The following is a 72,089-nucleotide window of genomic DNA, read 5'->3' on the forward strand; positions in this document are numbered from 1 at the left end:
TTCAGGTGTAGAAGGAGAATCTTCAATTAACAGCAAACTCAAAACAAACAAACAAACAAAAACCAAAATGCACTATAAGAGAAGTTTAATATATGAGACAGAAGATAGAAAACAAGAGAAAAAACGCACACCTTTAATCACATTCTTATAAAATTATAAACTTTTTTACCTGGTTCTGATTTGTACCTTAGATATATGTATCAGTTACCAATTCTTACTATTAAGAATCCATATATTCAAAATGGAGAAAATGATATGGAGAAATACAGAATAAAATCTAAGCAGAGGGATCCCTGGGTGGCGCAGCAGTTTGGCGCCTGCCTTTGGCCCAGGGCGCGATCCTGGAGACTCGGGATCGAATCCCACGTCGGGCTCCCGGTGCATGGAGCCTGCTTCTCCCTCTGCCTGTGTCTCTGCCTCTCTCTCTCTCTCTCTGTGTGACTATCATAAATAAAGAAAAGAAAAATTAAAAAAAAAATCTAAGCAGAAAAATAATACAAACCATACTGATCTTTTTTGTTGACTATCTCAATCAGTGGTTCAATCCCAATAATTTTGTGTCTATTTCTGTGATAACAGATATTTAGGGAGATTAACAGAGCTTGAAGTTGACTCCCAAAAGTCTGAATAAAGATTACTCAGACTCTCATAAAATACACCATAATAAAACAAACAAGTTGACCATTTTTGCCAACCAAGAAACAACTTAAAATTATCATTAATAGGGGATCCCTGGGTGGCGCAGCGGTTTGGCGCCTGCCTTTGGCCCAGGGCGTGATCCTGGAGACCCGGGATCGAATCCCACGTCGGGCTCCCGGTGCATGGAGCCTGCTTCTCCCTCTGCCTGTGTCTCTGCCTCTCTCTCTCTCTGTGACTATCACAAATAAATAAATAAATACCTTAAAAAAAAATTAAAAAAAAAATATTACAAATACATTTACAACATATTAAATGTGGAATATGAGACCATAATGAAAAAACAGAGTACTAGAATGTACAAATGACATATTCACGGAATGAATATGTAATAATATGTCATTTGTATTAATGAAATATTATAGTATAGAATATTATAAAATATATTTTATAGTCACATTATAATATACTACAGTTATATAACTTTATTATATACACTGGACTTAAAGCCCATCTAGAATTATTGAGTAACTGCTGGAAATCCCACATCTTCAATGAGAAAAATCAAAATAATCTGTAAGATTAAGCTTTTGTAGTAGATATTTAAATGTCATGTGGCAATTCCAATAATGCCTATCACTAGGCATATCACCCATAAGTCAAGTCCAAGGCATTTGTTTATTTTTATTTTTTTAAAGATTTTATTTATTTATTCATGAGAGACTGAGAGAGAGAAAGAGAGAGACAGGCAGAGGGAGAAGCAGGCTCCACGCAGGGAGCCTGATGTGGGACTTGATCCCGGGACTCCAGGATCACTCCCTGGGCCAAAGGCAGGCGCTAAACCACTGAGCCACCCAGGGATCCCCAAGGTCCTTTTTTAAAGTGATGAGAAGGCAGCAGTCTCTCTCTCTCTCTCTCTCTCTCTCTCTCAAAGATGTATTTATTTATTTGAGAGACAGAGCATATGCATGTGAGAAGGGGAGGAGCACAGAGAGAGAGAGAGAGAGAGAGAACCTCAAGCATGCTCCACATCCAACACAGAAGCTAGATGCAGGGTCTCCATCTCACAAGCCTGAGATCATGGCCTGATCCAATACTAAGAGTCAGGTGCTACACCGAATGAACCATCCAGGTGCCCCAGCAATCTTTCTTTTTTTTTTTTTTTTTTAACAGATTAGCACTCAAGAGGATGGAAGCCTGTTTTAAGAACCATATGATTCCAATAATAATTTAGCAGATTTGAAAAATAGGAAAGAAACCAGGTAACGGTGATATCCTTACATCATCTGGTTTTAGTCATTCTAAGAGACAGGTAATCTATATCTGAGTATCTACATTAGATGAGTCAAATAAATTAACTTCTATGTCTATGATAGTCTCCTTTGTGAGAAGATCCTGAAGTTCTTCAAAACATGAAGACTATGTTTAAGAATTCTTCACTAGTAAGAACTGTTTAAAAACAGAATGGATGAATGTAATAAGTTGCTATTTCAAATGTCATAAGATAAACAAATAAATTTGTTCTTGGGAGTAAATCTAAGATGATTTAAAGACAAGCAATGTAACATGGCAGGAAGACCTTAGGTATAATAAACTGTTGCAAGAATAGAGGGAAAAGAAAATGCAAAAAAATTTTTTAAAAAAGCAGTGGAAGGTAGGAAGAAATAGGTTAATAATGATTATTTTCCACATTTAGTATTAAACATTTCATCATTGTAACTGAAGATAGTGGAACTAAAAGACTATAAGGAGTAAATATGATAGCTGGCAAAGGAGTAAAACTTCCAGTCAAAACGATGTGTATCATTTTAATATTATGTTAAAAATATTCAAATATAATCAACCTGTAGGCTAGCTCCAGATGGAGAGAAAAGAACTGATCACTATGTAAAATATTTTCTGCTTTCCTCCTAAGCCTCTTGTTCAGAGTTGAAGAATCTCAGAATAATGTCACTGAGGACAGAGGATCAGCCACCACATTTTAGGGTGAAGTTGTCAGATACAGATTACATCCTATGCCACTGCAGACTAAATCTGACTCAGAAAAAAGAAATTTTCTCAAAAAGATTAATAAGCTCCAAATTTAGAACTTCCTAAATACACTTACTTCAAATAGTATTCATTGCATACTGCTGCATCCATCGAAGGCATGAAATGTGAAACTTCACATTGTTTTCTAGCTCTTATCCTGTTATTTGATATTCCATTGGTGTCCCATGCAAACTTCGAAAACTTCAAATTTTTGATGATTGTATATTAGGAAGGGAAAACAGTTACTATTTACTCTTCCCATTCCAGTAAAACTATTATTTAACAAGGACTAAAACATGTCTGAAATCATGTTCCTCACAATAACCCTATGAGGGAAGTACCATTATTATTTCTAGTTTGAAAAAGGAGGAAGTGACTTAGATGTGATGTAACTTGTTAATGGTCACACGACTGTACTCCTGATTCTATAGCCAAAGAGCTGTACCATCACCTGAAAGTACCAAAAATACTCATGCAGTAGGTGTCTTGGGATCTTTGGTGAATAGAACCAAAATATTTTATTCAGGCTAATTCCATGTTGCACATACCCAGTGACCTTGATGGTACTAACTTGAATATATCTTTAGGGGTCAAAAATATTAAAAGAAGAAAGAAAGAAAAGAAAGAAAAGAAAGGAAGAAAGAAAGAAAGAAGAAAGAAAGAAAGAAAGAAAGAAAGAAAGAAAGAAAGAGAGGAAGGGAGGGAGGGAGGGAGGGAGGAAGGAAGGAAGGAAGGAAGGAAAGAAGGAAGGAAGGAAGGAAAGAAGGAAGGAAGGAAGAAAAGAAAAAGAAAGAAAATAAACATTAGAAACCAGTGTACCATATATTGAATGCTAGCAAGTTAATTAAAATTAATATCTGAAACATCATTTATATGCAAAGGTTTTTGTTTATGTTTGTTTTTTCCTCTCATTAGCACCAGCCCCATTGAGCTTCTGAATACATCTCATTGTTTTTGCAAATTACAGCCCTTGTCTATTATGAAATCATTCACTGTGTCAAAAGAAAAAGACACTCTCCAAAAAAGTTCATACTCAGAGTAGACTGAGTATGAAGTTTATGAGCAACTAATAATCATATGTCTGATAATCTATCCAGAATACAAACTCTGATTATTTGAACTGCCTTTACTTCTACCAGTTAAATCCCATTATCTATATAGATATACATACGTGTACTTAATGCATGCAATGAAAGATTCAGTTCCAAATAAAAGATCTACCTTTTTGTATGATATTTAACAGCAAACTGATAAATGAGTCATTAACATCACTTAAGTTTCAGTGTTTTATGATTAAAACTAACCAACCCTCTCTTCTCTAAAAGGCAGTAGACAAAACTCACGCTGCATAAGGTTGTCATTATGCAGGCATTGAATTAGCAACTACATGCACATTTAACATGAATCTGTGCTTGATGCTTGAAGAATGTTTTTTCTCATTCATTCAATCAGCGTTTACTGACTGCCTACTATGTGTGTGGTATTCATCTAGGGACTGGTGATAACAGCTGTGGACATAGCCAACACAGCAAAGAGACCATCAACAAGCAACTAAACAAGAGAATAATGCCTGCAAGTTGACTACGTTAAATGTTATAAAGAGGTACTGGGTTGAATAGTGTCCCCTCAAAATTTATGTGCATGTGGAGCCTATGAATGTGATATTTGGAAGTAGGGTCTTTGCACCTAATCAAGCAGCACTTAATCAATGATACTGGATTAGGGTGGGCCTCAAATCCACTATTACTGTTAATTTTTTAAGAAGAGAGTAATTTGGATACAGTGACACAGACACACAGGGAAGAAGTCCATGAGAGACAGAGGCAGAGATTTGAGTGACTTGTCCACTACCCAAGAACTGCCTAGGATTGCCAAGAGCCACTAGAAGCTAGGCAAGGAAGGACTCTCCCCTGGAGCCTTCAGAGAGAACAGGACCCTGCTATCACCTCAATTTGAGTGTTCTAGGTCCCAGTACAGTGAGTATAAATTTCTGATGTTTTAAGCTACCATTTTGTGGTATTTGTTATAGCACTCATGGAAAACAGAAGGCATGAAGGAAACAAATGGATGAACATAAGAAAAACCAACGTGGCAACAAGAGCTGTTTGGTCCCGAGGCTTAGGGAAGGCACATCTATGAGAGGTTGATTTTTAAGGTGAGACCTGAAGTATAATCAGTATCATGATGAAAACAGAGGGGATAAGCATGCCAACCACAGGGAATAGCAAGAAAAAAGGTCCAGAATCATAAAAGCACTTGAGAGACTTACAGGAGAGCAGGGATGGGGGTTGGAGAAGAGACCAAGAGAGATACCAGGAGGTTGAGATGTATGAAAAGAAGAGCCAGAAGAGGTGAACATGAGACAGATGATATCAGTTATTTCCTAGTCTCAAGAAGCATCCATGCTAGAGAGAAGCAAAACTACATATTAATAGCTCTAATTCATGGTAGGCGATAATAAACACCCTAAGGAGTGTACAGGGTTCACAGAGAGAAAGCAATTATTTCCTTCCATGAGATTAGTGGGAGATTGGCTGACAAAGTACCATTTGTTCTGGGTTTTAAGCATACAAATAAAATGTATTGTAGCATCTTAGGTCAGATTCCCTAAAAGCAAACCCTGAGATGGGGATTCTCTTGCAAGAAATTCATTAAGGGAGTCCTCTCCAGAGAAAAGGAGAAGCTAAATAAGAATGTGGTTTCAAGTGATGGCTAGCTTCATTCTGCTCCCACAGGAAGCAAGGAAATACAAATCACACAGCAAATCTGTTTTGCCTGAAAGGCAAATGGCTGAGATTTGCATCTCCTGCTCCAAGTGGTCATTAGCTCTGGGTCAACTAGGGAGCTTTGTGCCCAAGCTACTGGCAGGAAAGCAGCTTCTATTGCCCTAGGGCAATTCTATGAACAAGGAAGTGAATGGAAGCCTTTGGCAGACACTCCTTTAAAAGGGATCCCTCTGAGCAGGGTAAAAGGGCATCAGCTAGAGATGTTCAGATAGGAACTGATTACAGTTATGCAAGAAGGAAAAATAATAAGGGCCGAGACTCTCCTATGTAAATTGTCTCCAGCTAACTGAGGTCATATAATGAGTAAGAAGGGACTAACGAGCACTACTAGGTATTTACTGAAGAGTATACAAAAATGCCAGTTTAAAGAGACACATGCATCTCCATGTTCACAACAGCATTATCAAGAATAGCCAAACTATGGAAACCCAAATGCCCATTAGCTGACAAATGGATAAAGAAAAAGTGGTGTACACACAGACACACACACACATACACACAAGAAACACACACACACAATGGAATATTACTCAGCCATCAAAAAGAATGAACTCTTGGCATTTCCAATGAAATGGATAGCGCTAGAGGGTGAAATAAGCTAAGTGAAATAAGCCAGTCAGAGAAAGACAAATACTTTATGATTGCAGTCATATGTGGAATTTAAGAAACAAAACAGATGAACATAGGGGAAAAAAGAGAGGCAAACCAGGAAACAGACTCTTAACTATAGAGAAGAAACTGAGGGTCACCGGAGGGGAGGTGGCTGGAGCGATGGGTTGAATAGGTGATGGGTGTTAAGGAGGGCATTTGTTGTAAGGAGCACTGGGTGTTATATGTACGTGATGAATCACTACATTCTACACCTGAAACTAACATTACACGGTATGCTAACTAACTGGAATTTAAGTAAAAATTTGAAAAAAGAAGAAGAAGGGACTGACCACACCCAGAATGGCAAAATAGCAGTCTCTGCATCACTGTTGGTACATTCAGCTTCTACTAAAGGATAGCAGGAGAAAAGGTAAGAAAAGCATTCCTCCTTACTGTAAGGCCTCAGAATGACGTGAATCAATGACAAGAATTAAGTTTCAACATTGAGAGTAGATAAATGCTAGATCAAATAACTAGTGGTTATTTCCAGACAAAATACCTACAAGAAGAAAAAGAAGGCAGGACACATGATCCCTTTGTTTTGTCTCTGTCCCAAGAGATAGATGAATGATTAATTATCCCATCCTTTAAGGATTACAATACTTGTCGCAATTTCCTTTCAATAAATTCTTGAGGCATTATTTTCTTCCTTTAACTTGTGGTCACTGAAATTTATTTACTATCCAGCAGACATCTTCAATCCCAGGAACGTAAGCTAAAGCAAAGTAAAAATAATTTCATTGAAATGTTTTGCCAGAGCAAAAATTTGAGTAACACTATTCCTTGTATGAAACCAAGCCTGTAATATAATGAAATAAAAATAGTGCCAATTGTGGCTTGAAGATTTTAGCTTCCTAATTTATTAATGTAGTCAAGGAAATAATGAGATAATTTTTCAGAAGAATGTATCATATATATGTACACAGAGTAGAATATATGATAAATTCTATTATCAATGATAGAGTGATAGGGCTAGTTCACTTCTCAGAGATAACGACACAAATATGTTGATTCTCAGCATGAATACTGGTTGTTCATTAAACCCAAGGGGACTTCTGGGTTTAGATCAATAGCAAATTGGAGGAATATCAAAATTAGGAAATTTGTTTCTTAAATTCACATTAACTATTATTGCCTTCAATGTCTGCAGGGCATTGTCTGTAACTATTTTAGCTCCTGTGATTTTTTTCCTATTTAATGGGAGGAAACTTTCAACTGAATAGCCAGCTACTATTATCTTTGCATTTATATCAACACTGATCATTGTGCTATAACTGTTGGCAGTTTTCACCTTTTAATAAATCATTTATAGTTATTTTTTAATACAAGCAGTTATAAATGACTACTTACAGTTAAAAACCTAACTCATTATTTTAGGCTATTTTAGAATGTTCTCCAGGATAAAACATATGATTGATTGTAATGTTAGGGCTAACAAATCTTTTGCTAATGGAACAGTTTTATCAGCTCTGTGTCTTGCTATCTCCTACCCATACATTTCAAAAGTCACTTGTAGACTGCATGAAGATTTTAAATAGTTTGCTTTAGTCGTAAAAATTATTGAGGAGTATTAACTATATATTTTATATATTTCAAATCCTTATAAAAATTATTTGGTGAGAGTACATAACATTTATATAATGAGGACATTTATAGACATAAAATACTTGTCCTGAAACCTAGGCTATTAATTCTATAATAGGCTACAGAAATAAGGAAATTTGGTAAATTACATTTAACCTTTATTTAAATATGTAATTTATTTTCTAATTCTGTTCATAAAATGTGATAGCCCCAATCAAATGAATATTATTTTTCATTTTTAGAGAAATAATGGGTTTATTTTATAGGTTTTCCTACATTCTTAAAGCTCTTTCTTTCCCCTTCTAGCTATTCTCTTTTGGGTGAACTAAAAGTTACATTAGTTCCCTAAAATTCATATGTGTCCTAGTCATGTAAATACTTATAGTGCAATACTTATCTCAGACATTACTAGAAAACATTTAATAAATAGAACTATACAAAAATGTTTTCAGTTAAATTCTTAATTAAACAAATATTATTGGATTTATCAAACATTTGGGGGGGTAAACCCTTAATTTCAGTTCAATTCAGTGCTCTGTCACTTATACCTCCTGTGACTTTCCTCAAAGGCATTTTAAGTTCCAAACTTTCACATCCTCATTCATAAGGTGATGAAAATAAGAGAACTAAGTGTACATGGTTGTTATGGAGATTAAATGAGGTATTGTATATAAGGTATTTGCCCTAGTGTCTGGCACAGAATAAGTGCTCATTTAATGTCAGGTATTATTACAGACTTTTAGTCAGTGTCTAAGTCCAGAAAAATGAAAATATCTGTCTCATTACTTAATAATCCGAAGAATGTACATAGCTCAATGCCTTGAAAATACAAACTATTTTATTTTCTAGGAAACACAAGTTAACAAAGTAAAAATGATTCAAAATTTAAATAACCTACTCTGTCAGAAACAATAGCTTGTTTATTTTTCAAATATCTTATCAATCTTTCAGTCTCCAGTAATCTTCTTGACAAAATTATTTTAACAATTTCACAAATATCTTGGTGCACCTTAGATAAATAAAGCCTGTTTTCTCATATTCATCCATTATATTAGGATTTGAAATTACTTATAATCATAGAACTTATACATCCGACTTTTTAGTAGAGGAAAATAGACATGCAGAAAATGGACAAATTGGTAAGTGTTCAGCTCATCGATTTTTTTACAGTGAATACCCCCCGTATAATTACCAATCAGATCCAGAAAGAGAATTTTATGAGCACTCCAGTAGCTCCTATCACACCATTTCCTGATCACTAGCCTCTAAAATTAATCACTATTCTGACTCCTCTTGACAGAAATTAGTTTTCCATATTTTTCTAATTTATGAAAGTGAAAACACAAAGTGTCTACTCTTTTGTTTCTGGCTTTTCTTACTTGATATTATGCTAGTGAGATTTATCCACTTTGTTTTCTTCATTTTCATTGTGGATAGTATTTCATTGCATGAATGCATCCTGATTTATATATTTATTCTGTTCTTGATGCAAATTTGAGCTGTTTGGTGAATTTATCAGACATTATGTATGCATTTCTGTTGTGTTTATACCAAAGAGGGGAATTCCTGAGTCAAATTGCATTTATTTAGCATAAACAAATATTGCCAAAGGGAATATATTTTCATGAAAATGGGACTTAGCAATTACCCATTTTACAGATGGGAAACCAGTGGCCTGTGTGGTTAAGGCACTTATCAACAGGTCTAAGAAGTACTAGTCAAAAGTGTGGGAATAAAAGAAAATAAAAAACCCACTATGTGTCCAGCATGTGCAGTGTTAGGGGTAAAATGGCAAAAGAGGGACACCTGGGTGGCTCAGTTGGTTAAGTTTCCCACTCTTGATTTTGACTCAGGTCATGATCTCAGGGTCATGAGACAGGGTCTTACATCAGGCTCAATGCTGGGCATGGAACCTGCCTAAGGTTCTCTTTCTTTCTCTCCCTCTATCCCTACCTCCAACAAGCGAGAAAATAATTTTAGTTTTAGATTCGATCCCTGGACCCCAGGGATCATGACCTGAGCCAAAGGCAGACGCTCAACCGCTAGCTACCCAGGCGTCACAAGAAAATAGTTTTTAAAAGAATGGCAAGAAAAAGAAGCCATGGCCTCTGCTTTCACATAACACAAGTCTAGTACATGAGACAAATATAAAATAAAAAGTCAAAATGATGAGTTTATAATTATAAAAGATTTGAGTGCTCTGAATTAAAAGGAACCTGATACTTAGACATCATATAACAATATCACAGGTTCTAAACTAGTAGCTCAAAGAAGTCTTTCCCCAAGAATCAAGTTGAAGCCAATATTCAAGGAACAAATAGTTGAATAGGAAGAGAGGTGGCAGAGGGCATTCCAGACATAAGAAACAGTATCTGCACAGAATATGTGCTGTGAGGAAATGGCTCTTATGGGAAGACGTGGAGAGGGGGTGATGGCATGAGTCTGCAAAGATAGGTAGAGATGAGGACATACTTAGCCTTTAGTCATTAAGGATTTGGAGTTGTTTCCTAAGAATAAGAAGTCATGAAAAGGTTTTAATGTGGGATGCAGAGAAGTACAGAAAAGATCACACTGGCTGCTAGGTACAGAATAGACTGCACAAGGATCAGCATGAATGTATGGTACATAATCACGGGGGACTGATGTCATTTTCAACAAGGATGATGGCAGCAGAGATGATGAAGAGCTGGCTGGGATCCCTGGGTGGCGCAGCAGTTTGGTGCCTGCCTTTGGCCCAGGGTGCGATCCTGGAGACCCTGGGATCGAATCCCACATTGGGCTCCCTGAATGGAGCCTGCTTCTCCCTCTGCTTGTGTCAATCTCTCTCTCTCTCTCTCTGTGACTATCATGAATAAATAAATAAAATCTTTAAAAAAAAAAAAAAGAGCTGGCTGTACTGTGATATGTAGTGAGTGACATCAACAGCACTTGGTCATGGATTAGGTGTGGGCCATGTTAATAATGAACACATCAATGATGACTCCTAGGCTTTTGGTTTGCTCAACCAGATATATAACTCTCAGTTTAATTCTAGGAATAAATTAATTCTGGCTGTTGATATAGCTAAATCTAATATAGCTTTTCGAAAAACAAATAAAAAAACTCCAAAAACTACGTTTAAATCCTGAAATTAAAAAGTGTGTCTTTTATCACCTTCAGAAATGCTGATTCTCCTCCTGACATGGTCTGAGATGCTGCCAACTTTTTTTCATTCCTGGCATCCATCTCAAGTCTTCAGTCTTTTCAAAGACTATTGATTGTGGATTTCAGCTTGAAACATATTTTTGGAGGTGTTTAAAGATAACATCTGTTGTATGCGCATATGAAATAGATCAATGGTAATCACCCACTCACTATCTACTGATCAATTTGAATGCTAGTGAGATATCATTATGAATTTCTTCTCATTTCATTTCCTACCGTTACACACACTCTATAAACTTGTTTTGGGTTTGGTTTATTATCATAAACCTAATGAAAACATTTCATCTGCATGGAGCTGTCACAGAGTTGTCTATGAGCGTTTTGTTTCAATATAACAGTAAGTAAGAAGTGCTTAACTGCGTATATCTTCATAAACAAAAATGTCTCTAAATCATATATCTGCAATTTGGGATACATTTGGTACATACCTTGTCATATTTAAGCTATGAGTGATTCATGTATTGGTCTAGATGGAAACTATGTTTTGGATGACTAAAGAATATTTTCAAAAAGCCAGAAATTCTTGAGAAAAGAAGAGTTAAACATATATTTTTACTTCCCTTTCTCTAAATCCTTTTTTTTCCTTTTTAAATGAATGCATATCATTGCCAGATTAATTTTCTAAAAATACATGTTGCATCATACCATTGAATTGCATAAGGACAAAAGATGCTTCCATATTACATACTGCATGAAACTGCTTCATAACTAAGATCTTCCATTAACTTTTCTTATCCAATAGACAATACTTCATTTCTTTCTACTTCTTAGACGTCTGGCTCTACCAGGTTCAACCACATTTCTTTAAGTTGTCTTTTTCCTTTGAAGCCTGAACTTTTGTGTATTGCCTCCCCACCAGCTCCTAAAAAATTCCATAACCTCTGTAAATACTATCTACTCCTCAAAGCTAAGATTAAATACAAACTCTTTCATTAAACATCCATCATGATCCTTGCTCACAGTGCTTCACTTCTTAGTTATCTTGATTACCTATATAATTAATGCTACTTGGTTTAAACAATTAAATAATTGGTTTGCAGGGTAACACTTTCATCATTAATAGACATTATATTCTCTAAAGGAAGGGATCTTTTCTTACAAATTTACATGTCTGTATCACAATGCTGCCATAAGCTTTCATTAAAGAGATGGTCAATTGATTATTGATTGATTAGAATACTCTGAGCTGCTTATTAAATACAATTCAAGTATTGGGTACATTATGATTTTCAAAGTCATAGGAACTCTAGGGGGTAGAAAACATTCAATTTATATTTTCTAATCTTTCCTTGTATTTCTGACTTTAATTTTGTAACAATTGGAGAGAAAGCCAAAGATGAAAATTATGAAAGTAACTGAACCATTTGGAAATTCAAAGTTATTGAAAGGAAAAGCTGGAGAGTCAGTCACACTTTTACTGCGATTCTGAAGAAGCATATGGCCAAGTATTTCCTCATCAACTTTGCTCACTGAACTCTACAACCTAATATAAGCACCACAAATGCACATCAAGACGTCATCCGACAAGTACCATTGACAATTTTAGGAACATGCAGAGCTCTAATTTTTCAGTACTGAATATCAAGTTACGAATGTGTTTGTACAAATAGATATGACATGCATCTTCTTTTTAAGATTATTTATTTATTTATTCATGAGAGACAGAGAGAGAGAGAGAGATATTGGCAGAGACACAGGCAGAGGGAGAAGCAGGCTCCGTGCAGGAAGCCCGATGTGGGACTAGATCCTGATACTCCAGGATCATGCCCTGAGCCGAAAGGCAGACACTCAACCACCGAGTCATCCAGGCGTCCCTGACATGCATCTTAGAAAGTATTTATACATGACTGATATTGAAATATACATGAGATAGCTATTTATATAATATATTCATTTACATGTCCAATAATTATATATTGAGCACCTGTCATGTGACAAGAACTGTATTAGTTGCTAGAGATACAACAGTGACCAAGAAAGAGGGACATGAACTTTGGCATGATGAAGCTTACAGTTTAGATATGCAGAATCAGAAATCATTAAAAAAATACAAAAAGGATAAATCTGGATTATTTCATCTGCAGGAGGTAAACAAGTGTCATTCTAGAAAATGACAAGAAAAAGGAAAAGAATAGAATAGAAAAGGAAAGAAAAGAGAAAGAAAGAAAGAAAAGAGAAAGAAATAAAGAGAGAGAGAGAGAGAGAAAAAAAATGACAAGTAGAGCCTGCTGAAAATCTCTGAGGAAATGAAATTTAACTTGATCCCTGAGGGATGACAAGGAGCTGGCCATGCAGAGACCCACTTAGTATTTTGTTTACTAAATATGTCAGTAAGTGTTATAGAGAGACACGAAACAAAAATTTTATCTTATAGGATCATAATCTGGTTTTGTAGTTCCAAACCAAAGGCTGGTCAGCAAGATGATTGTGTATTATGAGCAGCTATTTGGTCTTTATCAAAGTAATTACAGAAATTAATATTAAAAAGGAATATAAGATTTTAAGAGCAAGATATAAGTCATTATGCCTCATACTTTATTTTTCTACTTAAACCTCTAGTTCTTCCCCAGTACTTTCCAATTCCTTCTACAATGCATCTTATTTTTTCTCAAAAAAAAGACCTAATGATTAAGCAATCACTAAATTACAGTAATATGAATAAAAAATAACTGGGCTGAGAATAAAGGTGTTTGTATTCTTGTTTAATCTCTATCATTCGATAGCTGTTGGTTCCCAAAACTGAAACTGCAACTCCTCCCTCATACAATGAGGAGCTTGACCCTCTGAAGTTTTCCACCTTCACTTCTGAAGACCTTAGCACTTCAGAGAGTGCCTCAAGTATCACCCACCCATTTGGGAAAGGGAAAGGTGATGAAAGGGATACTGGAGCAGGAAGAGCTTTATACTTCCTTCTCCTACAGTCAATAATATAGGCTCTGATATTACATATTTTATATACTGGGATACTGAGTGAGATTATTGTGAAGAATGAATTCTGTGCATAAAACAACTTTGTAGGGGGCCAGGGTGGCTTTGTTGGTTGAGCATCGGACTCTTGATTTCGGCTCAGGTCACGATCTCAGGGTCATGAGGTTGAGCTCAGAGTGGGGTTGACACTTGGCATGGAGCCTGCTTAGGATTCTCTCCCTCCCTCATCCCCTAGCCCCCTGCTCCTTTGCTCTCTCTCTCTCTAAAATAAATAAAATGTTTAAAGAAACTCGAACTTTGTAAACATTGGAGTAGTTGATCTGAGGAATCAAGTAACATTTTAAGAAACCAAATTCTTCAAAACTAAAATTAAAATTATCATCATTTTCTTAAAATGAAATAAATGAACTGGAAATGATAAGATACAGGTGTTCTAATATGATTTAAACTCTAGCTTAATCATTTTGGTTAAATCATTAGTTTAACTCACTTTTAAATAAATCAAACTCCTTTATCTGAAAAAAAATGAGGACTTAAAGGAGAGAAAGTTCAATGCACAAATGATTGTATGTGCGGACTAAGTTATGCCTCCCATTGGGCATTTGTGCATGACATACTAGCTACTTCCAGCAAAGATTATGTCTATATCCTGGCCACTCCAGGCTTCCTTCACATCACTGCCTTTAGCCGCATTCTTTGAACCCAGAATTGACCTGACTGACCTAAACAGAGTTGAAATGGGTTTTCACTTTGCTGTTACCATTCCCACAGTGTAAAGACTCACCAAAATGAACTGTATGGTTATTTATGTGACATTAAAGGCAGTTAAAAATTATGACTAAAATTTTAAAACAATAGATCTGTCCATCATTTCTTCCCAAAATATGCAATGTGTCTTATTCCTACAATGAATGAAATCTGATGACCAAGTTACACACAGACTCCATGAGAAATCACTTCTTATCAGGTATATTATAGCAAAAAAGAGATCATTGTGGCCACTTCTGGTTCATGACTTTCTGCCAGAAACAAAGGGAACAATTTGGAAGGGAATAATACCAAAGCATAATTCATTTTCAGCAATATTAAAAATATATACATATTTCCAATAAAAATGTTGCAAAAACAAGATCTAATAAAGCTTTTGAAATTAACCGGGTTCAAACAAGGTATGTGCTGTGAAGAGTGTCTTATTGTTACACAACATTGAAAAAGGAGAGAATAAGATAGATAGTAAAGAAAATAGAAGCTGTTTATCTTTAAAAACTGAATTACTAAAAGTGTTTGGTGCCAATTTATTCTCTGGAAAATATAGAGAAGGTGCATTTTTCTCTCACCTCAGGTGATAAAATGTTCATCTGAAAAACCAGAAATGTTTTCATATTTCACATTGAGCCCTTAAGAAACATCCTTTCTTCAAACAATTTTTTTCCCAGTTGGCTTTAATTAAGTTTAGAATAGTGTACCTAGAAACTAAAAAATGAATGCAAATCAAATTACTGTCTAGACCAACAAGTTCTAATATCTCCCCTTACAGCTGTATCCCGCTTTCAATGTGTTCATGAAAAGTTTCTCCTAAATCAAATTTCTGATAATCAATCACACTTAAATGCACTAGGAGAATTTGTTATTTAAAGGACTCTCCCAGAGTGAACTGCAGAAGTAATAATCCTTGGAGGTAACACACAATCTTTAACTGCTTTAACTATTATATAAATCTGCCTTTACACTTAACAAATCTGCTTAAAGTGTGGAGCACTTGGACAAAACAAATGCTCCAATATCTTTCAATGTGATCTAGGAAGACAGTGTCAGTTAAAATTGTAAGAGGTTTATTCACCCCCACCTCCTACACTGTCTTCCACAAAACTGTCCAAAGGGATCTGCTACCAGTGCCCCCGGCCCCACCCCCTGCCAAAGTGCATCAGTATCACAGCTGTAGTTGAACAAGTTGGGTTTATCAGCGGTGGCACTGAGGGACGACACTCATCATGAGGAATCATGGAACAGCTCAGTAGGAGGGTGCTAGAAAGGACTTGTTATAGTATTGGGATTGTGTGAAGTGATTTGAGGGAGAGCTCAAGGAAGCAGGGGTTTGCTCTGGATTGGCTATTCTCAGGGAGTAGGGATAACTCTATGACTGGATATATTAAGAAATCTTATCTAAAAGTAGGGAAGACTAGATCCTTCAGCTATAATGAGCAAAAAAAGCAGCACTCATATCACATGAGAGAAAGTGGTGTTGGTAATGGTTTGGGTAATATCCATGTTTAGTCTCTATTCAGACATGATTAATAGAGTGGTCTTGTTTTTGTCTTAACCCATCATGCTCATAGACTGATGTTGAGATTTTTTATGTTTTTTAAATGTTCTATGAGATTTTTTTATGCGCACAACAAGGGAACAGCGAGGTCTGTCTGTGAGCATCAGGCCAGTTTGTAGTAATACCAAGTTCAAGCTAATAGTGCTAGGGCAACTACTGGATGCCAGGTGCTATTTTTCTGTTTTCTTGCTGCAAAAGTGCTCAAATTCCGGCATAGCCTTTTATGATTTCCCACATTATCATATTTAAATCACTAAATCTTCATGCTTAGTGTACCTGAGTAGCCGAACTAACTCTCAGTAGGATTCCAACATTGTTTAAAGCATTAATTCAATAAATCTGAACTCATGCTATGCATGTAGTGTCCATACGTTGTTGATTTTCCAGGACATTTCTAAAAGTTCTACACCTGGTTTGGCCTACATGCCTTGTTTCAGTTTATAGTCACTCTATTTCTACAGTCATTATAAATCCCTTAATTAGCAAATTACCAAAAATTCATTATCAAAATCCTCTTGCTTTCAATATACACTCTCATGTCCAAATTTAAATGACCAGTTGCCGAGGGTACAATGCCAAGTTATTTACTCAGTATTTGTTCATTAAACATTTTTGCTTATTGAGTGCTATGAAGCATGTATTATTCCATTTTATGTAAAAGCTAATTAAAGCTCTGAGTAGCTACAACACACCAATTTCAGAAATTAACATTGTAGTTTAGAGACATGGTCTGTGGTATGTCAACTGAAGAGATGTGAGAGTGACAGATTTGAACCCAGAGAGTCTAATTCCTGAACTCATGCCTTGAACACTGTAAGACACTGGGATATGTATCCTGGGAAAAATGAAATATTCTAATATTTTATCTCATAATTCTAAAACTTTGAATTTTCACATACAATGTTGTAAATAACAGAAACAATAACATAAAATATTCAGAGAAAAGATGAAGCATATTTGAAACTGGCTACTTAAGGATCTTTCTAAAGCAAAGAATTGAGATAAATTTTGAAGATATGTGTAATTTTGACCTGGAAAGATTGGCAGAAACAATATTTGACTGGAGAATAAGATGTCATAGAAAAAGAAACCATTTCCTTTGGGGGAACCCAGCTATAACAGTTTAGCTAGAGTTGGTAGGGAAAACTATAAGGGGTGAAAGGGTTTAAAAAATAGCAGAAGACATTGCATATAAAGTATTTACATTTTTCCTCTAAGTGAGAATGCAACACTTTTGTGTTTTGTGTTTTTTTTCTGAAGGTTGTTTGATTTTTATTTTTTCCTTTTTGGTTGCATCATTCTGAGTATTTTCATATAAACAAACAAACAAAAAATCACAACCAAAAAAAAAAAGCTTTTGATGCATCCAGTTATATCCTCAGGATATTCCAAATGTTTCCAGGTATCTCTGTAGTTTATAGACTGTGGTTTTGTCCAGCGAGCAAAGGTCAAAAATCAAATGTCATGTTCGTGATATGAAAGTGTCCAGGTTCTTCTATAAGGTTCATGATCTGCTACAGAATGTGTCTCTCCCTCAGCATCATTAACCTTCTGTGAAGCTCTACCAGTTTATGTACATAGGTCTTGTCACATTCACCATTCTTTATTTGCTTATCTGATTTGCTTTGCTTTATCGGACTTTTCACTTCAAGAATCTGGCTGTTATTGGTTTATTTAATCAAAAGACATATGATAAAAGCAGTGTATTAAAAAGATTAAACTCATTTTTCTTCAGATCAAATTTTACTTAGCACAACTAATGTGTATATAGTTGGTGTCAAATTTCAAATATTTCATGTAGTTAGAGCAGTAGTTCTAGAAGATTCCACCCTAGATGATAGTCCTGGCTGAGAAGCCAAAAAGACCAAGAAAGAAATAAATGAAAGAAAGTCCACTCTCTGAGTCAAAACAAACAAACAAAACACAGCCTAATGTGATATTCTCCACAAACGGTTCTCAAAGGGGTCCCCAACCAGCAGCATCAGCATCACCCAGGAACTTGTTAGACAAGCAAATTAGTAGGTTCCACCCCAGACCTCCTGAATCAGAAACTCTGGTGGTGGAGTGCAGTGCTGCCTGTTTTAACCTGCCCTCCAGGTTGTTTAGATGCACATTGGGCTTTCAGAATGTCTGCTCTAGACATTGCTACTCTGATTGTGATCACTATCAGCAGCGCAGACATCACCTTAGAACTTATTACGAATACAGAATTCAGACCCCATTCCAGATGTATTGTATCAGAAGTGACCTATTAACCAATTCCTCCAGATGATTCTTAGGTATGTAACCCTAAAGAACTACAGACCAAAAAGAATGCTAGACAATATGTTTTCTGGATTCTTCTCTGAGTCTTGTATGGAAGTACCTTTCTACATAGGTCAAGGTAGGTAACAAGTTGGGGTGTTTCACTGTCCTCCCTAGACCCCTTGTATACTCTCATTTCTTTCCCTTCTCTGCACTTGAATCCCAGCCTGATATTCCAGTCTCAAATTCCACATGCCTACTTCAGAAAGAAGTACTAAGCCTAGATTCTTCTGCTGAATATAAATGTAAAATATTATTCTTTATGTCTCACTATTTGATCAGTACATAATCATGATGGTTCCTCATTATAGGAATAATTAAAATCATTCCTGGTTATAGATACATATCACAGTTCTTTATTATTTAAACAGTTCTGATCAATCCCTTCCCCCTCTTTACACATAAATACTGAATTAGCATTTTTTAAAGATTTTATTTATTTATTTATTTGAGAGAGAGAGACAAGGGAGGACCAGAGTAAGAGGTAGAGAGAGAACCCCAAGTAGACTTAGCCCAGCACAGGACTCAATATCATGACCCTGAGATCATGACCTGAGCCAAAGAGTTGGACACTTAATTGACTAAGCCACCCAGGCACACCCATTTTAAGTGTTTTAAAATGTATTCTGGTACCAAAACTCAACAGTTGTATAATCTCAAAGTAGTTCATTTTTGTTGCCAAATGCAATGTTTTATTTTGTTTTGTTTTCTCCTTTAGACCTTCTTTGGCATTCTACAATACATTCCACCATGGACTGCCATCCACATTTTATTTAGAAGCTATGTCCCTTAGGTGACTGATCTATCATTAGCCTAAATAATCTTTAGCTGGATTTTGTTATTTCTTGTCTCCTAACCATATTTACTTTAAAGAAGCTTATTTTCATTCCTTATAGTTGTCTTAAGTAGATAACTTTTCAAAATGAATTCCTCTCTCTTGCCTGTTATTAAAAAAAAAAAGTTCACAACATCCTTGCCTTCCTAATTAGTCTACCTAAACTCTATCCTACATTTTTGAGAAGCAAATCAGTCTTATTACATCCTACTTTAAAACGCTAAGTAGGTGATCTCTAAATTACTTGCCCCAATTTAAATTCCCTAACTTTTCACTTCTTCCCTGGTATTTAAAAAAAAAATTAAACAATTTTCTATTGAGGTGTAAGTGGCACACATTATATTAATTTAAGGTGTACAAAATAATGACTCACTATTTGTATATATATTATGAAATGATCAACACAGTAAGTCTAGATAACATCTGTCACATATATAATTATAATTTTTTCTTGTGATGAGAACTTATAAGTATTATTCACTATGGTCACAATGCTGTACATCATCCCAACTTAAATTAGAAGTTTGCACATTTTTACCCTCTTCACCTGTTTCTTCTACCGCCTACACCCTACCTCTGGGACTACCAATAGTGTATACAAAATCTGTATACAACATACAGTATTAGTCTTTCTCTGTCTGATATATTTTTCACTTAGCTTTATGTCCTCAAGAGAGAATCTCAAGCAGACTGCATGCTAAGTGCAGAGCCTGATGCAGGGCTCAATCCCAGGACCCTGAGATCATGACCTAAACAAAATCCAGAGTTGGCTGTTTAACTGACTGAGCCACCCAGAAGCCCCTAGACAACAACTTTATTCATTCATCCATTGATGGACACCTGGGCTATTTCCATATTTTGGCCATTGTTAAATAATGCTGCAGTAACTTGGGAGTGCAGATAATCTTCTTGAGTTACCGATTTTGTTTTTCTTGGATAAATGCCCCAGAAGTTGAATTTCTGGATCATATGGTAGTTCTATTTTTAATTTTTTAAGGAACTACCTCAGTCTAAAAGTCAACCATTAAGAAGGCATTCAGGGGGGAAATAAAAAGACATTTGGATTAATAAGTCCTTTTTTCAAATTACAAATAACTCTGAGAACTTTAGAGACAAATTATTATTCATATTTTTTAAATAAATAGGTAAAGATGGAGTTTTTCTAACTCATTCAGAGAGCCAAAGAAGCCGGGAATTTTGATGTCTTGATAAAAATGGAAAACTTCTGTGGCTCCTTTTAATAATGTCTTTTGTTTCCATTACCTGCATTTATAACATTTAAAGCCACTTAACGTTGGTATTTCTCCATTCTGGAAACTTCCTGAAGATTTTTAAAACTTTCTGTGTCTGAACCTGGTTAGATTTAGTCACTTCAAAATTCCAAACCAGTCACCTATATTACTTTATCGTAGCCACATAGTGTATCTAAAAGAACCCTTACCTTTTTGCCTTCACGATCAAGCACTGAAACACCAGAATATTTCATCAGATAACTCAAGAGAGAGCAGAATGTCATTTTATTTATTGCTTTAGTCTAGAAGAGAAAACAGGAGACAGAGGGAGACTAGTGATGGTTGCTTCCAACCAATTGCAGTAGGTCTTTATTTCTGTTGCTCTAAGAGACGAAAACTATCTGACAATATCTTGATTATGCAATGGGTAGAATTCCTTCATTGGGAATTAGATTGATGAGTTTCAATGTCTGTCCAAATATAGACGTTGTGACATGGCCTGGAAACACAGATAGTACTTGGTTTATAACGTAATTATTCTAGGCCATTTGGGCATTTATTCAGACAAATATTCGCCAGGTGCCAGGCATTGTGCTCGATGTCAGTGGTGCATCAGAGAAACAAGAGACAAAGTATATGTCCTTTTGAAAACTATATTTTAGTAGACCAACAATACACCCTACAGAGATAAACATATAAATTACCATAATAAGTACAGACTATGATAAAAGCCACAGTTTGTACTTTGCTGAAACTAGTTTAGAAAAAGAGGAAAATTAAGCCCATCTTAATAATAATATTTAAGCCTTTAACTTAGATGGTTATATCATGGGGTTAATGAAGTTAACAGGTAAGTTTTTCTCTTGTTTTACTTTTTGGCTTATGTTTTCACTTTTCACTTTGATTATCAAGTATAGATCATTACCATTGGGATGATTTAATAAGAGAATATGAAGAAATCAATGTAAATAAGTCTTTATTATTATTATTTTTAAATTCTTTATTATTGAAAAGAAAAAAGCAATTTAGATATTAGATCTGCTGAAACCTGTTTGATGTAGAGCATCATCAATCTCTAATTCAGCACAAGTATGTATCATGGTTCCATGATATATGGCATTCCCAAAACATTTTGTTTCTTATTCAAGAAAGCTTTGCTGTTTCTTGGCATAGAACTTATACTGATAATAACTGTATTTATTTCTGGTTTCTTGAAGGAAATCCATTCCATGGAACACCAAGCAAGTGGCTTAACACATCTTTATATGATCTTAAATATGATACTTGCATCCAAAGTATAAAAGCAACTAAGCAAATTCCATATCACAAAGTAGCATAGGTAATTTAGTTGAATAAAGCAGAGGCGAATGGATAAATCCTTCTTTAATAAGGTTCACAAATCTTTCACTTAAGCAGGGGAGAAAAATAAAAACAGAAGAGAAAAAAAAAAAAACATACGTTTCTCACCAGCACACAGAAGCTACTGTGAAATTGATTAAATGGGGGATTTAGACCTATGAAAACAAGATTCAACAACAACAACAACAACAACAACAACAAAAAACCCCAAGATTCAACCAGAAAATCTCTTGTATTACGTTAAATAAAGGCGAATAGGATAAGGTGGAATTGTCCCATGAGCCAACCTAAGCCAAAAGCTTAAGTTTAAACAGCAATCATGAAAAGTAATGTGTAATTTGAAGAATTCTGCTTTTTTATGATGAAGCATGTTACCTACATCTTTAAAAAAACTCCATATAATTTCCTCGTGTTAGCAACTTATAAATGTTAAGGGCTTTGTTTTGTTTTGAAATTTCATGAGCAGATTGGGTTTGGGAATAAGTGTTATCAAAGGAAACTGTTGACTTAAATCCTTATTACCAGGCATCTGAATAGTTATTCACCCCCCACAACAAGTCTAGATGAATAAAAATTTGAGACTAATCCATGTATCTTAACTATATAAGCTTAATATTATGGTCTCAATTTATTTTGCATCCAAATATTCTCCCCTATAAAATGAGTATAAATTAGGATAGAAATATATTTTTATCTAAGAAACTGTGTCCTTCTAATTGAAATATTTGCACCCAAACCAATTCACTGTTTATTCACTTAGGCTTCTTTCTCTTCATTGTAACTGCATATTGTAATTTTCATATAACTGTATTTTTTTTTAAATTCCCCTACTTTATTCCAATTTATCACTTTATAAAATTCTTGTTGACTTTCTTGCATTGCTGTGTATTACTTCTCATCAGAGAATTATTTTCTCATTTATGTGAGACTAAAAATATTCAGTGATATTTATTTTAAAAACATTACATTAAGGTATATTTAATTGCCTTGGTGTAACCAAAATTTTTTCCTAGAAAATAACTGCAATCAAGTCTGTCTTTTTTTTTCCTAAAGATTTTTATTTATTCACAAGATACACAGAGAGAGAGGCAGAGACACAGGCAGAGGGAGAAGCAGGTTCCCCGTGGAGAGCCTGATGTGGGACTCGATCCCCAGTACCGGGATCATGCCCTGAGCCAAAGGTAGACACTCAACCACTGGGTCACCCAGGCATCCCTCAAGTCTGTCTTCTTACCCTCATTATAAGCAGAGTGAATTTCTATAATTAAAACAACTATCCTTCCAATTGAGGTATTCCTACATTAACTTAAATAACATATGGGTAGAATAATTTATCTTGCTTATCTTCTTATTTTTTAATTAAAAAAAAAAAAACGATATTCACTTCCCCCCTAAAGGCACATCCCTCAGCAGATATAGAGAATCTGACTTTTAGTATGGTAGCTAAGGGAAGAAATAATCTGTGATGAAATAATAGATTTCTAGACACTAATTCAAAGGGATAAATGCACCCCAATGTTTGTAGCAACATTATTTACAATAGCCAAATTACGGAAGCAGCCCGGTAGCCATCAACTGATGAACAGATAAAGAAGATGTGGTATATATACACAATAGAATATTACTCAGCCATAAAAAGGAGTGCAATCTTGCCATTTGCAATGACAGAGATCAGGCTAGAGAGTACTCTGCTAAGTGAAATAAGTTAGTTAGTCAGAGAAAGACAATTACTATATGACCTCACTAATGTGGAATTTAAGGAACAAAACAAATGAGCAAAGGGAAAAAAAATAGAAGGGAGAGAGAGAGAGAAACCAAAAAACAGACTCTTAACTATAGAGAACAATCTGATGGTTACCACAGGGGAGGTGGGTAAGGGGATGGGTGGAATAGGTGATGAGCATTAAGGAGCATTAAGGAGGTACTTGTTATGAGCACCAGATATTGTGCAGAAGTGTTAAATCACTATATTGTACACTTTAAACTAGTATTACACTATTATGCAGTATGTTAACTATACTGGAATTAAAGGGAAAAATAGGGATCCCTGGGTGGCGCAGCGGTTTGGCACCTGCCTTTGGCCCAGGGCGCGATCCTGGAGACCCGGGATCGAATCCCACATCGGGCTCCTGGTGCATGGAGCCTGCTTCTCCCTCGGCCTGTGTCTCTGTCTCTCTCTCTCTCTCTCTCTCTGTGACTATCATAAATAAATAAAAATTGAAAAAAAATACTTAAAAAAAAAATAAAGGGAAAAATAGATTTTCTAAGTGGAAAGATTCACACTCATTACACTTCTTAGTTTCATGTCAAATGAAGTTTCATTTATCTTGTCACAAAAAAAGAAGAAAGGAAGTATGTTAGGTAGTCAGACAAGCAGGTTTGATAAAGTATATAGGGAAAACAGAAAGGCTTTCAGATAGACAAAATCATTCTTACCATTATTTTTGCAATTATTGTTATTTTTTAAGGTTTATTTATTGTTACTAGTTTTTATTTATTATAGTTTACTATAGTATATTATTATTAGTTTTTATTTAAATTCCAGTTAGTTAAAAAAATAAATAAGTAAAAAATAAATTCCAGTTAGTTAACATATACTGTAATACTGGTTTCAGGAGTAGAATTTAGTGATTCATCACGTAACATATAACACCCAGTACTCATCACAAGTGCCTTAATGCCGATTCCCCACTCACCTCCCCTCCAGGAGCCCTCAGTTCTCTATAGTAAAGAATTTGTTTTGTGGTTTGTCTTTTTTTTCCCCCTTCCCATATGTTCATCTGTTTTGCATCTTAAATTCCACATATGAGTAAAATCATATAGTATTTGTCTTTCTCTGACTTATCTCACTTAGCATAAAACACTCTAGCTCCATTCACATTGTTGCAAATGGCAGGATTTTAATCTTTTTGATGGCTGTGTAATATTCCATTGCATATATGTACCACATCTTTATTTATTCATCAGTTGATGGACATTTGGGCTCTTTCCATTAATTTGGATATTGTTAATAATGCTGCTATAAACATCAGGGAGCATGTGTTCCTTCAAATCTGTATTTTTGTATTCATTGGGTAAATATCTACTAGTCCAATTGCTGGGTCATAGGGTAGTTCTGTTTTTAACTTTTTGAGGAAACTCAGACTGTTTTCCAGAGTGACAGCACCAGATTGCATTCCCACCAGCAGTGTAAGAGGTTTCCCTTTTTTCTGCATCCTCATCAACATTTGCTGTTTCCTTTGTTTCTAATTTTAGTCATTCTGACAGGTGGGAGGTGGTATCTCAGTGTGGTTTTGGTTTTTATTTCCCTGATGATGAGTGATGTTGAGTTTTTTAAAAATTTTTTGGTGTCTTTCATGTTTTCTTTGGATAAGTCAGACAGACAAAAATATTGATAGGAAATTTATGTAGTGTTTCGCAACATGTGATGTACATATTACTTAGGCTGAACATAAATATATTTATTTTAATATTGACTTATTGAAATGCCTATTAGAAAAATATCACTAGAAAATCAAAGTAATATTTAATGTCTATTGCTGTAGGGTAAAGCTAGAATAATTTAAGTAAAAAAATAAATCACATTAGGAAGTTATTGAATAAATGGTAGTTCAGTTGATATGGAAAAACTATGAAGTTTTTATCTGTGAAGATAGAGCCCACAAATGACTAAAGTTAAAAAACTTTATTATAAATCTGTCATTCAAACTTGGGATGAGAAAACTGGAAAAGCTCTTGGGGATGAAACGATAAAACTATCCTTAAACCTTTTATCCTTACTGATTCCATAAAATTGGACTCATACTGAGGGAAAGAACTTGCACAGTGCATATTTCTACTTAATAAAAGGAACGAATCACCATGAATCAAATACTGCTACAAAAGTAAATGTGCTGATTCCAATTTCTTATCTCCAATAGAATTTAAGAAAAATCCTGACAAATATTTAGGAGATGTGTAGATGACAGTTCAACTGGAAGGTTATTGGACTCAGATCATTTTCCAAACCAGAAAGTTTGTACTAAAAACATAAATATACTATTAACTTATTTCTTTACATTTACTAGGGATAATGAAAGCAAAAGTAATTTATTATCCAGTAAACTCAACCTTCATAAAAATATAAAGTAGGAAAACAGATTTGAGTTTTACTAGGCTTTCACTATTCATTTTCTCTCAGGTGGGAAAACAGAGTCAGCCCAACTCTTGCCGTTTAAGGCAAATCTTCCATGATGGCATTTCTGATTCAAAAAGGTACTAATTGATCAAATTATATTGTACATGTTACAATAACTTATCCTAATTTTTGTTAGCTTAGTATATAATTATATACTTTCTTACATTGTCATTAAACTATATCACATATGTAGGCTCTGTTCATCAGGAATTATGGGGGGGGGCAGCACATTAAAAAAAGAACAACTAAGAGTGGCTAAAACCAGAACTATAGTTATTACAGTTAATAAGAAGTCTAGAAATAGGAACTTAAAGGCTAGTTCAAAAGTTTAATCAAGTTATCAATAACTGGGATCCCTGGGTGGCGCAGCGGTTTGGCGCCTGCGATCCGGAGACCCGGGATCGAATCCCACATCGGGCTCCCGGTGCATGGAGCCTGCTTCTCCCTCTGCCTGTGTCTCTGCCTCTCTCTCTCTCTCTGTGACTATCATAAATAAATTAAAAAAAATAAAAAAAGTTATCAATACCTTAGGCCTTTTTCCATTTACCCATGTTTGTTGACACATTGGCTTTCGTTCTGTTCATTTTAGGCTTATTGCCTTATAGTTGCAAGCTCCAGATATCACATTTATATTCAAAATTAGAAGACAGTAGGGAGAAAGGACTTTTTCCTCCTTAGCTTATGTCTTTGGTGGCGGTACGAAGTGGGAGAGGAAGAGAGAATCTTTCATGCCCAAGGTGGAGCTTGACACATGGCTGATCTTAGAACTCTTGAGATCATGACTGGAACTGAAATCAAGAGTTGGACATTTAATTGACTAAGCCACTTCGGTGCCCCATTAGCCTATGTCTTCTTATTAGGAAATAAAAGTTTGCCTGAAGACCACAGAAGATTTCTTTTGACATTTTATGGGCCAGAAAGGGTTTGCACACCTGTAAGTGCCATTGGAAAAGTTATACATGACAAATAGGAAAGGCAGAAACTGAGGGTTAGCATAGATCAGTTCTGATTTAATACAATATTTGGTACATTGTTCTTCCTCTAATTTGCTGTGATTCTGACAGTAAGAAAGAAAGGCAGAATTGTTGGATAAGCAATAAATCGGGTCTATCACATAAATCTCATACATTCAAGGTGATCTAAGTTCCCTAAGGACAAGAGGATTTTCTTTTTTATTACTGCCAAGGGAAAATAAAATTTTGTTAAAACTGAAAAAAATATTGAGTTTAACTAAGATACTTTAAAAAATCAATTTAAATTTAAAAATGAGCATCAGGGGCAGCCTGGGTAGCTCAGTGGTTTAGCGCTGCCTTCAGCCCAGGGCCTGGGCCTGGAGTCCTGGGATCAAGTCCCATGTCAGGCTCCCTGCATGGAGCCTGTTTCTCCCTCTGCCTGTGTCTATGCCTCTCTCCCTCTCTCTCTCTGTCTCTCATGAATAAATACAATCTTAAAAAATAAAAAAATAAAAATGAGCATCAACAAAGTTGATTGACATATCCATTTTTCTATTAATAATCCCATTCATCCACCTATCAATTTATATTGATGTTTGGAGAAGGGAACACATTTATTTTTAGGGAGGAAGGGAATTTCAGCAAAAACAATTTTAAAAAAGGAAGTTGAAAGAATGAACAAAAAAATTTGCAATGATACTGACTTGATGATTCACACAAAGGTGTGTCAAGAGAGCCAGGTATAGTAGATTTCAAACCTAGGTGACTGGAACATCCATGAAGACATAGAAAGAAATGGGGGGAAATACAGGAAATTCCTCCAAATTTTAAAAGGTACACTTTAATATATTAAGTATTTAAAACTCAGAAACATTCATTTTTGTATGTGGATGTTCACTCTGGATTTTAAACATGAGTTAGACTTGCAAATTATGACAAGCATAAAGTAATGTTCTATTAACCATTCTTTAAGCTCTTTGCTTTTATTGAGCCATGCCTAATCTGCTCATAAGCCCAGCCAGTGATGTTTCTAGCAATTTGAAATATTGTATTTCTTAGTTCTGGGATTTCTAATTAATTCATTTTTTAATACTTTTTATTCCTCTCCTGAAAATCCCAGGCCTTCACTGAGCACATCCATCTTTTCCTGTACATATTTAACATAAGTAATTATAAAACCTTTGTATATCTGAGTCACCACTGGATCTGTTTCTATTGACTATTCTTCTCTTGAATATGGTGATCCTGCTTTATTTTCATAGGTATAGTAGTTTTTTATTATTAAATTGAAAATTGAAGATAATACTCTGTAGAGATGATAGATTTCGTTAGCATTCTCAGAAGAAATTTTTTTTCTAGCATATATTTGTATTATCTATAGATCACTTACATACTATGGAATGTTTTATTAGGCGTTGTTGGACAGGGCGATTTTGCTTTGCCCTTAATCCATGGCCCTTACTATAAATTTTATTCCTAACATGTGTCCCTTCTAAGGTTTCTACTGAAAGCAAAGTTCCTGTGAAGCCCCTCCAATTAGGTAGGATGTCAACACAAAACTCTTACTCCCTGGTGTGGAAGCAGATGAAATCTCTTCTCATAGTTAAGCCTTTAATCTGTTGCTTTCCCTGCCCAAAATTGGGAATTCCTTCAGGAAAGACTAGTTAAATGTGGATCTCTCCAGGTTTCTTTCCTTTCAAGGGTTCTATTTATTTCTATTTTTCTTTGTTTCTGGTGTCTAATGCTTTCAAACAAAATTTTCTTAAACTTTTGTCAAGAGTTCATAATCACTTCAATAAGAAGGTAGGTAGGCTAGTAGAACCCCATTTTGTTTTCAGATGTGATGATGGTGTTGTGGTTTTGTTAAAAGAGGAACATTCTTTAACAAATATATACTGAAATACTTTTAAAGGAAATGCATATGTCCAGGATTTGCTTCAAAATATTATGGAAACAATGATTAGATGAGGGAGTTGATAGGTAAAAATTAGCTATTGTTTGATGGTTCTTGGTTTCGGTGATTGATAGGTAAGGATTAAATATTCTCTTCTGCTACCTACAGATAGCACCAAAATTGATATAATAATTATTTTAAAATCCTATCTATTATGTGAAGGCCTATTTCAAGGGACAATTTAAGGAACAGAAATAGGAACAAGTACAGAGCAGGAAAAGGGCAGTTCGTTAGAGAAGAAAGTCATTCATCCATCAGATAGTAGTAAATTAAAAAAATACTCATGCATATGTACACATGCACACCTATACACACTTAAATAAAGCCTCCACAGGTACCTGTAAACACACACAAAATTGTATTTCTTCTTTTTTTTCCTGTATGTTTAATATTATTCCAATATTTTAAAAAAGTTATAAACATATAAATGCTTTTTGTGTTAAATGCTTCTATTATTGCTTAAGATTAGTACTTATGAGGTAATATCAAATAGAAAGAAAATAAATATAAATCTGTATCTTTTAGTTTGAGTAATGTTGGGTAATTTTTTTGTATGAAATAGTACTGACCAGAAAACCACACTATTCTTTAATCTGCTAACAATTTTAAATAATTTTTCTTTAGATACTTAAAATACTGTCATGAAATTTATATTTTGGTGGTTTTTATTTTTCTTTTCAAGATCTTGGACATTGCCAGAAAGAATTAAAACACGATAACAAGTTGACAATTAGAGAGTGCGTGATTTATTCATATAATTCTACCAAGTTGACACATTTCTAAAAAATACTTTTTAAAATCCTGAAAATAGAATCCAACCATGCATAGCACTGCAAAACGTATGTTATAGAATATTAAACTAAAGAAGACAAAAGTTTCTAAGGTATCAGTGTTCTAAGATAGCAGGAAAATACTGCTAAGACTGCATTAAAGAAAAAAAAACAAACCATTTTTCTTTAAAAATACCAACAATAGTTAGAGTAAAATTTTTATGAGGATATTCGTAAAAGGGACAGACAGAAAATATCCAAATATCAGCCAACAGAAATAGATTTTTTTCTTCTGCTTCAACTGCAGCAACTAGTTGAATTCCTGAATATGGTAATATGAAACTGGTAACATGGAGACTCAAACAAAGAAGAGAGAAGGATTCTCCTCACCTCTACAATGCAAGAAAACTGATTTGAGTTGTCACACTTCGGAACTACAAATTGAGATTACCCTTCCTTTAACATTTTAGAATCATTTTTCTTTGAAAGTATTCAAAATCAAGGCCAAAACAATCATTTTGGTTTTGATGGGGTAATTTAGCCATGAAAGAAAGAAACCCTACACATGTGCTCATTAAAAATCCTTTATTAAAAACACCAGAAATCAACTTGAGTTAACTTATAGAAATATAACAGAAACATTATGAAGATTCAAAGTGCTTTCCATTTTCCAAGGGTGAGAATACAACAAGGCCACAGAAATAAATGTGAAGAGGGAATGGAAAGGTACCTGCAACACTGGACTTATTTTTACCTCTATTCTTTTCTCTGAACAATTAGGTAATTTTTCTTTTTTGCTTCTGATTGACAAATAAGGGTTGCATCATAGGAGCTCGGGAAAGAGAATATAACTGGCCCAGTTTGAGTTAGTCATCTTTTCCCAAGCTGAAGTCAAGTGAGTCCAGGAGAATAGTCTTTTATTACAAAATTAACTGTAGCATCCCATTCCTATACGTAAAAGTGTTCATAAATGTATTATAATGAGCCTAGACAGCATTGTAAAAAGTTACCTAGTTCAATGGATACAAGCTGTGAAAACTTAAGCTACTTTTACATGTGTCTTTCTTTTTCATTCTTTATTTTTTTAATAGAAACAGTATTTGGATTTAGAAAGATGTAATAAAGGAAAGTGTCATAAGCAGAGAAATTTTTGATATGGATCACAGGTCAAAAATAGTGAGATAAGGAATTGAGGGTCTGGATGGGGAGATTACCAAAAGAATTGCTGTGAAGAACGATGTGGCCACAGTGGTTTTTTACCCAAGAACAATAAGCTTGGTCAGTGAAAATGAAGCCCAGAAACAGTCACAGCCAGTCTGCGGGGTGGATCTGTAACACCAGCAATTACTGAGGTGGGACCAAGTCATCAAGACTGAGCCAAGAGACCAGACCCCAAGGTCACCACCGAGCTAAGAGACCAGACCTCAAGGTCTTTGACTAGCTGGTGAAAAAGCTAGTTGCTCAGGAATAGAGCTCAATTAACTGCACCCCTTGGACACCACCAGTGAACACACAAATACCAGATGAGTCATTCTGAAAAGAGATCAGTAGTAAGTAAACTCCAGGCAGCTTTTTCTCCATGAAACACAATAAAGATCTTTCACTTACATCCAGATGCTGTCTCTGGAAAGGCTGCATCAGGGGTGAGGATGGCGAGGGGGGAGATGAAGCAGCCCTAACAGGAGCTTGACTTCTAACCTGGCTAAATATTTAACGGAGAGGGTCTAGTTAAACTTGGAAGATACTGTTAAATTGGAAGGTACTCAGATATTGCTGATAAACAAGTTTCTCTCTGCTGCCTAGAAGGATAACAATCTATGAAAAAGTTTAGGTTAGTTACATAAAATAATTTGGCTATGATTTTTGTACACACCTGAGTGTATGTACACTTTTACAACCCAGTTACATTGATAAAAGCCTAACAACCTGGATCTAAAGTACAAAAAGTGAACATAATTTAAAAGAGGAGGAAGGAAATAATAGGCAAAGGAAAGGATATGAAAATGTCATGGCAAACAAATATCTATAGCAGAAGACACAGGGGGTATCATAAGGAAGAACCAGCTGAATCATGTCTTACAAAGGCAGGTGAGATGAAAATGAAGGATAGTTAAATTTACTCCTAAAAATCCTTGGGAAGGCAATTGTGGGGTTCCTGTATCATCTCTCAGTAAAGATAATTCAAGAATGTCTTATAAAGTCCTAAGTCTAGCTGCTAGAATCCCCCTAGCTCACAGATTATCAAAGACATTACAAAACATCAATTTCTATATTAAATATCTTAAGAGAAATTTTTCTAAATGAGGAAATTTGCACTTCTGCATTTGACAGAATGTGGCTACAAGTGACTAATTAAATTCCAATTTTTTTTGATCGTGCATTTTCAAGAACTGTTGCAGATAGATAAAATGCATTGCAAAATTATTTCCCATTGAAAATCTAGTACAAATATTAATTTTACAGTTTAAAAAGTTGAATTCATGTAAGGCATTTAATTAAATATTGACATTTTAATTTTTCAACTTACTGTATTTTGAAGTCAATATGTTTTAATTCAAGGGTCAAATACGTTCAGAGTAAATAGCTGAATTACTCCAAAGCCTGTACATAGCTTGCTTCCAAGGTAAATCAGCATTGAGTCCAATGCAGCCAACATCAAGAAGAACACTAGCAACCACCACAAAAATCACTTTAGTGCAATTTACATTGAGTTTGGGAGTCATGTCGTAAAATGTAGATATAGATATATAGATATATACATATGTATATATATATATAGTTATCTTAAATACTAGAATTATATACATATGTTTATCTTACATACTAAAATTAAATACAAAAGGCTGAATAGTCAAACTAAACTACACATGTAGGAAATCCAATCACTTCAGAGAGCAACAGATACCCCACATCTCAGCCTCCTTTGGCCCATACATGTATCCACTGAAACGGTAGGCAAAATCACCTGCACAACCTACATGGTTGGCTTTTCTTCAGCTTCTCTCTGCTGATTTCTCTCTTTCACTCTCTCCCCTTGTCTCCCTATTGTGTGCAATATAGTTTACTCTGGAACTCCAAGGTGAAATCTGAGGATCTACAAGAAAGTCAGGGAGAGCAAACACAAGTGGGGGGTCTCAAGGATAATTCATAAAGAAGCGACCTTTTGAGAGTGGCATTAAAGGAAAAGTAAAATTTTCACAGTATTTTTTTCCAGGAGGGTTGGCATTCTTGGTGATAAAAGAGCATAAACAATGGAATAAAGGCAGCAAAGGCTGTGTATTTTTGAAGAGTAGCGGGATCAGAGCATGTTCAGAGCAACAGCAGGAAATAAAGTTGGAAAAAAAAAAAGAGTTCAAAACAGAACACAGAGATTTTTTTTCTAGTATTATTCCGTACTATTTGGAGGTATGTTAAGGACAAATGTTTTCATTGCCTCTCCTGCAGCTTTTGAACCCTGTCTGAGTTCCTGACTTCAAGTTTGATGATTTTATTAAGGCTAGTAATTACTACTTGTTGCATTTCACATTCCACAATGCCTTGCCTTCAAAGTCGCCTAATTAATACCAAGGCTGACTTCCACATGCCTTGCTTTACTCATCTGATGGTGTTTGCTCTAGGGCTCCTTGCAACTTGCAACAGTGATACTGGGAAGCAGAAGGAAAGGGGAGAAGGAACTGTCACTATTACTGTAGGACACACTAAAAAATAAAATCTGAAGATCACGTGCATACATCAGCTATAAATACCTCTTCAATGACAGTAAGCTGGAGGAGTTCAACCTTTCCCCTTTCTAAATGATCTTTCATACTTTCCGTCAAGGCAACGTTAGTCTGCTGGTGAGTGCTAACCAGTAGGGAAGTTAAGACAAGCATTCCTTTGCAAAGCTTCAGATTGTGAATCCTAGGATGGAGCCGCTCAGACGGAAAGGCCTGTTTCCATGGCAACAGGAGCAGTTCCTATTGTTTCAGTTTGTCACTCATCACAGCGATGTTTGCCTTGGAGACTGTGCTAAGCATTTCTAGCCGCATTTTGTTGTGGATTCAAGAGATTGGATGGCAATGCTGCTATGGTTACCAGAGTTTTTGTCTTAGGGGAGATCCTAGAATAAAGGTTCCAACAGAAATTTTAAATAATTAGTAGTGGAATAAAAAGAAAAGAAGTTGTGATAACTAACTTCCTCCTGGGACAACGGTAGCAAAGTCTGACTTCCTTGTGTGTGTATGTATGTGTATGCGTGTGCTTATGATGATGAGGTGGTGGGAAGTGAGAAGTGGGAAAGGGTAAGATTAGAACAAGAAATAAAGAGAACATAAAATGATCATCTACCATTCCTTTTAAAAATAAGAAGAGAGAAGAGAAATGGCTCGAAATATGTACAATAAACATTCACATATTCAAGGAATTCCTTTCATCAGTCACTATATAACTAATTCAAATGAATTTCTCCCCACATTCATAAAAATAATCCATTTCCCAGCCAGACCATGACCCCTTCCCTAGCGCTGGTCACTTAGGGTGTTGAAAGGACATACAAAAACAGAAAGAAAGAAAAAAAAAAAAAAACAGAAAAACTTCAAGTCAATGACACGGACACTTTAAAGACATTATTACATTATTTGCTCCTTATTCTTACTCTTCATGAGTCTAGAGATTGAAGCAAAGAAACAGCCATAGAAAAGCCTCAACCAATATTGTCTTCTTTTTTCCAATTATATAGTTACTATTACAACTCCAGAGTAGCAGACCACTGCAAACATGATAGCCATTAGCAAAAATTTATTTTATAAAAAATTACTAAAAATAAAATAATAATATGTTCAGAGATGTATTTTGATTGTATGATTTCATCTTAGTATTTCTCTTACATCAAAAGATTCTACAACATGATAAGGATTTAGGCAAGTGCATTATTTGCATTGTTTCACTTAAATTTCATTAAGAACTTCTAAGGGAATTATCAGTATTTCTATTTTCAGAGAGACTACAGCTAGTTGGTAGAACTATACGTTAGACATAGAGTCCCACTACTTCATCTTTCCAAGGATAGAACATTCCCATTTTTCAAATCACCCCAAATCAGAACCATACTATATGTACACCTTTATTGTTACTGGAACCTGAGAGACCTGTGAATTATCAAGAAGTTGTCAAGAACTGAACAGTATTTTAAATGTCTGTAAATAGTGATGATTTTCCACTTCATTTGTGGCTTTTGACAAATCATCTATTTATGTAGTTACAACGCATTCTTTCAATCTTAGCAAACTTTAATCAGCAATGAACTATTCTGTGACAAATTCTTTAATAGATTATGAATATATGATACTCATTATTTTCCCAGAATATTCTTTTGGGAAATATAGCATGAGATATTTAACTAGATTTAATCATTTGCCTAAAAGTTGAATGGATGCAGCCAAGGTTGATGGGGCACAAAACAGCAGGGAGACATCTGGAGAAGAAACTGGTTCTGATCATAGGGTAGATTGTTCACCCCAATGAAATGGGAAACTTGTTCTACCTCTCTAAGGACCTACACAACAGTGTATGTCCTCCATAAATTGTATCTCTAAATTCCTATACTTACTGGAATGGATCTGTAAGAAAATTCATCTTTCCCTTTTTTTCTTTTCCTAGATTTTGGTCACCCTGCAGTAAAAATACTTCTTAAATGCTATTTTTCTTCCATAAACTTTATTCACTGCATAAATAAGTTCAGAGCTTTTGAAAGGTTGTAGCTTGAAATTCAAGACTATTTACAAGATGTAGTCAAAGAACATACGGTTCAGGAATCACATTAATTGCAGGTGTTGAGAAAACATTTCCATTCTGGACAGTTTTTGAAGATACTGGATGCATGTATGTGCACGCATATGTGTATTCATAATTGTGTGTGTATGTAAATATATGCATAGCTAGTATCAAGTTTTCAGATTTTAACCAGAAGGATAATGAAAGCCTGCATTAGTGCCTTTTGCATAGATAGCATTCTGCAGCTATTTTTTTAATGCACGAATAAATGAATGTCAAGAGAAAGGGATGAATATCGCTTGACTGCCTTAGTGAAAATGGAAAGTTATTATAGGGCTTAACGCAGAGTTTAAGATTCTCATGATCATTTTTCTTTATTGTATTTCTCATTTGCTTAATATTCTAGTTGCTTATACATTTTATGATTAAAAGGTGATTATTTTGTTATAAACAAATAGTACTCAAGATCTATTTTATGCCTTGAATACATACATTATTGAAGTTGGCAAATTATATACTCTCTGCCTTCTATCCAGTGCCACCTACTTGCAACATTCATAGGTTTATTCTTTCATGTGAGAATTATTTATGAAGGCCTTCTCTATGCACTAAGTTGGGTACTGATGGAGGAGAGATGGTCTGGCCATACATACATCTGTGAATGTTCACCCAGAGTACTGTGATTAAAGATGAATATGTATTAAATTACCTTAATTGATGAATATATTAAGATTAATCAGAAGTATATTCCTGCTTTAAAAAAATAAGTCTAACTTGTAACTTCCGAGGATGAACTTGTGTCATCTGATCACCCACAAACTCTTACTAAGCATCAATTATGTGAGTGAGGATTTATTGTGGAGAATAGAGACATGAATCAAAGAATGTCTTCCAGAACATGCACTGTTCCATGACCTGCCCAGTGTCCCAGTCTTGACTTCTGACATTCTATCACCATGGTAGAACATTCTTCTCCTATTTTTCTGTGTGATATTTACTCTATCTTTAAGACTCAACTAAAAAGTTACTTCCCTTTGATGCTTTCCATGGCATTTTGCTCTCCAAAGAAACGTACATGCCACCCTTTCTCTTCCTTTCCATAGCAATCCAACTGCAAATCTATCATGGAAGACGCCGAGTTGATATTCTAATTTTTTTAGATAATTTTAAATACATATGCAGTTATAAGAAATAATATGGGGAGATACCATGTACTCTTTACTCAATTTCCTTTCATTACAATATCTTACTATTTACAATATCACAACTAGAATATTGACATTGATACAGTCAAGATACAGAACATTTCTATCAACAGAAGGATAAATACAACCACATCAGCATCCCACCCACATCTTTATTCTCTCCTCAACTCCATTTCTATAATTTTATCATTTCAATAATGCTATATAAATGGATATATGGCATCATATATATAATATGTAAATAGACACATATAGATAGTATACAAATATATAATCATATTATTATGTATCTATATTATTATATATCTATATAATATATAAGTGGATTTATAAGAATAAATAATAGTATGTAATCTTTTGAGATGCTTTTTAACTAAGCACACTTCTCTGAAAGTCATCCAGGTTGTGTGGCTGTACCAATAATACTGCTGTATTACTGTGTTTCATCATTCACCTGTTGAAAGACATCTGGGCTATTTCCAGTTTTTGACTACTAGGAATAAAACTGCTATAAACATTCATGTACAGGTTTTTGAATGAACTTAAATTTTCATTCTCTGGAATAAATGCTGAAAATTGCACTTGCTGGGTCATATGGTAGTTACATTTATGTATTTAAGAACTTGCCAAGTTATTTTCTAGAGTGGCCATATCATTTTATAACCCCACTAGCAATGCATGAATGCTCTAGTTCCTCTGCATTCTTCTCAGCATTTGGTGTTGGCACCATTGTTTATTTTTTAGTCATTCTGACTGAAAACAAAACAAAACAAAAACAATGTAAACAGACTAATCACAAAACAATATAAGAAATGCTAAGGTAGGGGGCGCCTGGGTGGTTCAGTAAGTTAAGTGTGTGACTCTTTTTTTTTTTTTTTTTAGTGTGTGACTCTTGATCTCAGCTCAGGTCGTGAGTTCAAGCTCTAAGTGGAGCCTATAGAAAGAAAGAAAGAAAGAAAGAAAGAAAGAAAGAAAGAAAGAAAGAAAGAAAGAAAGAAAGAAAGAAAGAAAGACAGACAAAGGTAGAAATAAAGATAGGGTTCAAAGAAACCATGTAGACAAAGCCTAGAATTCAATCTTCAGTGGGGATTTAAAGAAACCTACTGAGATAAGAAGCTAAGTAGGTGGAGTATAGAGGATAAATACAACCCATCCAGGAGAAAAGATAAAGGAAATGCACTTTTCCCAGGCAAAGTGGGGAAATGTTTGCTTGGGATGTTATCAGGCAATGAGGAATTTGAGGAGGAGAAGAGGAGAATGGTAGGAGAAATCAAATAACAAAGAACCTTGTATATCTTGTTGAGACTTGGCCTTCATCCAGACAAAAAAGGCTTGAGATAGAAATAATGATCTCATTTGGAAACACAAATACTTCTTCCCAATTGGCACCATCTTAATTTAGACAATTAACATGTGAGCAGGAAAAGAATACCCAAGAAGGAGACAGAGGAGGAGTGGTCAGTGATAGTAAATGAATCCTTTGTAGGCAGAAAGCTGAAGGATACCAAGTGCAGTTGGAATCCAACGAGGGGTTTAGAGTAGGGGTCAGCAAACTACATGTGTGAGCCACATCCAGCCCACTACCCACCATTGTAAATAAAGTATTATTGGAACACAGCCACATCCATTCATTTATATATTGTCTGTGGGTGTTTTCACATATGATAGCAAAGTTGAGTAGTTGAGACAGATACCCTCTATCCCACAAAATCAAAAATATCTCCTATCTGGTTCTTTATAAAAAGCATTTGCTGATCCTTTGTTTAAAGCAAAGGCACAGTTGATTAAGAAAAGGATCAAGTGTCCTCTGGATTTATTAGTAAGTAGGTTTTTGGTGACTCTGAGAGCAGTTTTCAGTGAAACAGTTGGTGCTGAACATGAAGAATGGGATAAAAGGAAATATAGAGAATAAATGCAGACAACTCTTTCATGATATATTCATCTTCCCATCGCCAACTCACTCTTGCCCCAATCTCCACAATTAAAATGTATTATCTCCATTCGTGGATGAGGAAACAGTGATTCAGAGATTTTTAACAATTTGGCCAAAGTTGCACAGCAAGTAGATAGGGATCAGAACTGAAATCTGATTCTATTTAATCAAAATCCTAATTCTTTCTGCTGGACTGTATTTTCCCTAGAACTTAAGATTCATGAAATTATCTTAGATTCTAAAGCTTGTGAACATAGAAGCCAAAGTATTCTTGTGGTGAAAAGGATATCGTGAAACCTCATCTGTTATTCCTGCCGATGGGTACACTAAAGGAGTAAGATCATTTACTAACTATGTTCAATTAATCCTAAGTCATTCTCTCTCCAAATATAAAAGATTCTTACTCCCCAGACCCTTCTAATTTTCTGAAACTGTCTACTCAGAGTAAGTTTGGTAGATATAATGGAGATCACTTACAATAGCATCTGTTCTAAAATATTTTGCACAGCAAAGGCAATGAATAAATGGAATCTTATAAATTAATAGCTATTAAGGGAACAATAATAACAATAACAATAGGGAGAGGGAAACATTTCTAACAAAAGGAACAGAGAGACCTGGTAGACCTGAACTTCACTATCTTATAAAGCTTTACATTAAAAAAAACCTGATTAAAAGGATATGAAAATGTTTTCCTAATGTGCAATTGATTATTTCCCAAATTCATAGTCTTATGTTATAGGAGACATTAGTTTCACTTTTTCCTCATTTCTTTTTCCAATTGCTGACCAACAATTTTAGGTAAGATAAGCAGGACAGAGAGAGAGGGCTGCTATCCTATATGTCACCATTCATTACAAATCACTTGAAAGCAGTGGTATCCTATCTATCCTTATCCTTGGTAAGGATAATTTTGCTCTAGGGACACTTGGCTATGTCTAGAGACATTTTTCGTTGTCACATCCTGAGACAAAGGAAAGTGCTACTAGTATCTACTGGGCAGATGCCAAGAGATGCTATAACACATCCCACAGTGTACAGAATAGAGGATGGTCCTCCATACCGAAAAGTCTGCTGGCTTAGAATGTCACTAGTGCTCAGGATTGAAAAATCCTGCTTCAGAGGAACACCATGTGGCACATTGGCATTTCAGTCAATGACACAGTCACCAATATTCCAAACATACTAATTATACATAGGCAACCATTATTTGCAAAGTCATAAAGTATAATTCTTAAGCTATCAAGGTTGGAAAAGATAACCTAAATGGAAAATGAAATGGGGACAATTCAAAGAAAAATATAGTGTATTCTATCAGTATTACCAAGTATAATGTTTAATAGAAACTGGCCCTTCTCTTAAAAGATGGCATTACACCCATGTATGACTATATACAAATACCTTTTGGACCAGTAGCCTGGAACTACATAAAAACCGTACAATAAGGACCTATATGAGGCATGTTGCCAATTTATCCACAAAGAGAGAGATAAATGTGTGATCTTAAAGGTATTTGTCACACAAGGCTACAGCTGTGTATAACTAATACCTAATTGCTCATCTAGAACATATTATCTATCAGGCAGAACAAAAGTGGGTAATTTGCTATCATCTACTGAGATGATTTACCAAATTACTGTATAACAATACACTTAGCTCATATTACACTTATGACACTAAACCAATCAAACCCCAGTATAGTCAGATATAATGGTGATTTGACCTAACTTTCCTTTGTGAGTTTTAGAAAATATACTCCAAGGGAATAAATCAAAGATATTATTAAAACCTCAGCTATAAACTGAAATTTACATCTGAATTTTTCCAGAACTACTATAAAGATTTCAATAAAGTTTGGTACTCAAAAATTGTAATATGGGAAAATGCCAGTAATAATTTTAAACATGAATTAAACTTGCCATTGCATTGGTTACTATTATAAAACAAATTACATACCAATATTAGTGTGTAATTTAATTTGAACAGAAATTTACCTTCTTGGATCTTAATAATAAACTCTACAAAGAGAAATGGAGAAAAATCTGATAGTTGACTTTGTCATCAAGTGAGCACTAGAAACACACTCTGGTGAACTGGATCATTGCTCTCACTCCTGTCTTATCTTAGAGTTATAGATTCTATGCTCTTTGTCATATGACCTTGCATCACTTCTCACTAATGTGAGTAGAATATGTTTCCTCACTCAAATTATGTTGAGTTTAGACACATGACTTGCTTTGCCTACTAGGATGTGGGTTAAAGTGACCAAGTCCTAGCTATAAGCTGAAGACATAAAAGGCATTTCATAATTCTGCTCACCCTTTTTGTTTTTATGTCACTTACCAGTAGAGAAATATGCCTCACATACCTATTAACTAATTAGTTAGAAACATGTAAGGCTGACCCACAGACTTGAAAACCAGAAAAAATATTTGTTTCAAGTCAATGGGATTTTTTAGGTTGTTTGTTAGGGCGGCAAAAACTGACTATGACACTTACTAAAGACTTCCTTAGCAATGTTAATACTATGAATGGTTGATGCTTAACTCCCCAATATTTGTTTCCCTGATTTTCAACAGGACACCCACCTTCAGTTCATAAAGTTTAGCAAGAAGTACTGGGCATGAACAAGGTGCTGATATTCCTCTGAGCACATGATTTGATTTCCACCTTTGATGCATGATTTTAGAAGGGCCAATGAGAATATATCTCAGAACTTTTGGAAGACCTACCAAAAAATAATTTTACTGTTTCCTCCTCGTCTTTTACTAAAACGGGAAGCTTAGGATACTACAGACATCTTGTCCACATAAAAGAAAAACGGAATTACCAAGACTTAATTGAACAAAGTTGAAAGTAGAATCAAGAGACAGGGAAACAATTTCTAAAGATGTGGCCTTGTCTTGGGACCCAACTACACCTGAAGAAAAATCCAGCTTTGGATTTTTTTTTTAAGTTTGAATTGACAGTTACTTATTCCTTAATATAATTTGAATTATTAGCCTCTAACCACAGAGAGATTCTTAATGGATATATCATTGCTTATTTCAACTTAAAGGATAAGTAGTAGAGAAAAAATATTTTAAATGCAAATTTCTTTTATTCAAACTAAACCACTCAGCAATTCTGTAATGTGTATAGAAAGAATTCACTGTAGAAAGAGAACAATTATAAAAGTATGTGCAAAATAGATGCCTAAATCTCCTTCTATTCAAATAATTTTCTTGTAAAAGTGAGTATCATTATAAGATAATTATAGTTTATCCAAATCCCAACATGAAATTAACATTTCAATGATATAACAGAATTATAACATTTTTCCTAAAGGACAAAATATTTTATCAATTCAGACTAAATTTGTAATCGTCCAAACTTCACATGAAATGTAACAGATCATCTAAAACTCTACTAAATTTAAAATGAACAAGTTTTAATCCCAGGTTTATAAAGGTACAAAAATACCTTTGATAACAGAGGGAATAAAGTATGTCTGTCCTGAAGTGAAGTCTGCATTAATCTAGTCATCCAGATAAGACAGGCAAAGTATTTGTTTGTAACTGAGTAAGGGAAACTTATTTCTATCACTTAATCGGGTTGTCTCAACTCACTGAAAAGCTTCCCTTGGTGACCATCAGTAATGTATACAAATTGCCTAAAGTGACTAAGTGTTTGATCAGTAAATTACCAGATGTTAATATTTCACTGCTAGTTGCTTAGCTACCACCAATATTTTAGAAAATAATATTCTATTTCTTTGCGTGCAAATGTGAAACACACTATTTTTTATAATTTGTAAAACACTGAATGGTACAAAGAGGATAAAAGCCAGCCATATTCTAAACACAGGATATTTATTACTGTTAGTGTGTTATTATTGTATTTCTCTCTAGAATTTATTTTCTAGAATTACATTGTTTATATTATTGTATGCCTTTTTAATACTTACTATATTTGAATATTTTCCTATGGTAATACTTTGTTAAAAACCATTTAAAAAGTCACAGCAACTCACATCTCACTTTAAGTAAGAGCCAAATTCTTACCATAACCTCCAAGAATGGAATAGATATGGTTATTATTACTATTATTATTATCTCAATTTTATAGATAAGAAAACTGAGACATTCAAATCCTTAAGCAATCCTCTCTACTGATAATGCTATTAAATGGTGATAGGAGGGTTTGAACCTAGGCAGTCTGGTTTAATTTTTTTTAAGATTTTATTTATTTATTCATGAGAGAGGCAGAAACATAGGCAGAGGGAGAAGCAGGCTCCTCACAGGGAGCCCAATGTGGGACTCGATCCCAGAACACTGGGATCAAGCCCTGAGCTGAAGACAGACGCTCAAACACCAAGCCACAGGCAGTCTAGCTTTAGAGAGAATGCTCTGGACCACTGCACTATGCTTCCAATGAGCATGGAATAATTAGGTGTGCTGAATAAACCAAAGAAGGAAGCACCATCCTATTAATAGGATCATGTTTCTTTCATGTGCTTGATCTCCTTCTGAAAAAGGGTAAATTTTAGTTCCTCTAAGACACTATTTTTTCTAATCAGAAGAATGCAGGCAAGAAGATAGAATAGTGAGGCTTTTATTTCTCATCCCTCCTTCTGCATGAGAGGGAACCCCTTCCTTCCAGATGGGTGTGCAAATATGTTGGATTTTTTTTCTTTGTTCCTTTCATCACCTTCACTTGGCTTCCAGATTCACAATGATTTGCATCCATAATGCAAAATAACTGTTGCTGGCCAATGCGTGTACCCTTTAACTTGGGCATAACTTAATTTTTCTTCTTTTTCGTATTTATAGCACAACTTGTTAGTATACTATTAATAGCAGCAATTTTCAACCGATTATATCATAGTTGTAGTCAATTCACCAGCATACTCTGTTCTCCCATCCCATATATACTGCATCCTAATATAATTTCTCTTATTGAAATATGAGTTGTTTGCTGAATGCATTATGAAACTCCACATGAATGTATTATGAAAGCAATACTTTCTAGCTGTGCTCAGCTTTGCTCCAGCTTTGCTCAAATATGTCATGGGGGAAGGAGGAGGGTTCCTCCTTTAATCCTTGAAAGGGAGTGAGTAAACCAATGTTCACACCTCTTTCATCAAAAGAAGACTAAAATACACTTAAACTTCACTGTCCTCTAGGACTACCCAGAACACGATTTCTCAAAATAGAACCCATGGACAACATCTGCATCAGAAGCAGCTCAAATGCTTGATAAAAATGAGGACTATTATTCCCCATCCTAATTTTTTACTGACTTGAAATTTGCCAAAGCGAGGCAAAGGAATTTAGATTTTTAACAAGTACCTCCAAGTAAGTATATGTGTGTATTAATACATGTTAAACATTATTATTCAAATAAATGTTCAACATCTTCTATGGGCCATTTTCTATGCTGCTTTCTGAGACTACAATGATCAATAGAAAAAGACATAATCCCTGTCTTCAAGGAATTTCAGCCTAGAGAGGAGGCAGATATTAATCAAATGACCACAAAAAAGGCACAGAGAATCTCTACTACTACAGGAACTATGACGGAGAGAACATCCAAAGTATGGATGCTTGGCCATGCCAGGAATTTCAAGGAAAACACCTCTGAAATAAAATCCGAAACAGTATAAACTAAGTCAGGAAGAGGAGACAAAGGTTGAGCTCCAGAGAGTGGGAAAGTGACATCATAAATCATGCTTCAGAAGGAGCACAAAGAGAGACAGGTGGGCATAGGAAGCCCAGCATGATGATAGCAAATGGGTTGGAGGAGTAGGTTTAAGAAGCAGCAAGATTGGTAGTAGTGGCTGGACAACACTGTATCTGTAGACTAGCTCTGCCTTTACCTTCTACAAATGCAATAGGAACCCCTTGGAGGGCTAACATGAGGAGAGGACACTGGCAGGGTGATAGCTGAGATTATTCTTATTGACCCTAGAACTATGTAGTCACACAGGATAAGCACTAGCCATATGTAACTATTTAAATTTAAATGTAATAAAATTAAAAGCTCAATTCCTCATTCACACAGACTACTTTTCAAGTGCTTAGTATTCACATGTGGCTGGTAATTACCTATTAGAGACAGCACAGATATAGAATATTCATTGTCGCAGAAATTTCTAACAGCAGTGCTGCTTAGAGGTGGTCTGCAGACCCCAGCGTGGTAACCCAACCCTAAAAGCTGGTTAGAAATACACATCGTCAAGTCCTGCCCTGTATGCTAAGATTCTTGGGTGACTTCTATACCTATTACAGATTGAGGACCATAATTCTGAAAGGTAACTGAACATTCAGTGAAATCCTAAATAATAATCTGATGCTTTGAATGGGGTGAAAATCACAGATAAACTTCTAATATAGAGGATAATGACTAAAGAGATGTCAATATTGCCAAGTAAAGGACCAGTCTGAGCCTCAGTGTCACAGGATCTTTACAAGCCCCTTTAGGAGCTCAGTGAAATATACACATCACCTGATTCAAATCAAATGTTTTACATTTGAAAAGAGCATTGTCTTATAGTTCTTTCCAAACATGATTTTAGGTTTTCCCCCCACTAACCCCCCTTCCTATCCATTCCCCTGTATTATCCCTCTCTAATGTCTGGCTGTTGTGAGTAGGACCACTACATATCATACCAATAGAATCCAGGCTGTGACACAAAAAGCTTAATTTTCTTTTTAGGGTTCCCGGTGGAAGACTATAATATGTGAAATGTTATTTGTTAGATCGTTAAGAGAAACTAATGAACTCACTGGCTTCCTGAAATTGTATTCTATTTTTCAGAGGTATGGGTGCCTATTTATTTTTAACTGTACTATTATCATACAAATAGATCAACTTGTGATTGTTATGGATTTCAGACACACAATCCACTCCACTTTCACTGCACTGTCTGTTAGGTGACAAACTACTTGAGGAAGCTCACCAAAATGCCACCCTTGTAAACAAAGCATGAGAACATATGTGGGGATGCAAGAAAACTTCTTTCAAACAGCTAGCCTGTGCTATGGGTTAATTTTGAGCTAGAGTATAGCTACAATATCAACATGACAATAATCTTAAAATGAATACTCACCTATAGTAAACACACACTAATCAGGATGAACTGAATTTTTGTGTCCCCTCCCCACCCAAATTCACATGTTGAAGCCCTGACCCCCAGTGCAATGCTATTTGCAGACAGGGCCTTTGGGAAGTAAGATTAGGTCATGAAGGGTAACAGTCTTCCTTGACCAAACCTTAGTCAAGCTCCTTTGTCTGAGGCCTCTCCCCAAGGAGGCCTCTACCCAAGAAGGCCTCAACTTTTATATTACCCTGTCCACCTCTGCATTGTCTGATTTCAGCAAAAATCCTGATAAGTCAGGTAAGCCAGAATTATCCACCCTCAATATCCAGTCACAGAATTATCCACCCTCAATATCCAGTCACCCTGATAGATAACTGGGTTCCTCATCCCCCATTCCCCTCAGGCGATGTCTGGTCACATAGCCTGCCTTCAGCAAGAATCCTGCTAGATGAATTTAGCCAGAATCCCCCTTACTCCTGATGTTTCCTCTTAGTAATTTTCCTTCCAGCAACTTCTACCCTGCTCTTTGGGCTATAAACATTCCCTCCATTCCTTGTTGTATTCAGAGTTGAACCCAATCTCTCTCCCCTACTAGAAAACCTCATGGCAGTGCCCCTCCCTTTACTATCCTGATAGTTCTGAATTAAGTTGGCTTTACCATTTTATTATATTTTATCTTATATTATTTTATCAGGTAAGTGTTTTTTGTTGTTGTTGTTGTTGTTGTTTACTGAAACATAATTGACATTAGTTTCAGGTGTACATCACAATGATTTGGTATTTATATATATTGTGTAATGACCACCACACAATACTCAAGTTAACATCCTTCTCTATACATAGTCACAACATTTTTTTTCTTGTGATGAGGACTTTTAAGATCTACTTTCAACAACTTTCAAATATGCAATACAGTATTATTAACCAGAGTCACCATGCTGTACATTATATCTCCATTTTAACTAGTGTCACAAATATCTTTAACAGAGTGAGACTATCGATGGGATTATTGGTGTGTTGAAAAGAGAAAGAGATATCTCTCCCTCTCTCCATCTGTGAAAGCATGGAGGAAAGGCTATGCAAGGACACAGTGAGAAAGAAGGGTCTGTTTTCCAGGAATACCATTCATTCCAGAAACTAAATTTGCCGGCACCTGGATCTTGGACTTCCAAGCCTCCAGAACTGAGACAAATAAATTTCTTTTGTTTAAGACACAGTTGATAGCAGCCTGAGCAGACTTAGACGCTATGTGCCAGGCCCAGGGCTACATACCTGGCAAATATTGTCCCATTTATCTTTACTTAAATTATTACTAAGCTGAAGTGACTAATATCACAAATACCTTACAAATGAGGAAATTTAGGTTTGCAGAGATCAAGTAACTTCCCAAGGTCACTCTGTCATTGTTCCAAAGTCATCTCATATTTACTTTTTTTTTTTAAAGATTTTATTCATTTATTCATAGAGACAGAGAGAGAGAGAGAGAGAGAGAGAGAGAGAGAGGCAGAGACACAGGCAGAGGGAGAAGCAGGCCCCATGCAGGGAACCCGATGCGGGACTCGATTCCGGGGCTCCAGGATCACACCCCGGGCTGTAGGTGGCGCTAAACCGCTGCGCCACCAGGGCAGCCCTTTACTTTTAATCCAAATTCGATGAAAATCCATGTAAAGCTTTAAGCAATACAGAGGAAAAATACGACAGCTGTAGAGCCAATCAAAGCATTGAAAACTCTGCTAACAGATTTTGACAGCTATATTAAACTATTACCTGCATTTAAACAGATGCTATTATTTTTATGAATATAATTAGGCTGTGTGTACAAAACAAATACATCTGTGGTTATTTCTTGTTTTCAATCTGAGAAATCTTACTCATTTGGATTCATGTCGCACAGACAAGATGGCCTGCTAAACATATAAATGCACATCAAAAGGGAACTCCTGTATGGATTGAAAACCTGAATTCTAATCCTTTTTTTGTAACTAATTTTGCAAACTTGGGCAGGTCTGTATCTCTTAGGACAAAGAGTTCTGTTGTGGGAAGAAGGGGCTGGTCTTAGCATCCTCCCCAGAGTTAACACTCTGGTTTTGTGTTCTCAAAGAAAGCCTTATCAAGAATTCTATTATATCAGCTGACAGAATAAAATATTTTATCTTTATAACAAATTTAAGTCTTTCTATATGATTACTTTGAATTTTGATCTGTAGGGTCAAAAAAAATAAAGGAATACGAAAGAAAGAAAGAAGAAAGAAAGAAAGAAAGAAAGAAAGAAAGAAAGAAAGAAAGAAAGAAAGAAGAAAGAAGAAAGAAAGAAAGACATTTAGGCAGAGAAACAGAGAGAGAATGAAAGAGAGAGAGAGAAAGGGAGCCAGAGGGAAAATATGAGGAAGAGAAGAAAGAGGGGAAGGAGGGAGGAAGGAAAGGAAGTGGAAAAAAGAAGGCAGGAAGGAAGGAAGGAAGGAAGGAAGGAAGGAAAAAGAAAGGAGAGCGAGAAAGAAAAAAAGATCAATCAAAAAAAAAAAAAAAGAAAGAAAGGTCAATCATATATACTATTCTACCAAAAAGAAATATAAAATTTCAGCCATTGTTTAGCTGATAAAATCCACTCTGCTAGGAAATGTTAAATAATTAGTTGTATTGGCCAGGTCTCATTCAGTTGCAAGTGAACAGAAACCCATTTCAAAATGCATAAAGTAAAAGCAACAACAAATTTATTGATTCACATAAAATGAAAAGTTCATGGGTGGGTATGGCTTTAGGAAAATATCTCTGCCAGCAGCTCTGGGCTTACATACTGTCCCACTTCTCTTTCTAATAAAAGCCCCCAAATTGAATCTCATTGGCCAAAAATGCGTTCATGTGCTCCTATTTAAAGCAATCTTTTGGTCAAAAAAGGGTCATATGCCTATTCTTTGAACCAAAGATGAGGGCAGTTTCACTCTTAGTCACTTAGAAACCACAAGAAAAATCCAGGTAAGATTACCATATAGCTGGCAAGCAAAAAACAGTAGTCATCTATTTTACCAAGAAATATATTAATAATACTGGTAATAATGGCTATGTGAGTGGTTCCCCCATCTTACTAAAGAAAATATAATTATAGAGGCATACCTTGGAAATACTATGGGTTCAGTTCTAGACCAATGCAATAAAGTGAGTAGGATAATAAAGCCAGTTAAATATATTTTATTGCCCAGTACACATGAAAGTTATGTTTATGCTCTACTGTTTTAAGTGTGCAATAGCAAACTCATGTCTAAAATATATACCCTAATTTAGAAATATTGCTAGAGAATGCTAACCATCCTCTGATATTTCACCAAGTCATAATCTTCTTGCTGTCGGAGGGTCTTGCTTCCGCGTTGATGATACTGACTAATCAGGGAAGTGGTTGCTGAAAAGTGGAGTGTCTATGGCAATGTCTTCTAACAAGGCAATGATAAAATTTGCTACATTGACCGATTCTTCCTTTAACAATTTCTATAAAGCACACAATACTGTTTGGTAGCATTTTACCCATAGTAGAACTTCTTTTGAATTTGAAGTCAAACCTCTCAAATCCTGTCTCTGCTTTGAGAGCTAAGTTTATGTAATATTCTATGTAGTCTATGTAATGTTCTTTGCTGTCATTTCAACAATCGTCATAGCACCTTTACTAGGAGTAGATTCCCTCTCGAGAAACTTCTTTCTTTGCTTATTGATAAGAAGCAATTCCTCATCTGTTCCAGTTTTTTCATGATTGTAGCAATTCAGTCACATCTTCAGTCTCCACTCTGATTCTAGTTCTCCTGCTATTTTCACCACATCTGCAGTTCCTTCCTCCACTGCAGCCTTGAAGCCCTTGAAGTCTTCCATGGGAGTTGTGATTAACTTCTTCCAAGCTCCTGTTAATGTTGATATTTAGTCCTCTCTCATGAGAGACTAAATATAAAATCTTATGAATCATGAATGCTCTTAATGGTATCTAGAATTGTGAATCCTTTCCAGAAAGTTTTCAACTTACTTTATCCAAATTCAAAAGAAGAATCACTAGCTATGGCACCTATATAGCCTTACAAAGTATATTTCTTAAGTAATATGACTTGAAATTTGAAATGAGTCCCTGACTCATGGGCTACAGAATGGATGCTGTATTGGCAGGCATGAAAACAACATTAATCCCATTGTCTATCTCCATCAGAGCTTTTGGGTGACCAGGTGCATTGTCAGGGAGCAGTAAAATTTTGAGAGATCTTTTTTTCTGAGAAATAGATCTTAACATGAGGCTTAAAATAGTCAGTAAACCATATGGTAAATAAATGCACTGTCATCCAGGCAGGCTTGCTGTTCTATTTATAGAGCATAGGCAGGGTAGACTTTGCATAGTTCTTAAGGGCCCTAGGATTTTTGGAATGGTAGATGCGTACTGGCTTCAACTTAAAGTCATCAACTGCTTTAGCATCTAACCAGAGTCAGTCTCTGTCTTTTGAAACTCTGAAGTCAGGCACTGACTTTTCCTCTCTACCTATGAAAGTCCTAGATGACATCTTCTTCCGATAGAAGGCTATTTTGTCTGAATTGAAAATCTGTTGCTTAGTGTAGACACCTTATCATTAATTACCTGAGCTAGATATTCTGGATGACTTGCTGCAGCTTCTACATAAGCACTTGCTACTTCACCTTACACTTTTATGTTATGGAGATGCTTCTTTCCTTCAACCTCAAGAATCAACCTGTCTTTAGCATCAAGCTTTTCTTCTGTAGCTTCCTCACCTCTTTCAACCTTCATAGGATTAAAGAAAGTTGGGGCCTTGCTCTGGGTTAAGCTTGTGCTTAAGGGAATGTTGTAGCTGGTTTGACCTAACTAAACCACTGAAACTTTCTCCATGTTGGCAAAAAGTCTGTTTGCCTTCTCGTCATTTGGGTGTTCACTACAGTAGCATTTTTAATTTCTTTCAAGAACTTTTCCTTTGCATTCACAATTTGGCGAACTATTTGGCACAGGAAATGTAGCTTTTGGCCTATCTCAGCCTTTGACATGCCTTCCTCATGAAACTTATGCATTTCTAGCTTTTAACTTATTATTTTTTAAAGATTTTATTTATTTATTCACAGGAGACACACACACACACAGAGAGAGAGAGAGAGAGAGAGAGGCAGAAACATAGGCAGAGGGAGAAGCAGGCTCCATGGAGGGAGCCAGACATGAGATCTGATTGAGGGACTTCAGGATCGCACCTGAGCCAAAGGCAGATGCTTAACCACTGAGCCATCCAAGTGTCTCTAGCTTTTGATTTAAAGTGAGAGATGTGCAACTCTTCCCTTCCCCTGAACACTTAGAGACTATTTTAGGGTTTTTAATTGGCCTAATTTCAATATTGCTGTATGCCAGGGAATAGGGAGGCCTGAAGAGGGGGAGAGGGATGGTAAGGGCTTTGGTGGGGCAATCAAATCACATAGAACGTTAATTAATTAAGTCTGCCATATTATAGAGATGCAGTTTATGGTGCCCCAAAAGAATTACAACAGTGACATCAAAGATCACTGATCACAGATCACCATGAGAAATACAAAAATTTTAAACAGTTTGAAATATTGAAAGAATTACTTTAATGTAATGCATAGACACAGAGTGAACAAAATGCTAATGGAAAAATAGTGCCAATAGACTTACATGATGCAGGATTGCTACAAACTTCCAATATGTAAGAAATGGAATATCTGCAAGATGCAAAAAAGCAAAGCACAATAAAACGAGGTAGCCTGTAGTTGTAAATTATTGAGCATTCCTTATATGCTCAGAATTGTGCTAAATACTTTACACATATTACTGACTTTATCTTACATACAGATGAAGAAATAGAAGCTTAAAGAACTTGTATCACTTGTACAGATTTCTAAAGCTAGTAAGAGGCAGAGCTAAAGCACAATATGGATTTATCTCATTTCCCAATTTATGATCATATGACTCTTAATTATATATTTCCTAAAGAACTAAGTTGGTATCTCATTCTTAGAGTCAAAGAAAATGAAAGCATTAAAGTAAAATAACTTTACAATGTAGCTTCAAAAAACAAAGGTTTTGCAAAAACAAGAGTACAATAGAATATGATTTATTAATAATGTCCAGAATGGATCTATGACATAATCAGAAACACAGTTTTAAATAACTCAGTTACCTTACTTCCAAAGTACTGTGATGATCAAAAAATAGTTTTTAGAAAATATATGCCTATGTATGTATGCGTATGTGTGTACACACAAATGCATAATTAGAATTCAATGTTCACAAAATAGTTATTAACAATCAGAACATGTAAACCTCTGAGAACTATCCACAACTCTTACTAGTTACATCAGAAATACAAATTATATCAGTTACTATTGATATCAGAATTATTTTAAGTCATGCAGCTCAGGATACTGGGATACCATTAACCAGTCATTCAAAAGTTGACTATTCATATACATATAACCATTGACTTTTGCAGCTAGTCATTGAGTTACTACAATGGCATGACTCTGAGCTAAACAATTTTCTATATTAAGGATTGACAAATGGTAGCCTCTGGGTCAAACTCAGCCTGCTGCCTGTTTTTGAAAATAAAGCTTTATTGGAACACAGTCATGCACACTGATTTACCTATTGCCTATGACTACTTTTGTACTAAGTGGTAGAGTTAAACAGCTGCTACAGGAAACTTCTACACTCAGGGATTGAAAATATTTACTACACCATCCTTCACAGAGAAAGGTTGTCAAGCCTTGTTCTAGAATTGCATGCGCATTGCATGGAGGACTTGAATTTTAAAGGGAAATTGCCAAAACCCTATTTTCCCCCTCCTCTTTTGTAAATCTGAAGGAAGGAAGATAATATTTTATAAATACAGACTGAATTTCTAAAGCTGTAAAAAGAACATCATATCACACCTCAAACCAACCTTTGAAAATGAGGTAATGAACTGCTTACCAGGCCAGCTGCTCCAGAATAATTGAGAGTTCACGTGGATGCCTGGAAAGTCCTCTCCTGCTTTTACTCCTTTAAATTCTGTTTCTATTCGGCCTTTAAAAAAGGAGTTAATGAGCTGGAGTCTTTTCATTTGTGCTCTTTGGGACAGCTGTCATTTGGGAGCTATGACATGAACTTTCTTTTTAAAAAGGTTCCTTAAAACCTTTTAAACCTTAAAACCTTCTGTTAATGGTTTCCTTTTCATTGGTTTCTACAAATCATGTCTTGTTTCCTTCCCACTAAATCATGATGACCCTGCAGTCATATATGAATTAGACACGTTCAACCCTTAACAGGCATTCACAGCACCATGTGGCTACTGAGGGACTTTGCTTACCCACATGTCCTTTGAAGGATTAACTAGACACTTGGCCTTTATTGGTCTGTACTTGGAATTGCCATATTTTATCTGTTTTTCTTAAGCAGCTTGGGCTCTGGATGACCCACTTGCAGTGAAGAAGGTATTTGCTTAACATTAGAGCATATTGTATTTTCCCTGATTCTGAATTAAACTCTAGGGCTAATGCCTTCATTTTCTACGCACAGACTGATTACTCCAATTTTATCTGATTGGATGGAAAGAGGGTATTTTGGATGGGAAATTTTCATCTTGATCCTTTATCTTCAACTCTAGATGGCACAGGGAATCCCTGATCAAATTTCCAGCAGTTACATGCCGATGACATATTAGGCATTAGGGTATACCACTGAGAAATACCTCTAATGGTCTGCCAGTTGCTGGATACATTTTGCTTGTGCTATTTAAATAAACTAGACATGTTTCATTGTGCACCATAATGTTTCACTGCTGGCCTCACGAGCCTTAGATTTTTCTGATTTTCAACAAATTCAAGAGTAAAGATGTGAATGTGAACATATATAAGTATTCACCCCAAGCCAGAACAGAATATATCCCCCTCAAAGGAAGAACACATTTTTGGTTGTAAAGAGACCATATGGCTACCAGAAAAGCAAAACAAACAACAACCCTTAGAATATTTTAAAATCAGCACAGGAAAGCTGTTGACAAGGAAAACAGGATTATAATGTGGGTGAGAGAACCAGAACTCTGAGTTAAGATCTTCCCTAGAACAACTCATTCATTGCTACATTCCATTCCATTTACAGGGAGAAGTTGACTCCCCTCCCCACCCCAAGGTCCATATATTCCCAAAGAGTGTTTGCATCAGCTCTCATATCTGTAAGTTCCCTTTCTGAAATGCCAATTCTATGTACTGAAACTACTAAAATGAAAATAGAAATGCTTCTACTAAGTCTATGGTTACATACATTTTGGTACAACTGCTTTAAGGCTTATTGAAAATACAGAGTGTGCTCAATGCATGCTTTTTCCCTATCAAACATCCATCCAAGGAAAAGACCACGTCACCATGAGATCTGTTTCAGTAGGCGGCATGTGACAAACCAACTGGAGTCAGGAACCCCAGGTCTTTTTCTCTACAACTCTTGGAAAAGATGCATTCTTTTTAACTGAGAATGCCTAGCTGCTTATGGATAAGCCTGGAGGTATAAGCATACTTGCTCCAGAAAGGCAAACTCTGTCTGACAATGAGGTCAGCACAGACAGCAGAGTTAGGAGACTTGAAAGATGAATCCCAAATGGCATCCTTTGAGCCCAAGAGTGAAACACTCCCTAAGGAAGAGCTGCTGTAACTTCAGTTAGCTAATAAATTCACTTTTTGTTTAAGCCACTTAGAGATGCCACTTGTAGGATAATCACAAACCACAGTATTTTTGAAATGACAAAAAATAATAAAGTTATTATGATATGCTTATCAGATATTGGAATTTTGAAGATATATGTTACTTGAGAGAAATATGTTAATATGTGAGAAGGGAGGAGGAAGATTCTGGATGAGTAAGCACAATTCATAGGCCTGGGTGAAACACAGAACAAATAGGCACACTGGAAGGAGAGGGTGATGGGCTCTGATGGAAGGGGCATTTTCAAAAGTGAAGTGAGCAGACACAGAAGACATGCTTTCATGTGCTTGACCACTATGGCTGCTGTTAGAAATGATTTAGCAAAATGAGAGATCTATAGTTTTATGTAGGGCTGAAGCAAAAATACCCAGCAAAACTTTATCTCCAATGATATTACCTCTGTCATGAGTCAGAGTACCTGATCTGTTAATATTTATTTCCCATTTTTGACTCGTTAACAAATACCTCTACCACTTATCAGATCAGAAGTTTCCAACAACCATACTGAGCCACTCTAAGGTTGAACAGGTGGGTCCTGAAGTGGCTAAACCCTCGAACAAGTCATTGTCAATTATGAAAAGCCATGAACAGCAACAGTAGAGAATCACAATAGTCATGTGTGTTTTGTTCAAGTCATTTTCCTCATTTGCAAAGGGAATAGAATATAGAGATCATTTACGATAGAGATTTGTAGTGGAAAATTACACTCAATAAAAAATAGTACATGAAAACTGTCTATGTAGCACCTTAGTATGAAGGTACTAAGTAAATTATAGCTGCTATATTTTCTACAAATAAGTATTACATTTGCCAATTACATTTGCATTTGTCTGTAAATGCATATGTTTAAGAATGAAATTATTTTCCCCAAACAGAATGTATACATGAAAGTATCTATAAAAGGAAAAGACTTGATTTTTCAGAATGCTTTATTGTTGGCATTGTTGAAATCCTGGAGTTACAGAAGAAAAATGCATAGAATCATCTCTAATTATTCCATCCTTTTAATCAGGTAATTTATTTACTACAAAGAAATTTTTCACACTGGAATTACTGGATGGCACAATAGAATAAAATTGGATTTGAACAACAATTTGAGGCTCTCGTGTTTTTTATGAATAAAAAATATGCATAAATAAAAACAGATTAATAATATACTTAAATTATTACTTTTTCTAGTCTGTTTATGTCCAAATTTCAAAAAAAATAAATATATATTAATCATGCCACTTAACAGCACAATCATTAAAGATCAGCATACTTTTATAAAAGCTGAAAGGGTCTAACAGACTTGCAAAAAGTTTTAGCCTCATCAGAAAGCTGCATTTAGGAGTCAATCTAAAAAGTTGTGAAAGCAAATACAGAAAATTGTGTCTATGCATTAAATATTCAGCAAGATAACATGGTAATATGACACTGGAAAACTATTAAAAAGTGTATTTCAGAGTGCATATGGAAGAAAAGAACAAAAAATATTTCAATGGGCTTAAGATTTGTGACTTTATCCTGGGATGAATACAGTAAAATCAATGAAGAAAAAAATTGAACAAAGATATAAAAGAGATACTATGTTTTTCTGATAACAGAAATGGAGACTAAATATAAAATCATTGCTTCTTGTTGATGCCTCCTCTACCTCAAATAATCCAAATCCACCCCACAACCTAGCCTCTCCCTTCTCTTTTATAATGCACTTTCTGAAATTGCAATAAAACATGCAAACAGAAAAATGCACAGAGAAATTTACGATTGTTTTTGACACCTATATAAATGGACTTGCATGGTATGTATTCTTTAGTTGTTGTTTTTTATTTTAAGTAGGATCTAGGCCCAGTATGGAGCCCTTTTGGGTTTCTTCTATAAAATATTATGGTTATGAGATTTTTTTCCCCCTTATTGTTACATATAGTGGTAGTTTTCATTGTTGTGTATGTATATACCACACAAGTTTAGCTATTAAAATAATACTATTACAAATAGCCTAGAGCAGGGACGCCTGATTGGCTCAGTGATCATGCCTGAGCCAAAGGCAGGGGTGATCCTGGAGTCCTGGAATCAAATCCCCCATCGGGCTCCCAGAGGGGAGTCTGCTTCTCCCTCTGCCTATGTCTCTGCCTCTCTCTCTCTGTCTCTTATGAATAATTAAATTAAATTAAATTAAATTAAATTACCTAGAGTAGCATTTCCTACTCTTTTTTTTTTTTTTTTTCTAAGTCCACCCAAGAGTGGACTTTCTAGGTAGAAGTTTTGTGGTTATTTACCTTTAGGTTTCCAAACTGGTTGTGCTAGTTTACCCTATTATATGCACTGCTTGGATGTTTCCATGGGTCCATAACCTATCAGTATTTAGTATTACCATGTTTGTTTGTTTTAATTTTAGCCATTTTTATATGTAATGACTTCTCATTAAGTTCTTTTTTATTGAAATATATACACAATAAAATACACTGATAGTTAAGTGTTCAGTTTGATGGTTCTCACCCTTGTAACTACTATCCAAAACGACATACCCTATAAATACCCTATAGAACATTTCCATCACCACAAAATCATCCTCTTGCCTTTTCTATTCAATTTGGCACTTCCTTCTAAACTATTATTGTCCTAATTCCTATCGCTATAGTTCTCTTCTCGGACTTCAAGTAAATGAAATCCTATAGGATATAATTATTTATGTATGGCTTCTTTTGTTCAAAATTGTGAAATTGTGTAGTGTTTTTAAAGCTATTTATTTATTTATTTATTTATTTATTTATTTATTTATTTAGCACCCAAGCAGGGGGAGGTGCAGAGGGAAAGGGAGAGAGAGAAAGAACCTCAAGCAGTCTTCCCGCTGAGTGCAGAGCCCGACATAGGGCTCCACCCAGGGCTTAGTGTGGGCCTAGATGTTAGGACCTTAGATTATGACCTGAGCTGAAATCAAGATTCAGGCAGTTAAGTAACTGGGCTACCCAGGAACCCCCCATATTGTGTGTTTACCACTGCATTTATGATTCATCATGACATGGCATGTATCAGTACTGTTGATTTACTTTTTATTGTCAAGAAGTATTCCACTGCATGAGTATACCACAAGTTGTTTATTCCATTCTCTCCTATTGATGAGCATTTGAGTTGTTTCAAATCAGGGGCTATTTTGATGAAGCTGTGATAAACATTTTTATAGATCTTTTTGTGGACCTATGTTTTTATTTATCTTGCATAAATACTTAAAATAGAATTCCTGGGCTGTGGGGTAAAACAGTTATGTTCAACTTTATAAGAAATTGCAAAACATTGATTCAACGTACTTGTACAATTTTACATTCCCACTAGCATATATGACAGTTACAGTTGCTCCACAACTTTGCCAACAATTATTATTGTCACTCTTAACAGTTTTCCCTTACAGTGGATGTAAAATTGTACATATTCATGCTTTTAATTTATTTTTTATTGAATTACAGTTGATATATCACTGCGGTTTTCATTAATATTTCTCTGGTGACTAGCATAGAGACTTTTTGTACATATTTGTGCTTACTGGTCATTCTTTTTAAAAAACTTTTAATATTTATTTAATAGATTGCCAACTTTGTCTCCCCCACACACACACTTGGAATTTCATCTTATTTCCATGTTGAGTAATGAAACAATGACAAAACTAATAAGAATACAGTACTTCAAAAAGAGAAACTAACAGAGCTCACTTTCTTTTAACAGGCAAAATATAAATATATGCACTTTAGAATGCACACCAGTTTAGTTACTAAAAAATTCAAATGACATCTTGAAGTATGTAGACAAATCCAGGGTGTGTAAGAAGAGCTGAGACACTATGCAACTGTTAGAGGGCTCTTGGCACTGCATCTCTTGGACACTAGCTGAATCCTGACATGGGGGAAGATTTTAGCTAATGCTATATGGAGATACGGAAAGTATTAGGTTAACTTAGGGCTGTAGGAACCAAACACAGAATACTAAACACTGAGGAAAGCATCCACCCCAGGAAGTACTTTACTTTCCAAGAGCTCTAAACTGGCATCGCTCCCAGGGCTCACATGGCGGACATTATCCTCTGTGTTCCATTTGGCACAGCAAGTGGCAGTGTCTTTGCGACTTATGATGGTGATGCAGCCCCTTCAAGTGGCTTTCACCACCTTATCAATGAGGGTTTTGTTTCCTTGGTCAACAGCTTCCCAAACATGTCCACAAGTCCATTCCACATAATCTGCTTATTTAAGCAACTGCTTCAGTATTTCTTGCTATTCTTGGGACTATAGTACAAGTTCCATCCAGTATTTCTTGCTATTCTCGGGACTATAGTACAAGTCCATCCAGCCATCTGGACAGTGGCTTGTCCAGTCTTGGCATTCTCATCAAACTTGTCAGCAGTGACTAAGTCAATAGGTAAGGTAATCCTCATATCATTCTTCTTTGACAATTTTGGCTCTGTCTTCACCAATTACCAGGTTGTTGAGCACCTTAAAGAAAGCAAAAGCCACTCCACCACCAATAATCACCTCATTGACTTTGTCCAGCACATTATCTATTAGCTGAATCTTGTCTGAAAACTTAGGTCCACCTGGATGGCCAGGAAAGGCTGTTCTGAGCTCTCTGGTATTGACAAAGGAGTTCAGTTCCTTTATCAAGAAACCTACAGCTTTCTGTGGCCAACTGATTCCCACCATGGAGCTGTGGGTTTGGTGAGCAGTGCCGAAAGCATCATTTCCACAGACATCCTCTTCCTTGGAAAGTGAAGCTTGGAAGGCTTCTATTTTGGCTCAGTCTTAACCTTATTCTCATAATTATCTCTTTCCTTCCCTTCTTCCACCACATGAAAGCAAAGGTTCTCCAGCCAGATGACAGACCCAGCAGCTGGGTCAGCACAAACTTTCTTCACTTCCAGACCCATACAAAATATTCTTGCTCAGCAGAGATTTGAATTCTACGGCAACTGCTCCAAAGAGAACCTGTCAGGTATAGGGGCACTATCAGGCCAGCCTAGATGACTCATAAGAACAATTGACTTGGCTCTATCGTTCAAGCAGAATGTGTTGCTTTGGATGGCAGCCTTGATTCTCTGGTTGTTTGTTATCTGGTTGTTCTCATAGAAACACTGAAGTCTACTCTTATGATGACCTACTTCCCCTTCATGTCCAGTTTGTCCAGAGGCAGCTTGTTAGAAAGAAATGTCTTGGCAATACAGTGGTGGTGAGGCTTAGATTTTAAACAACAGCATTATTGGCTATTCTTGTATCTCCTTTTGCAAAGTATCTTTTCAAAAGTTTTACCCTTTTTATTGGGTTATTTATAAGATTGACTTGTGAAGTTCTTGATATATTCTAGATAAAAGCCATTTTTCAGATTTATGCATTTTGTAAATATTTTGTTTAATTTATGGATTTCTTGATGATTTCTTTTGAAAGAAGTTTTTAATATTGATGAAGTGCAAATTATCAATTTTTATAATGACTGGTGGTTTTTTGTTGGGTTAAAAAAAATCTTTGCCTACTAAGGTGACAAAGACAATTTCCTATGTTTTTCTCTAGAAGATTTATGGCAGAAGATTTTATATTTAGGCTTTTGATACATCTTGAAGTAATTTAACTTTGGTGTATGGAGTGACCTACAGAATTGACCCAGCACTTTTTGTTTAAGGGGACTTCATTTCTACTGAGTGGATTTAATTTAGCATCTTCGCTGAAAATAAGTTGTCTCTCTAGGTACTTCCATCTGTGTCTATACCTAAATTTAGACTCTCTCTTTTGTTCTACTGATATATTTGTCTCATTCTTTATACCAATGCCACAGTCTTAATTAATGTAACTTTATAATGGTTCTTAAAAGAAGGAATGTATGTTTTTCTATTTTGTTCATTGTAAAAATCTCCTTGTAATTCCATTTTAATTTTAGAATAGTTCATGAATTTCCTCAAAAAATCCTTCTGAGATTTTGACTGGGATTGAATTGAATCTGTAGAGGTCTGATTGCTTTTAAGGTTTACTATTTAACTTTTGTTTTCACTAATTGAACTATGACATATCACAGTATATTTCTTTTTGTATCTATGTTGCCTGAGTTTTACAGAACTTCCTCAATCTTAGCCTTGAATCCTCTAATTAGTTTTTTAAAAAATCTCGGTTACAATCTTCACAACTATTGCTTTTGCCTGATTAACTCTTCCGATTTTAAGACTTCAATTACATTAGACATTTATACTATATTCTAATTGTCTGTTATAGTCTCAGGTTTTCCATATTTCTGGAGCTTCTTGTTTCAGTTTGGACATTTTCATTTGACCTATCTTCCAACTCACCTATTCTTTCTTCAGCTACATCTAATTGATGATTAAACTCAACCACAGATTAATAAGATCTCAAATAGTGAAATATTAACTTCGATTATTTTAAGTTCTAGAATTTCCAAATTCCAAATATTCCCATCATCTGCTAAAATTTCCATCTTGTCACTTAATTTCTGATAATATTAATTTAAAAGTTATGTACTGTAACTCTAACATGTGGTTATTCTCTTGATAAATATCAGTTGCCTGCTTTTTCTCTTGTGTTTTGGCCAATTCTGAACTTTTTGTGCCTGATTACTTTGTATTGCTTATCAACATTCTATATTATTAAATAGCAAATTTATATCAATCAGTTGAAGCATTAGAGAATGCTTTCTTCTTCCAGAGAGGAATTATTTTTGTTATTGTTGAGCAGCTGGGTGCATCACCATAATACACTCAGGAATTGAGGTGATTTTAAACTGGGCGTCAATTATGAGAACTGGTCTAGTTTACATTCACTGTTACATGTAGAATGTAACACCTTTAGGTATCAACTTAAAACTCAAGTATTTATAAGAACACTTAGCTCCACACTTTTCCCAGCTATATGAAAGTGTCAATGTTTTGCTCAGTGTCTTATCCTCTTATCAATGCTTTAGCATTTATCATTATTTTTAATGGGAAAAGTAGCTCTAGACCCTGAAATTTTCTTCCTTGGTTCTTGGTTCTCTCAGTTGTGCATTGGTAGTCTTTTTACATTGGTAGGTTTTTTTGTGTGTCTTAAAATAGACATTTAAAAACATATTTTCCTAGCTTATTTAGTTGTTCTTAGCAAAAAGACTGTTCTTAAGTGTCCTAGTTAGTCATTGCTAGAAAAAGAATTTCTTTATCATCTCTCTAAAGTATTTTTACAAGTTACTGAACCAGCTTTAAAAATATATATTAAAATATAAGTCTTTCTGATACATTTAGAAGAGGCAAGGTTTTCCTTATTTAGATTCAGTTCATTTACATCTGGAATCTTTAATTGGGATATGTCAATTTTTAATTGGTAATTATGGGCACTGCTTAATGATAAGGAACATGTAACTCATAAGTGTAACTTACTGGGAATAAAAGAGTATTTTATGATTAAATGACATTTGGGTTTACCTTTGAAATGCATACACACAAAGTATACCCAAACCCACATAACAAAGACTTAAAAAACTGAACTGAAATTTAAACCACTCCCCATAAAAGACAATAAAGATCCTATAGCTTGAACATAACTGGACTAATTTTCTCCTGGGACAAAACCACCCACATCCACAAGACGATTATAATAGCAAACAGAATCTATACAAAATAACATGAACAGTGACTAGCATAAAACCCAAAATTAATTGACATGGAAAGACCTAAGAAATGTGACCCTCTTTCTTTCTTTGAGAAAAAAAGTGTGTGCAAGTGGAATGGAAGAGAAAGGGAGAGAGAGAATCAGAAGCAGGTTCCATGCCTGGTGTGGAACCTGATGCAGGGCTTGATGACATGAGCTGAAATCAAGACCTGGATCCTTAACCAACTGGCACCCAAAAATGTACCCATTTTTAAAAAAGACAACAGATGCAAAGCCTCAGATGACCCAGAATTTGGAACTATCATGACAAAGACTTAATACTAACTACTACTATGTGTTAGAACTTTCATAACAAATACACATAGAATAAATACAGAGATAGGAAATATCAGCACAGAAATAAAAATATTTTTAAAAAATGAAGTTTTAAAACTTAAAAGTACACTATCCTAAATAAAAGATTTACTAGATGGGCTTGATAACAGAATATACATAACAGAGAATGGTGTCTGCAAACTCAAAGATAGATGAATAAAAATTGTTCAAACCCAAGAAAACAGGAAATAAAAGATGATTTAAAAATTAAACAAGAAAAAAAATTAAACAAGAATTAGGTACAAATGAAACCACAATAAAATACCTAAAGTAAGTGGATTTCTTGGATTTCCTGAAGGAGAAGATAAAAAGATGAGGGCACAAATGGATTTAAAAAGAAACATTTGCAAATATCCTAAATTTGATGGAAAACATAAATTTATAGAATCTAGAAGATCACTAAATTCTAAATAGGATAAATTCTAAGAAAATCATGTGTAGACACATAATAACCAAATAGCAAAATCCAAAGATATCTCAAAAACTAAAGACATTACATGAAGAGGGATAATAATTTGAAAACTATGGATTTCTGATCAAAATTTACCTAGAGTAGTCAGTATATAGACATTGGTAAGGTACTGACATGAAAAACAGACTATATATATATCCAACACAAATATCCTTCAAGAATAAAGATAAATAAAAGAATCAAGGAATCAATCTCAAATCAAGGAACAATGAAAACAATTTATCATCAGCCAATCTAAATTACAGGAAAAAAAATAAAGTTCTTCAGGATGAAGGAAAATGATACTGGAAGGACTACTGAATCTTTAGGAATGAATGAAAAGATTGAGATAATTATAAAAAATGTTTTTTAAAAATGTAACTGATTGATTTTGATAGCTAGATACAAATATCAAGGTCTTAAATTAGATATTTGCCCCTGATTATTGAGATTGATCAAATGTGTTGTGTCACTTGGATGCTTCCTTTTAGAACAAAAGTACTCATTTCTCCACATGCCAGGACTTGTTGGCTACTAAAGGCTCACAAGTGAGACCTACTCAAGAAATGCCCTCATTAAAGAGAGCTTCCTCATCCACTTTGTGACTCTTTCCCAGGGTCCAACCTCATTCAATGAGCTCTATATTTGGGTATAAAAGCCCATCTGCTTTGTCTCAATTTGGAACAACCCTGAAACGTCATTGCAGTCCCTCAGCTCTCCACAAAATCAGCTGATAGTCGTTTTTTGTTTTTTGTTTTTAAAAAAAATTTTTTTTTATTTATTATGATAGTCACAGAGAGAGAGAGAGAGAGAGAGAGAGAGAGAATGAGGCAGAGACACAGGCAGAGGAAGAAGCAGGCTCCATGCACCGGGAGCCTGATGTGGGATTCGATCCCGGGTCTCCAGGATCGCGCCCTGGGCCAAAGGCAGGCGCCAAATCGCTGCGCCACCCAGGGATCCCTGATAGTCTTTGTTTTAATCACACTACAGTTCAAATTTTTTCAGTCTGCATGATCTTATTTCATTACTCCTTGTAGACGTGATTTCAAAGGGCCCTCTCCAACAAACTTAGTGCATGCAAATCTGCTTCCAGTCTGTTTCCTGGGTAACCTGACCTAAAAGAGTTTAACATATACAGAACCCTTGTAAAGATGAATCCTTTGGAAAAAAATGAAAGATGAGGGGGTGAGGAAAGAACAAACATCACAGTAATTTTCACTTGGAGATAATTATTTAGATTGTTTTTCTCAGTATGATTGGCTAAATAAAACACATTCATGGAAATCCTCTGAAAGGCAAATGATAGTGTGGAGACTTGCTTTCTATCTAAACTCCATCAACTCTAAGATCTTGTATGGTTTCAATCTACCACTGGTCTCAATGCCGAAGATAAAATAAATAGAACACTATTAGAAAGTGAAAAAAAATGAGAAAATGCTCTCTTGGGCCATAAAGAGTGTAGAGAAAAAGATGCTGAGTTATCATAAGGAGCAATAGCTATTGACTGGCATTCACAGCAAACAGACCAAATCTTCTTTTATAGGCAATGACAGATTCATCCTGAAAAAAATCTCAAATTCTTTCCTTAGGTCAAGCCATTAAAAAAAATCACATAAACACTCTCAATCACTGTAAAATGTTGAGGATTAAAGATATTTTGGTTGAGATTTTTGCTTATCCTATTTCTACTGGTTGAAAAAAATTCCAGTCATTCATAACAATTCCTTTCATTATGGAACTAGGTACACTATTGCATATTGTATCTCATTTATATTTTGTTATTAACCACACAGTATATTATTGTAGAATTATTGAAAAATACTTTGATGCCTGCGTGGCTCAGTCAGTTAAGCATCCAACTCTTGATTTTGGCTCAGTTCATGATCTCAGGGTGGTGAGATCAAGCTCCACTGGAGCTCCACTGGACGTGGAGCCTGCTTACCATTCTCTCTCTCCCTCTGCCCCTCTCCACCCACTCTCATCTCTCTCTCTCTTAAAAACAAACAGAAGAAGCAGAAATTGGATAACAGATTATAAGTAATCCAGACAGACATTGCAGGATTCATGCTTTATGTTGCCTTTCTAATATTCCTTCCTCCCAAAGAACATACTATTTCTCCTCCAGGAACCTCCAGACCCTCTCTCCCCAAGTGAAATATACACATGCATATGACTTACCCTATCCTTTACTTTAAAAAAGTAAGGTAGTTGTCTCAGGCCTAAATAATCAAATCCCAAAATGATTGGTTCAGTAATAGTACCTGCATCACGACAGGCCAATAAATGTTGGGGTATTGTAAACAGAAATTAAGGAAGATTTCTTTATTTTTTCTAGCTGAGAATGCTAAGATGGTAGGAAATGTTCTTACATATGGCCATCTTGGCCACCATATGTGGTGGTCCTTCCTGAAACTAAAACTAACACAAATAAAGCAAAATAAAGCTAAAGCCTTAGAGTTCATGACCTCTAAGCCTTTGAATTCGGTTGTATCTGAATATCTTTTGAACTTTTCTGTTTGTGTTAAATAGTCCCTTTCTTCTTAAGCATACTTGAATTTTGTTTGCATTACTTACAACTGAAAGAGCTTCAATAATATATAACTGTTCATAATGGTGATTATTTTCTCCTGGCTATATTTAAACAAATGTACACAGTTTAATAGATAATAGGAAGACAACAAAATTGAGAAATATTTCATTTTCTCTACATAAAACTATCAAGTATAGCAGGTAAGGTAAATATTATTAATCATATCTTACAGACAAATCAGAGAACAAGGGACAAAATCAGATTTTGAACTGGAACTCATGTCTTGTTAACATTTGGTATTTTATGTGTTATATATATGTATGTATTTATGTATATATGTATATATTTATATTTACATATATAAATATATAAATGACACGACATTGTCCTTCAACTTTCTCATCATCTTAATAAACTATTTCCTAGATATTAATAAAAATTACTTACCATGTGAGAGTGAAAATGAAGGAAGAAATTATGAGCTTATAAAGACTTTATCAATCCCCAAAATTAGAAATCTAGAAAATAATGATATTGAAAAGGGAACCAGGATCTGTGAGAGTTTGGATAAAGGTTTGAAAGCATCCATTCCTTCATTCAACATATGTGTCTCATGCCTTCTTGGTTCAGGGCCTTGTCAGAATACTGGGAATTCACTGTGATCAGGCCCTATCTGGCCTCTGCCCTCATGGCATTACAGAAAGAGACAAAACACATCCAAGTGTGTACACAAATTCCAACTCTGGCATGTATACTGTATGGGAGATATTTTGGTGCAAATGAGTTCATAAGATGATTTGATGTAACGAGGAGAATTAAGGAATGCCTTTGAGGGTAATGATGCTTAAACTGAGATCCTGAGCATTAACCAGCTTAAAAGGGAGAGAAAAGTGGTGGCTTAGCAGTTGAGCATCTGCCTTCGGTTCAGGGTGTGATCCTGGGATCCAGAATTGAGTCCTACATTGGACTCTTTGCAGGAAGCCTGCTTCCCCCTCTGCCTGTGTCTCTGCCTCTCCCTCTCCTTCCCCCTGTTCGTGCTCTCCCACTCTCTCTCTAACAAATAACATCTTAAAAAAAAAAAAAAGCACACATAGAGAAAGAGATTGTTGCAGAAGAATATAAATTAATTAACAATCTTTTCTTTGCAATATGTAGCCTAACTTTCTCTTGCTTCAATTTAAGCTATTTTAAGACAATACTTTTTCTGTGCTAATCTTTCCTAGAACTGTACAATTTAGATGCGGAAGAGATCTTAAAAATATTCTAAAATAACACTTCACTTTTAAGGATGGAGAAACTAACCCCTGTCCCCCATTGTGATTTGTACAAGGGCACCCAGTGAAAACAGCACAAGTGATTAGTTATTTTTCAAAAAAACAATTTTTGCCAAACTAAATCCCAATTTCTATATCTAACCATTATCTTGTCAATCTTTTAATCCTTTCATTGACTCTCCACTTTTCCTATATCTTTGTTAAGCTGTAGAGCTCAAAGTGTGTCACACAGTTCCTAATGACAGCATACCGAAATAAAACACAGTGGGTTAGATTCCTGCAGTTTTTCACATTATCCCTAAAATATTTGTGCCTGAATGTTGAGTTTCTATCTGAATAACCTTATAAATTTTACACCAATATGTAAAATTTTCTGTCATAATGCAACTATAATTGATTTTGTACATTGAGATATAGGTTTTTCAAAAAATCTATTTTTATTAAGAAAAACAGTCCAAACAGTTCTTTTGAAAAGAGACCATAGATAAGAAAGCAACAAAGAATGATATTTGTTACTAGAGTGCAAAGCATCTGTTATTAAAGTAATTGTTGAAATATCTGTTTTGCTATTAGTTAATTATTTCACAATAAATTGCCTAATAATTAATAGATTTATTGAGAGCCTCAGAATTCACATTGGTTGTAAATTTATTCAAACATTTTCTCTTGCTCTTTTTTTTAACGATATATTTATTTATTTTAGAGAGTGGCAGGGGGGGCAAGGCAGGGAGAGAGGGAGACATTCCCAAACAGACTCTGTACTGAGCACAGAGCCAGACGTAGGGCTTGATCCCATGACTTTGAGATCATGACCTATCATGGCACCTGGGTGGCTTAGCAGTTGAGCATCTGCCTTCGGCTCAGGGCATGATACCAGGATCCAGAATTTAGTCCCACATCGGGCTCCTTGCAGGGAGCCTGCTTCTCCCTCTGCTTGTGTCTCTGCCTCTCAGTCTCTCTGTGTCTCTCATGAATAAATAAATAAAATCTTTTAAAAAGAGAGAGAGAGACAGAGAGAGAGAGACAGAGAGAGGGAGAGATATCATGACCTGAGCCAAAACCAAGAGTTGGCCACTTAACCAGTTATATCACCAAAGTACCCCTTCTCTTGCTCTTAAATCCTTTTCAGAATCAGTTATAAAGCTTAAATCTGTCTTGATTTTTATCTATCATCTTTCCTTTATTCTTTTTTGGTAATGAAATGGATTAAAAATTCTGAGCCATCTCAGAACCATCTTTCATCTATCATGAAAAATTATATCCAGAAAAATATTGCTTTTGAATAAAGTATCACATTAAAGATAAAGTAACAAAAAAAGCAAGCAATTGCTTCTTCATTATTGTACATCAATTAATATATTTATTGTAATATAGGCATATAATAAAATTAGTGTATAAAAATATATAATGAAAAGCAATCACCTTCCCATTTCCTTTATTTTGTCATTATTTTAATTTTTATTCTTTTGTAACTTTAACAATATTTTTACAGCTCTATTTCTTGTGCCATAACCCCCAGTAAATGACAGTTCTGTCAAGTTAAATCCTTATTTTTCATCTTCTCCCACTAATTTTCACCTCTTACCTTTTCTCAAGTGTCTGTTTGTATATTTTAAGGTTAAAGCTAACATTACATTGTATATTCATAATCTTTACCTGAGCTTTTGTATAGATTTATTAATAAAGTTTAAAACTAACAACCTGTATCAACATTATTATGAGTGTCTTAAGTTCATGTAAGTATTTGTCAGATTGAGACCTTTCTAAACTACTGATCCAATATTATGATCCCCAAGTAGCTCTAAGGACAATATTCCTAGGTAAACATAACTGCTTTTTTTATACTCCTTTACTTCAAACCATTACATGCATCAGTTTGCTTCCTATTTCCTTGGATAATGATTTTCCTTATACAAAATTTGATTTTGCCTGACCACTCTAATTGCTTTTCCTTTTTCTTCTTGACCAAAAACCAAAATAACTACAAGCTTCACCATAGCTCCAATCTATCATATATATTGACAAAAATATCATATATTGTATAAGGTCTTTTTCTGCAAATACATAAATTCCAAAGTGCTATAATCTGCTCCAATTTAAGATCAGAGTCACTTGGTAAAAGATTATTACCCTAGAATTTCTCAGCTCTCCTACATCACATCGACATGTTCTAAATCTCATAAACTTGGTTTCCTTGGCTGTCTTCTTCATTTTTCTAGTGTATTTCAAGAAAATCCTATGATACACAAATGGTAAATGATAAGAGTTTTGAATATTTTAAATATCCCAACCTACTGATATTTTGGGTGGGTATAGAATTCTAGATTTGATATAATTTTTTTTCCTCAGGACTTTAAAGACATTGCTTCATTAACTTTTATCATTTCATGTTCTGATACCTGTCTACTTTACTTTGTACATATTCCATCTTGTCCTTTGGTATTTTTAACTTAATAGTTTTAGGATTTTTTTAATCAGTGTTATTACATGTGACTTAGCGTAGCTCTTTCCACATTCATCAATGAATCCTTTCATTTTAAAGACATAATTCTCTTCCTCTCTGGAAGATTTTCTTGTGCAATTTCTTTGATGATTTTCTATATTCTTAACTTTCTCTAGGGCCATAATTCAAATGATGAATGTCCTATAATATTTCTCCATTTCCTCCCAAATGAATACCTATGCTCAAATCCTTGTTTCAAGTTCTGGTTCCAGAGGAAACCAAATCAAGGCACCAGGTAACATGAAAACAGACTTTAAACTGCCTCATACATTAAAGTATTAAATAAAATTAGCCTTTTGGGGAACTGAGAATGAAGTTATATATCTGCATGTTGAAGTAATGATTTAATTTCAGTTTTCACCTGAAACTGTACAGTTTCTTTCACATTTCTGAAAAGTGATTATCAGAAATCAATGGAAGAAAATGAAAACAGCTGTACTACTTTTTTAAATAAAAAAATAAGAAATCAATCTATATTTTTCAGAGTTGTTAAGAAGTTCTGGGTTCTGGGTAAAGGTAGAGGACTGCAAATATAACATAATTTCCATTCTCTAAGCACAAAAATATGAGCTACCACTCTCTCGAAAAAAAGAAATAATAACAAAACAAAACCAAAAAATACAAACAAGTAAAAGAGGATAACCTAACAGAATTTGCTTGAACAACTTGTATACAAGGAAATTAAAAAAAAACCACAGAAGAGTCTTTAGAAGATAATATTGGTGATAAACCCCTTGATTCCTAACACTATTCTCATGCGTTAGCCCCTTTACTAATTAGTTAATAAAATATCATGACTACTCACTATAAATGCTTTCCAAAATTTGGAATGAAGCAACTGAGTAGACATCCATTTTATCTGTTCTTTTTGTGTGGAGAAGTAATGGAATCTACAGGTAAACCCAAGGAAGATAACAAAGGGAATAACTTAATTAACTAAAGACTCCAGGGCTACATATCAGAGGTGAAAAGATTCCAAAGCCTATGTTTTCCATGAAAAAAAAATCCAATTAGAGAGGCTGAAATCTGCTTCAGGACTTCTGCTTCCAAAACTTCTTTTGAGCTCTCCTGACTCCCCTCACCTTCACACCCTTTACCCTACCATTCCTTCTTGATCTGCAGGAATGTGGTTAAGATATACAATCACCAACTCTCATCTCTAGCTTGGAGGGGAAGACAAATTAGACACTAGAGGAGAGAAGTCAAGATCCATTCACTCTAAGAGCAAAAGAGTTAATGGGCAGGATATCGTCAGCAGAATCAAGATGAAAGAAAGGCAGTAATAATGCAGATATAATTCAAAGGACAGAAAGCATGAAGAAAAAAAGAAGGCAGAAAGGAAGGAGCAATGGAGAAATTTAAAAAGGAGGGGAAGAAGGATGTAATAGGAAAATAAATAATCAGATTCAGAAAAGATTAAAATCTCAAATAGAATGAAATTCCTCATAATTGCTTCACAAAAGAGGACAAATTAGTAAGAATATGAATTTAACAAAACAGCATATAACAATAAATAAATGACAGTAGGAGATGAAAATCACAAACAAACACTGCAGGGCAAAGGGGTGTCATCATTACAATGTTAGACAATAAATTTAAAAATAGGAAGGAGCAGGATGCCTGGGTAGTTCAGCAGTGGAGCATCTGCCTTCAGCTCAGGGCACGATCCCAGAGTCGTGGGATCGAGTCCCACATCAGGCTATCTGTGGGGAGCCTGCCTCTCCCTCTGCCTAAGTCTTTGCCTCTCTCTCTCTGTGTCTTTCATGAATAAATAAATAAAATCTTTTTAAAAATAGGAAGGATCCAAATAGAAGAAGAACTAAATCATGATATAAAAGGAATAATTAAGGTAAGCAAAGTGAATACAAGTGAAAAAGTCAAAAGAATTTAATTTATCATGACATTATTTCATAGAAAGCTAAAGAAGCTGGCAAAGGAGATGGAATTATGTAAGAATTCTTTTTTCTTTCAATAAGGAAAAACTATAAATTTAATAATCTTTCATGTTTCAAAGTTGATGCAGATACTTCACTTTTAGAAAGAGCTTAGTATCCCAAAGATGGAAAAAAAAAAAAAAAAGAACTCTTTAAGCACCCAGAAAGGAAAACAAACTAACCTAACTAACTAATAGAGAAAAACCAGGCTGGCTGTCTATGGACATACCTGTGGCAAGATTCGATGTCCGAAGATAATAGAGCAACATCTACAAATGTCTGAGTGAAAGCAAATATAAACCAAGAATATTATCAACACTGTAAATGTCATTCAGTTATTTGAAACAAAAACAGATGGTTGTGGGTGGAAAGGAGACCTGTGAGAATATCTGTCTTTACTGTTCATGATAGGGAAACATGAGATAAAGAATAGAATCCAACTACTAATGCATTTTATAATCTCTTTTTTCAACCTAAAGGATCATTTATTAATATTTCTTGCAGTGGAAAAATATTTATTTGAAGTTCATTTATTTACTCAATTTTGAGGTTCTCATCTGCTATTAAATTTTTATTTTCAAATTACTACTCCAAAATTAAAAGTAGCTGTAATTATGTGACCTCTTTATGCCTATTATTCTCTTTACCTCTCTACTACATGTAAAATATGAAATGATAGTCACCTAATGTTCATAGCAGTGGGTTGGGTTTATAGTGTATTTTATTGTTATTGTTTTCATTTTCATCTTGCAATTAATCACTGTGTAATTGTTTAATTATTTAATTGGTTACACTGTGCAGGTATAATTTTAATAAAATCAGTAGAGTGGTAAGTTGAGATAGAGAGAGGAGCAAAAAAAGGAGGAGGAAAACAAGCAGAGTAAAGAAAGCAAATAGGCTAAGATTTCCACAGGAAGGGAAAATATGGATCAGTGTTATTTTGCTATATATTTGCTATATATATATTTGTATTTTTCTGAACTGTGTAAATATTCAGAAGTAGTT

General features: G+C 35.1%; 1 long non-coding RNA gene and 1 pseudogene across 1 annotated transcript; both read right to left on the reverse strand.

Moving 5' to 3' along the window:
- Positions 1-384: 384 nt before the first annotated feature.
- On the reverse strand, positions 385-33,649 carry LOC111091266. Its single transcript, XR_005374716.1, has 5 exons — positions 33,474-33,649; positions 32,706-32,821; positions 20,724-20,816; positions 6,608-6,819; positions 385-441 (listed from the first exon to the last, which is right to left on the reverse strand). It is a non-coding gene; the product is annotated as an uncharacterized LOC111091266 (long non-coding RNA).
- Positions 33,650-58,369: 24,720 nt separating this feature from the next.
- Positions 58,370-68,858, reverse strand: LOC100687210 (annotated as a pseudogene).
- Between the last annotated feature and the right edge of the window lie 3,231 nt (positions 68,859-72,089).

The sequence above is a fragment of the Canis lupus genome, chromosome 20 (assembly GCF_011100685.1).
Source record: "Canis lupus familiaris isolate Mischka breed German Shepherd chromosome 20, alternate assembly UU_Cfam_GSD_1.0, whole genome shotgun sequence".
NCBI lineage: Eukaryota > Metazoa > Chordata > Mammalia > Carnivora > Canidae > Canis > Canis lupus.